Genomic DNA, 71,939 nt, shown 5'->3' with positions numbered 1-71,939 from the left:
GAGAAGAGGACTAAGAGGCGTGTGGGACAAAAGAGCTTTTTGTAGAAGGCACTTAATTGGGAATAGAAGTCAGTGACAGCTTTTGACCAAAGGCATACAGCAAAATAACCCACTCAACCCATTGCTGCCTTTCCACGTGATAGGAATTTGAAAGAGGAAAAGTTTCAAGATAGCTTTCAAGCAAGGATTGATCCCCTTGAGGTACTACATTGGGCTGATGCAAGTCATCATCCTTCCTGCTTTCCCTTCTTTTTCTTTTATTTCTTTTTTTTTTAATGCAGTTTTATTATTCAACATGCAGAACACATTATTTTGCAAGAACTCAATCTATAAAAAGCAACAAGTACATTAGAACCTTGCCTCTGCTGGGAGCAGCTCTGCCACTCTGAGTTACCAAACTCCGTTTGCAGAGTGTGTGCTGAGAAGGGTAGGAAAAATACCTGAGGGGACTAACCCAGATAATTTGAACAGCACTGTCTCTTTTGCTGCTAGCAACAAAGAATGGCTGCTGTGGGTCATTACTGTAAAGAGCCAGGTGGGCAGACCACCAGCCATCAGCTTTCCAAGTGCTAAAACTGCACAAAGAGTCCAGCTCGTCACCCGTGCCCGCACCATTGTGTCTCTTGGTCAGGCCACATCTGCAACATACAGGGGATTTGAAATACCTTGCAGCTGGTGGTAATGATAATAAGGCTAATAAATAGACTGGTTGGTTGTGAAATGATCATTTGTTCCAAAATAGTCTTTATTAATAGCCCATGGATGGCAGTGGCCATCTGGGGCCTCAGCTATGCAAATTGTTACAAGAATTTGCTCAGGCTCTGCTTTGCTCTGCGGCTGATGGGGAGCTACGACTGCTGCTGATTTAGACCTAGGTCAAATGGGTGCTAAAATTGGGAAATGTTTCCTTGGTGAAATCTATTTCCAGTCAAAACATCTATTTGTTGCTCTGCATATTTCATAACATGGTCACGAAAAGCAGGAAGGAGAATATTGACCCCCTGAGTACAGTATGTCTGACTCTATGATACTTACCCCCTTGACGAACTTGGCCTGCTTCATTTCTTAATGACATTTTGGAGCTAATTAAAACCCTCCCATGCAGATAAGCAAGAAGGAAAAGAAGAAAAAAGAAAGAAAGAAAGAAAATTCCCTCAACTCTCCCCCAAAGGTCAAGCAATGCCACAAGCTGTGATGAATGTGCCCATTTGTCTCCTCCGGTGTGAGGCTGTCCAGAGCCATGATATTTCCCTGGTAAAAGTCAATAGCAAGTCCTAGGCTTGTAATGTGGTGTGCAATTTGCCTGCTTTTCGTTTTTCCTTCTCCCATTTCCAGTTTAACTATGAGATGGCCTGTAGCAATCCCCACCTCAGTACCAGTGATGTCAGTTGGTCTCATGCAGGCAAGGAACTGCAGAGCCATCCCAATAAGATCTGCTCTATCTGGGAGATAATGGGACCAAGGGACCAGCTCCTGGGAGAGGGCAGGTCCAAATCCACACTTTAATTGTGGATGCAGGCACCATTAGCTGCCCAAGCTGCATATTAGCAACAGAGCCAGGACTGCTGTCTTCATACTTTTGATTCTCATTTTCAGATTGAGATTCAGAAATGCAAGTCTGAGAGTCTGAGACTGCACCTCCCACTCACCCGGTGGTTCAGAACAGTTGTGTGTTGGGATGTGAGGGCTGGATGCTCCTGCAGGGTGCTTTGGCATATGTGACCCAGGCACCTGAGGAGGAAACCAAACCAGAAGCTGCCTCCACACACATGTCAAAGCCAGTATACCCCATCTGGGGTGACCCAGACCAATTCTTGGCCCTTGTGACAGGGACACTCAGTCTTGGGGACCAGACCAGACCTCACTTGAAATAAAACCTTTGAACTACTTATAGTGTAGAGGCACCAGCTGCTTTGGTCCACTGACCCATTCCTATCATGCTGAATTACTTGCTAATTATAGCCATGAGGCAGACCTTTTCCTCCTGCCCTGCTGAGCTATGCCAGCCCTCCATGGAAGGTTTACTGGTGTCTGTTACCATCAAGTGCCAGGACTTCATCCTAGCACACAGCTGGCTCTGGCTGCACTCTGCCAGCAAGGGCCTGTTACATTTAAAGCTTGCCAAGTTTTAGTTTTAGAAGCAAAGGCTGAAGCTCTGTTGTCCTCCTACACACCCTACTTCTCCCTGGCATGTGGCTTTTGTGGTGTCTGAAGAGAATCACAGGGAAGTGATGGCAGAAGGCAAGACCACATATCCCCACCACTGGTGCAGACTGGGGAATAGCAGAAATCCCGTGGCAAGTAGGTCATGTGCAAGCAAATCCAGAGCTGTTTCACTGCACCCTCAGTGACTGTTTTGGAAGATATTAAGAGGTGCAAGCTCTTCTATAGTTGAAGTCAAAGCTGTCTGCCAATAATAGCCATGTTCTTTCTCTTTAGTTCACCCACGCAGGTTGATCTGTTTTTTATTAAAAATTATGGAAGGCACTTTAAAGTTATAATGATTGAAAAAATAAAAATATAACTGTTCCTTCCTTATGTTGTTGTTGGATTTGGGGATTTATTTGGCTCCACTCTATTTTTGGCTTGGCTTAGAAACTCCATGCTTGCCTGGTCTGCTTTTGTTGGCCTTTCTGTGAATGCTTTGTACACAGAGGGAAAAATTAAGAGCAAAATGTAGTTTTCCCTGGGGTTTCTGAGCCAGGTGGAAGAGCCTTTGTTTTGTCCCTCCTGGTGAGAAGCGGGTTAGCTGCTGCAGTGAGCTGGCAGGAGGCAATATCTTTATTTTCCCTTTTTCTTTTGGCTTCCACCCCTGCCACAGGTGTAGAGAGCTCCTTTTGGGCACACAGCACCCCAGAGAGTTGTATGCAAAGGGGTACGAGAGGTGAATAGACAGGAACCTAGGCAGCGTGGAAGGGAATGAGAGACTGGGGAACAAGGACAGATAGGTAAAGCGAAAGGGAAGGAGATGTGGGTAGGAGGATAAACAAAAGGGGAATCTGGAGCTGCATGCCATGCTTTTAAGGTGAGGCTAATGGTGCTAAGTAGACAAATACATGCAGAGAACTATATATAGACACACCTACAGATGCACACAGATAAAAATATCTCATAAGAATTTATAAACTATTTGAGCAAAACGTATCTGTGTATGGACACATCATCTAACAACAATTGACTTCTCAATTTGGTACTCCTCAGTGCATATATCAGTACTGATCTATAAATTCAGCACAGACCCAACAGATCCATTGTTCCGTAAATAGCCTCTTATTTTGACCCTGTATAGTGTTTGCAAAAATCAGGAGGCAAAACACAATGTAGGTAAGTGAAGTAAATTGCATAGAAAGAGAGATGAATGATGTCCTACAGGGCACGTGTTGTAGTAAACTTGGTGCTTGCAATTCTTTGTCTCTGGACACTCTGAAGATAAGGTCTCTAATTGCAATAAACACTTTGTGAGGGAAGGGCCCATTTGGACATTAGCTGGGCACTTTAGTCTTCCTCACTGATGTCTGTTCTCTGGCAGCACACCTTGTTCACCTGAGCATCCCTAGTACCTAGCGCCCTTTAATTAGAGAAATTAGAATCACTGGGGGAGGTGGGGGATGGAGAATATCAAAAAAAGAAAAAAAAATGTTCAGCTGCCTATGCTGAACTCACTTTTCAGATATTCTCCAGTGTTTGTTGATAAGGAGTTATGTTAGAAAAAGGTGAAACAAGGAGCTCCAATACTGGTGTGGGGCATAAGACTCTGAGGAGATCCTCACAGCAGAGGCAAAGACATCTCTCATGGGACAAGCCCGCTTCACTGAAGCAGGCATTCATTTGTAATCAAACAACAGCAAATTCAGTTGGATTTGAGTCCTTTTCACAGGATCCAAGGAAACTCCCAAGCCAGTACTAAATTACTCCTTAAAAATTCAAAGGTTTAGTATTTAATGCGCGTGTCACAGCAGGATGTCAGAACTGTGCCAGGGCCCTCAGCAAGCAGGCAAAAGACAGCTTATATCTTATACCAGGTTCTGATCTGGGGGTAAAAACTTATTGGCTTATGTGATGTCACTTGCAGAGAGACATGAACCCCCTGAGAAGTTTAATCCCAGTAAGTGCAGAGTGAGATGCTATAGGAAATGTAAAATTTTTCTGTAAGTTTTCCATAAATCCCACTTTCTGGATTATAGAATTTATGTGCCCTGGGGACTTGGATTCTTGGTTTTGACCAAATGGTCTCACAGCAGTGCCTGAGGCAGGGGCTGGGGCTTGAGGGATGCCCCTGATCAAGCCCCCCTGCAGACAGAGAAGCCAACACAATGGTAGAGGTATCATCTGCAGTGGGGTATGCACCACAAATTCCATTCATTTTGCTTTGTCGGCTTTGTTTCTTTGCAAAGAAACACTCTGATTGAGGACCTTTTGTCTTGTTTTGTTACAAACCTGAGTTCTGGTCCAACATCCACTTCCGTAGAGAACAGTCCCAGTGCTTGGCTGACGCCTTTATCTCTTTATCAGAAGGCAGCAGTAAAACACTGAAATTAGACTGGAAATCATAGGGTAGTCCTGACCCAACATCTGCCTGTTTATCACTGAGAAAATATAGAAGCACTTCAACTAAATATGAAAGCCCCCGGTCTCTGTAATCCAGTACTTTTAGACACTTTTAATTTTTTTTTTTTTAAATGCATGTCCAAATCAATCTGTCCCACGGTTTTTGCTTTCTGACCATGGGTCAGCATTTCCCTTCTGGCTCAAAAGACATATAAGATATCAAAAGCTGGGCTGCAGCCAGGTAATCAGGTCACCAAGGCAAAATTCAATCAAATGTTTTTTTTTTGGCCAGTGTCACTGTGGTCCGAACAGACCCTGGAGCCACAGCTGCCTGGCAGCTCTTGTTCCTTGATAAGCTCAGGGCTGATCTGCACACAGTTTTGGCACACATTTAACCATTTACATTTTGCTGTGTTCATTTCAGTGATGGGCTTGCCTTGTTCTCCCTGTGCCCGTGCCAGTGGCTGGCTGCCAGCATGGTCCCCATTTGTGTGCTGCCCCACCTCTGGTGTGAGTGCCTATCAGCAAGTCTAGGGATAGGGTACGCACAGGTGTTTTCTGGGTAGTTCATGCCTCTCATCTGCTCTGTCTTATGGACTACTAAGCCATCCTTGGAGTCCTTGTGAACTGATGGGGTCTGTATCATTTGGTACTATGAGGTAACACAGCTTTTTCTTCATTTTAAACCTGCCACCTTCAGTTAAAATCCAGGAAAAAAAGATAGGGAAGGGGTTGCAAGGATCATGTGGCTCAACAGGTTTCAAAGTGATGCTTTCTTCTGCTGTCAGCGACCAAGTTATGCTCTCCAGACTGGCCCTGTCAGGATAATGAGCTTCTCCTGCTGGCATCTAATCCAGACCCAAAGCTGAAAGATGAGACAAGTTGAATTTCCACTGGGTGCATCTTAATATTTCATTGCCAGCATTGCAAAAGCAGCACTTCCTCTGCATTATAAAATGCCATAAGAAGGATTCAGAATCCCAGAAACAGGCATCGTTAATTTACATCTTACAAGTGTTGTTTGTCAAATACAATTGCCGCAATTGCTTGCTTTCCATTTCTGAAATGTGCTAGCAATAAACTGAAAAAAATAATAGCATACACATATTTGGTAAGCTCTTTCCAAGGTTTTGTATCAGTCCACTTCTGGATTCAATTATACATGATTTGAATTTTTCATGCAACATCTTGCTTCTTAAAAATATCTCCTTTCAAAATCAAAACCATCAAAATAATTTGTGAAAACATTCAAGTTGTTTTAAATTTTATTCCAAAATTTTTCATGTAGTGTGAAATAGGATTTTTTTGGTAAATAGAAAATGTTGTGCTAGTTGAATTAAAACTTCTCCAGCATATCTGGTTAAATGAATACATATTGAACTAGAGCAAAATGGAATTATTTTTTCTTAGCATCCTTCTCCTCAGATGCATTGGAATAAAATAGCCAGTTGGTATCCAACTGCCCTGCTCATCACAGCTTGATCACTGTCCAGGCAGATACTTTCCCAAATTAATTCTCATGGCACCGAATGGCAAATATAGAAAACCAGGAGCCCATGATTATAGGACAGCTTTTCTAAGACTTGAGGATCTTTCACTTACACAAAACCCGGTGGCTGCTGGGATTCTCAAAAGCATTAAAATTTCTACTGAAATAAATGATACCATTGGGAATTGCACATTGGGCTGTGCGGCTGTTTATCACAATTCCCTGAGTGTGTCTTGGAGGACATCAGAAGCATTATGGTCTGCTTATCCTTCTGTTTTCCCTCCTTAGGCAGTCTTCGAATTAAGTTTCTTTCCTAAAAACTGTTGTTTTAAGTGAATGAAGCAGTTGTTGCTCATCCTAATTGATTTTAGCTGAAGTTAACAGTGCTAATTAGCTCTCTTACACCTCTTCCTGTTTTTTATCTGCTGCTGTTGAACACAGAGGAGAAGCTGTCAGATGAAAACCCCTCAACATGGTGGATTTTTCTGCTAAAACCTCTCCTGTGCAGCGAGGGGATTAATAGTAGGTGATGTTATTAGCTGTAAATCCAGGTCCCCAGGCTGGCTCCGCTTCAGTATGTGATTGAATGTTCCCTCTTCCTGCTCAGTAATTTCTGTCTAATGTCACCCTGCCCATTGCTGATCCTCTTTTATAACGGGGCTGTCACTCACAGCAGATCTGGCCAGCGACCTGCATGATGCGGAAGGCAATGAAGGTGTTTGTGCTCTGCACCCTCAGGACCTGCTTCAGGTGTCTCTCTAGCTGTGGACACGCAGCACTGCTGTCCTTGTCACTTGCCTCGGTAGCCCTTCCATTATCAGTCACCACTAAGTGTACCCCACAAAGGCTGTGCTGCTGTGAAAAACCTGTGCTTCAAGTTGAACACAGCCCTCCTTTACCTTTTTCCCATCACTGGCAAGTTACATTTTGAAAGGTCACATAGGCACAGAGTGAAATACAAGCATCCTGCCTCTCGCAGCTCTAGGCTGCTGCTGGAGATGTGTAATTTCTCTCTGGGAAAGGGAGGCAGAGGGGAGGGCTGCAAACTTCCCCTCTAGAAGTGCAGCCACCTGGGAGAGAAAGTGCAGGGAAAAGAAAATAAAAATAACATAGCAGCATTGCAAAATACAGCAGTCCTGCAGAGACAGTCAGTTCTTGTTCAGCCTTCATTTGCTGATTGATATCACTAGTGCTTCCCTGATGGGATATTTCAGTTTCCTACAGCTCTCTGTGTTCATAAGCTATGTGTTTCTTTACCATTTATCTTTGCAGATGTGAACACAGAGGTAATAAAAGGTGAAATGCCTTTGCTAAAGTCACGGAGCAGATGTAGGAATTGGGAACAGGTGTTTTCTCTGTTATCTTCTCCTTTTTAAGCAGGACAAGGCAATGAATTTTGACCAAGGCAATGAATTTTGACCAAGGCTTTCCAGATGGTTTTAGTGGGGCCCACAGCTGTGTTAGGTTCTTCTTACTTCCATTGTGCAGATTTCTGAGACACTGAAAGAAAGGTAAGAGTAAGGACAGTCCCACAGACACAAAAGGGACTGTCACATGCACCTAGAAAATATAACTTGGCCCAAATGTTGCAGGGCTTACTGGTCCCACCTCACCGCCATGCTGGGCAGGATACAGGATCCCATGTGGCATGTGGAGGCTCTGGGCATGGGCTGCATCCAGTGTACACTAAAATACTCCAATGGACATTTTCAGAGAGGAAAAGCTTTGAGATTGCAGGCTGATAAAAGCAGCAGTTCACCACGTCAGCCTCTGACCCTTGGTCCATGAACTTAGGTACCTCAATAGGCTTACTTTGGTATGTAATTGAGATGGCTTTTTTTCAGTCCATGCTGTTCCCCTGCTGCTCTAAAACACATAGAATAAGTATTCTTCCATGGTAACAAGAGTCAAAGGTTTATTATTAAAATTAAAACTATTTAATGTAAACCTATTCAATAATAACTACTCAGAGAGCAGAGCCTTCGGTGTATTCTGCCTCTCAGTTCAGGGTTCGGTTTTTTCTGTGTGATTTTTTTTGTGGTGGTTTGTTTGTTTGTTTGAATTCAAGGCTGACACCTGAATGCTTTTGGCCACCAGCAAAACTATGATGAAAAGAAGAAGAACATGGAGAAACTCTGTTATCAGACTGACCTTTGCTGGCAGAGATTTGGATTGACAGAAGCTGGAAGAACAAACCCCATGACTTTGACTGGCTAAGCTCAATGGCTTGAAACTAGACTTTTTGCACCAATTAGGGGAGTAAACTTGAGTGCAGTGAAGCCAGCAAATATTTTTCAGCTCTGATGGGAAAGCAGCATTCAGGCATCTCATTAAGCACTGGGATATTTTTTGTGTAGTTTCTGTAAGAGAATTTGTAAAATCTAGTTCATGGATGCATGGGGCAGTACTCAAGAGATTAAAGACAAAAAAATTGTAGTTTTTTTGTCCTGTATCTCTTGTGACTACAAAAATGTGCACAGGAGAGCAGAGAGAGAGTTGAAAAATTCACCCAGGGCTGGGGGGTTGATGCTGGAGCATCTGCCCCTCAGTGTTGACATCAATGACCAAATTATTTTTCCCCCTTCTTGTCTGGCTGCTGCAGTAGCATGAAGGGACCAATATCTGCCTTCATGTGGTTTCATAGAAAAAAAGGGCTGTAAAGTTGTCAGCAGTTCAGGGCTTTCCAGCTTTTGGCACATTTCTGAGTCCGGGCCTTGGAGTTGCAGAAGTGAGAAATCCATGGCTGGCAATGTTCATCTGCACATATCTTCACCTGGGTTATCTTTGGTCCCTTCATGCCATGCCTTGAGGTTAAGGTCTACAGGCTGAACATGATAAATTGCACAGCTTGTGGAACAACTTCCCTTTAAAACAGTATAAGAGTTTAAAAAAGGAGAAAATCTGCCAGATTGGTCAAAGGCAGCAAAGATTTATAACCCAGTGATTTTTTTTTCTTTAATTTCCCTTTGTCCTTACATTAAGTATTTTCCCTTTCAGCCACTTTCACTGGTCTACCAGTTCCAAGAAAAAGGAATAGGAGCACTCCAGGGAAATAACTGGCAGTAGTTGGAGACTTCCTTCACCTGACACATGCTGAGCTTAAGAAGTGGTGACTTTCCATCATGGACCTCTTGGGTCTTTCAGCCAGGTTCAGAAACACATGTAATGCTCCAAGAAGAACGCATGTCTGGAAGATATAAAGCAAGCTGTGGAAAAACGGGAGTGAGGTGGAAGATACCCAGCTTCTATATTTGGAAGTCAGAGTATGTGTGCTCCCAGCAGCTGTGAGTAATTATATTTTAAGGGAAAAACAGCGACCTAATGGGTTCCAGCCTGCCTGTGGTGGCACCATGCTTTTGAACAGCCAGAGTACTAATTGCAGCAGCTCCAAAATTTCATTTACAACCCAGGGACCAGGAAATTAGCAGGATGTACTGAAGATGTACAGCCACATGTTGCCAAAAGTGTCTACCCCCGCCCAGTGTATAACTGTTGGAAAGGCTCCATTCATCTCTGGAGCAGGGACATCGGCAGCGCTTGCTGCTGCCACCGCTGCAGCTCTGTATTTAACCCATTCTCATATCTGCCATTAATGATTTCTAGGACAACTTCAGTGGTGTTGGGTTTTTTTCCCCTTTTTGAAAGCAGGTTTTCTGTTCCCACAGGGACCTTCCATATCTTATAAGTTCAGGAGGAAATACTAAGAAGAACGGGAGCAATGTCTATTTTTGGGGAATGTCAATCAGGCAGGTTGAGGTGCCACTCATGGAGCCAGGTCTGCCGTGATCTCATGACATCTACCATGCTTGATATGACTGTGAATTCTGGGATGCTGAACAGCATTAGGAGCACAAGAACTCTGAGGAACCAAACCCTAGTTACAGAGGAATGGCTCTGGAGTGTGGGGGGAAGAAATTAAGAAATCCCACTGAGCAGATCACCAACTGCAAAAAAGTCCTGAATTTTATAACTCTCCATAAAATATAATCTTTTATTACATGATAAATTTTATTTGAGTAGGATTCCTGGGGCTGAAGCAGCGTCAGGAGCCCTTGGGCACACATAAGGGTGGCTGCAGGTTTTAGCTGTCAGAACACCTTGGGTCATTAGAAAAGCAAGTAGGACTTCAAATATAGTAGAGCACAAATATTGTATGGCTTAAAATTAAAAGGTATGCTTTTATCTAGGAAAGGGGTAAGCCCTGGGGAAATTAACTGTGTGAAAAGGAAGGTATTTAGGACAATCAGTGCTGGGAGGGGATCTGGAGAGGAGAATTTCCTACCTACCTAAATGAAACTTTATATATTGACATCTGCCCAGGTAGATCTCTATTTCAGGCAACTGTTAGAGGCCAGACAGATCTCCCTTCTAACTTCACTCCAATTCTTTCATCAGAAACACAAGGTTCAAACAAAATATATTTTGGAGAAAATGATCTTTTGCATGGCAGAATTGAAGCAAAATGACTTCAATTTTTTATGACCTATGTTTCTAAAAATATAGACGACTAATAGAAATCATAAAATATTCACAAAGTCAGTAATCCCTGTTTACAGATAATGCTGAACTACATCCAAAGACATTTTTAAATGGGAATTTAATGGATGTCTTTGAACAGAATGAGAAGTTTCTTCTCAGTTCAATCCTCAGAGATGGAGCTTTAGAGAACCATTAAAGCCCATCATTGTAGCCTTACCAAAATCCACCATGCAATCCTGAGCAGAACGTTCCTCTGTGTCCACAGAGCACCTTCCCTGTTAGGAGCTGGTTGCCTACCTTGATGCTGTACCATACTGGTGATTTTGGCAGCATGCTAATTTCCTGCTATACAGGAATGTAAAATAGCATTTTTTCCTTTTTTTTTTGGTGGATGAGAGGGTTTTTGTGCCAGGGAGTCACTGAAAGCTAGATTGTGGGTTTGGGAGAAAGAAGCGGGTCTGAGGTCCTCTCCCTCCCTGTGTGGGCTCTGTGGCCCTGGGATTGGTGTGAGATGGGAAGGGTTGTGCTGCTGAAGGATCCCAAGCAGAGGGATGAGTATGGCTGGCTCTCCTGAAACAAGTTCCATTTCAGAGCAGAAAACACTGACATGGTCTTGAAAAGCCTGGGATTTGACATCCGATTCTGTTCCTGACCAGCTGAATATCTTTAGGCAAAATGTTTCACTTCCCCACAGCTCAGTTTTCCATCTGAAAAACCTACCTGCCCGAGTTTTGCATCCCACAGTGGGGGTGAAGAACTGCCCAGAAGGTACGTGTGACTTGGGAGCAGGTAAGCAGCCACCATTCCTCTCGGTCAGGAGCACCTTGAGGAAGCACTCTGGCCCAGAACTGCAGATGTTCCTGGGGAATAATCTCAGGAAGACTCTAAAAAATAACATTAAAAAGAAAGAGTCTTCTATGGTGAGAACATGGTTTCATTTGCTGCAGTCTCCCAAAATTCTGGTAGTGAAAGTAGATATGGAGGAACATAGGACTTTAGAAACTCAGTATGCTTTTTGAAGAGGTTTGCAAATCTACCTACCATTTGAAATGTTACATTAGGGTTTCTAGGGTGGTCCATTAATCTAGATTAAAGCATTCTCTAGCTAGAGAACAGATGATGATCCAGGGATGAAGTAATCTTCCCTTTTCCTTCTGAGAGTCAATATATTTTCCACAAGATACAGGCTGTTAGCGGTTTATTAGGCTGTTTCTCTTTCCCCTCTCAACTTCTAATTTCAAAATAATTTCATATTGTTTGCTTCATAGACTGACTATCATTTCCCCCCTGCATTATTTTCTTCCTGTTTACCTTTTTTTATTCCACACATAGAATTGCATGAATCTAAGCCAAACTTTCCAATCCATAATACCTGAGGGGATCTGAAATGAGGTCAGAGAAATTCACCCATCCCTATGGGATAATCCTGCTTCTCTACAATATTGCTGGATGTACTGCAAATGCTATTGGCTCCTATTGGAGAGGCGGCATGCTTGCAGTACTGATGAGAGAACTGTGGGTATGTTAAACGGAGACAGTTCACACACAGGAAAATCAGCAGCAGTCCTGCTTTGGCCATTCCCCTCTCTGGGAAAAATACCTTGTTGGACTTCTCTGATTTCCTTGCAGTAAATCTGGAAACAACGTTGCTGTAGCAAACCAGTCAGCCAGGTCTTAATAGCTGTCACCCTGCTGAATCCCAAGGTCATCCAGAAAGTCACCAGTGACAGACGGGGAAAAGCAGATCTCAACACTTCAAAGGCACAGGCTGCCACTACTGGAGCTAGTTTCTCCTCTTCACGCTGGGCCTCAATGCTTTCTGCCAAACATGAAGGAAAATCTGCAAAGTGAGTTGATATTTGCAGTTTCAGAACATGAAGAATAATTTCCTTCACAGTTGCCAGGGCAGGACCGAAGGCAAGGAGCTGGGCAGCACTGACTCCCCCATACCAAGGGCAGCAGGTGCTTGCCCCTCTTGTTCCTTTGCGAGATAAGCCATTCCAACTCCTGATGCTGGGTGTTAAAACCTTCTGGAAACACGGTGCCAAAAGACAACTGCAATAGGCTAACAAGGTCCAATCCTTCCCTTAAGAAAAAATGTGGCACTGAACAGAACTTCATGTTGCACCCATAGACACGTGCACTGGCTCAAACAGACCTTGATGTTGCATTCAGACACACAGAGTCAGGGCTGAAGCTGTCTCAAGGGATCCTTGCAGTTTCTAAAAACTTTCTGAAAGAGGCCTTTCCATCCTCTTTTGCTCATCCCTCCTGATGACTCAGCCTGCTTAAGCCAAGCTCAGCAGAAATCACTATCCTGTCTTCATCTTCTGGGTTACACTTCCCCTGTGCCCTCTTAGTGGGGCTGGTAGAGCTGCTTGCAAGGACGTGGGTTATCCATTCGTAACAGTGAAGGGTGTTAAAAATAACGCCCCAGAAAAACCTCTGGGGAGAGGGATGCCGATGGAAGATTTGGCTTTGAGACTGATTATTATGAACCAGTTCTTATTCCCTCTTGGGAGCTGGAGGGGTCTCCCAGGCTTTTTTTTTGTCCACCCCCAATTTTTCTTCATCTTTTTCTCCTTCGTCCGCTGATTTGGATCTGGAGTGTTCACAAGAGATAAGGCAGTTGCCATTTGACAGATCAAAAAGTCATGATGGGCCCCCAAAATTCATGTTGTTCCCATCTGGGAGACATCAGTGAGATCAGATAGGAAGTTCCCCCTTCTTGCACAGTTCCCGAAACATCCTGGCGTCTCTGATAAGGGCCATGCTTATAAACAAGATAAACACATGGACAACTTGAGAAACTTGAGCAAAGTTTGCAGCTCCATACGTGCATCTAGTCTGGGTGAAACCAGAGACATTTTCCCTATTTTGGAGCTGATCTGTGGACCCTGACGCTCAATCTCCTCTGGTGCATGGCCCTTTACAGGTTCAGTCTCAGCACCTGGCTCATGTGCTGGGCTCAGGCATGCACAGAGGTCACTGGAGCTTGCCAAAGTGTAACTTAAATGACATAGACTTGAATGTCAAGCAGAGAAAGGATGGTGGCTTCCAGTTGATTGAAAAAGCAAGATTCTGGAACAGCCATTCCCCACTGTTGCTCTGATGAGTTAAATGGGAGTGCATGAGGCAGGAGGAGGAATATACAACTCTTCCACAAGTAAGGAAAGCTCTTAAGCTCTGAAGTGCAGTTCTGGGTCAAGCAGAAGAAGGATTTTTAGCTTTACAGCTGAGCTGAAGATATAATTCTAAACCAGTTCGGTTCAACATACCGCAGCTGAGGAAATTGCATCCACCAAGTTTATATGGAGGCCTTTTTTTAAAAAGGACAGCTGTATTTACATACCAGCCAGCACCCCCCTTCCTAACAGGAGGATAAAGTCACCTTTCTTTGACTCAAATCTTCATGGATCCATCAGCCAAAGAAGACCCCCTAAGCAAATGAACTGAGTGACACTTAGTCTTTCAAGGTGATCCAACTTGCCTGTGAAGCTGAATGGAGAACAGATGACAACCTCATAAGCCAGGGAATGCTGTGGGTGATGGAAAAACACCCTGTGGTGGATGACAACTGTGTTTTCATATCCAAGCAAAAGCCTTGGGCTTATGGGAGAAGACAGATAACACATTGCAGTGAAATCACAGTGAGGAAGAGCTCTGTGCTCTCACCCTCAGAGGTGTACCACTGTGATTGTACCTCTGGTCACAGCAAATCCACAAAGATGGCAGGTGATGTTCAGCCTAAAACACCACACCTCTGTGGAGCAGCCCAGCTAATTTTTGCCCCAAGAAGAAGAAAGCTGACCTCAGCCAGAAACTCCAGCCTTCCGTGACTGTTTTGCAGCATTGATATTTCTGGTAGGAAGACTTGTACACATGGGATCTACGTTTCTGCCTCCTACTTCCATTGCTACAGCAAAGAGCACCAAAACCTGGTTTATAGTTCAAAGCATTTGCTTTGACGCAGTCTTGAGTCTTCACGGATTTCAGTATTAAAGTATCTTAGTTTCCAGTAATAGGTCACACCATGTTTGCAGATTTTATTAACTTGGATAAAATAATATAAATCTAATTTAGCTTTCACAGTGTATGCACCCCGCAAATGCCAGCTGATCTGAGTTTAAACACAATCTAAACCTACAAAAAACAAAGGAAGATAATTATTTTTAGCTCTGATTCAATGCACAGCAGCAAGGCCCCTGTATATCATAATGAGAAGGGAGGAATGAGGAAGGAAGAACAGGCTTGGAGAAAAGAGGAAAAAAAAAAAAGAAAGGAAAAAAGGAGAAGATGAAACTTCTTAAGCTATTATTGCCTCTGCAGTCTTCTTATCTTGAGTACAAGAAATAATTGAATTATAGTGCAGTAATTACTGGGTTAATGAGGGCAGACAGGCAATTGCAATATTCCCAGAGTCTTCTTCCTTCCCTTTCCTGAAAATACTTAAAATAATTGGTAAACAAATACAGACAGACTATACATCCCAAACCAGTACAGCTAAGTAGGAAGAATGGAAAAAAATTATTTGCCTAAGATTTGGAGACATTTAAAGGAAAAGTTTCCCTTGAAGAAATAGTGCTGTATACCACCAAACTTCACAGCTTGCTGTGAAACACCCATGCTGCTTTAAAACTCGACTTGAGGATGCTGAATATATAGTTTTAACTCCTAATGAGGTGTTAAGTAGCTCAGTAATTTATTTCCTTCCCAGGGGCTAATGATCACGTTAGAAGGGAAAGGGCAACCATCAGGCTTGACATTTCAGTGATCCCCATCAGGACTGGAAGAATTATTATCACCTTGTGTGCCACAAGGCAATGAGCTCTTCTGGTGTCAGCAGCACAGTGTTTTTTGTTGGTTTTTTTTGTTTCCTTATTCATGTTATAGCAGCCCCTGTTATTCCTAGCCAGGGCTAAACACTGCATGAAGAATGACAAAGAAGTAGCCTGTGCTTGGGGAAGCTTGTCAGGCAATCTTAGGAAAATGAGGAGCTCCCACTGAAAGCCAAAGCTATGCCAGCTCATTAGTGCACTATGGGGAAAACATCTCCTAATGACATGGGATGCTAGCTACTCTCTGCCTTTTTTTAAGCATCAGGTTTTCTAACTCAGCACAGGTCACCTCTAATCAGTGTGGGTTTCAAGCCTCAGCAGTCAGCTGCTTTTGAGCAGAGCCTCTCAGACCAAAGCTGGGAAGGGTTTGCAAAGGCTTTCTTAGCACAGACCAGGCTGAAGTCAGCAGAAAGTAAATATTTCATTTTATTCTCGTTGCCTTATGCTCTATGTAGTCTATTATGCCAAGCAGCAGAGTTTGTAGCCTTGTGTGGCTATAGAGCTCTAGTTTAATTTCTCTGATAGAATTGCCCATTCGATGAGATGAGGCTACATCCCAATGATTTCCATGATAAGGGCAATACAAGAAGTCAGTCTGTCTGCAAGGTGGGAAGCACTATGAAAAAGTTACTACTTAAACATACTAATAATTGTGAAGTATAGACAAGCTCTTGTTCTTTTGGGGTATTGCTTGGCTCAGTAAAAATGAGCTGTGTGGGCTAGCACAGAATCATAGGATGGTTTGGGTTGGAAGAGACCTTAAAGATCATCTAATTTGAACCCTCTGCCATGGGCAGGGACACCTTCTACTTGACCAGGTTGCTCAAAGCCCCATCCAATCTGGCCTTGAACACTGCCAGGGTTGGGGCATCCACAACTTCTCTGGGAACCTCATACATGTTCAACTTCAGTAGTAAGGTAAAGCGATGGATGTATCTCGTTATGCTGGCAAGTAGCAATGCATGAGCTCTGAAGATGTGAGGCTGTGTATGGTCAGGTCTGCAGGTGGGATTTTTGAGGTGAATGTGGAAACAAAAGCCAGCTGCCTCAGGTAGGAGCTTTCAGAAAGGTGAATATTTAGATAAAAAATACGTTGTATTATTTTTTCTCTTCTTTTTTTCCCCCTTCTCTTTCTTCCTCCCTGTTGCTCATGTCTTCTGTTTGTAACCAGTTTCCACGAAATTTACAGTATGAAACATCATTACAGTTCTTGTCTTACTATAAGGTAACTTTGGTGGGACTGGTGTTAGCTCCAGAGAAAGAAAAATGTGGCCTCCTCATTTCCCTGGGTAAGGTAGGCTTTCTCCACGCTGCATTGTTTGGCAGAGCCCTGTGTTTCAGCCTCTCCCACAACAAAATCTCTGTCTCAGTGAAGATAAGATCACAATAAAGGCTTGTCATAACTGTTGTCCAATTATGTCAGTCTGTAAAAACAGCTTCAAGTGAACAAAAATAGCTTTGACAGTGTGAATTATAGTGCTCAGTTTTATGACTAATTTCAGTGCCTTGCTGTGATAACTTAGTTGCTGTCAGAGTTAAGACTACACTATACCTTGGTAACAGACATGAAACTGGGATTTTGGCCCATCTTTGTCTTCTTGTGTTTTTGAAATGGATTTTGCCAAATGTCTTTTCCACCCTGCAGCAGAAGCTAGGAGGAGATATAACATTTTTCCTGCTCTGTCACTGTCTAAAGTTGTTATTTATTTATTTCAGCCCCCCTGTCCCTCTGCTCCCACTGCCTTTTGTAGCTGTTGCGTAGAGCATCTTTTCCAGAGGACAGGACCAACAACTGCTGCACGCATTGCTTGGCTTAAAGGACGCTGCTGAAAATCCTGGCTCCTGTAGCTCTGTAGGTCATGTTGCTGAGGTCAAGAAGCCTCTTAAAAGCCAGGCAAATGGAAACTTCTGAAGAGACCTTCTTCCAGCCGAAGAAACACAAGCGTGCACACAGGACCATTAAGCCAGTAAAGCCAATGGGACTATGCACACACTGCAAGATGAGAAGCTGCTTGGAAGCTTTACTGCATGGAGAGTGAGGTGTGGTCTAAGACAAGGTCTTCCAACTTACTCAGCTGCACTACATGACTTCGAATGACTTCGTGAATAATGGCACAGGAAGGTAAGGGTGTTCTATAGAGTCCCCTTTCTGTTGTACAGAAAAATAACCTCTGCCACAGAACCAGACTGAAGTTCTCCTTGTTTGGACTTCTACCCCTCACGCTCTGCAGTACGGTTAGATGTGAGTATCATACTGCATAAACATAGCTGAGGACTAATCCTGGCTACTTAGTCATGGGGTTATAGGATGTGATCTTCCAGGGGTATATTGCATTTTTAATTGCCTCTGCATTACTCGTTTGTACTCTGTCATTTGTCACACTGTAGGAGACCATTTTGCAGCGTTTGTGCTTCATTCTGTTGCATGTCACCTCATCTAAAATTAAACTCCAAAATAAAATAAATATTATCCTCTCTATAGAGCATTAAGTATTGAATAGGGGTTTTAGCTGAAGTTAGATGCTACAATTCATCCTGACATAGTGAAGGATAAAAGGGATAATAAGAAGCCCTTGCATAGCTAAGCTTTTTATCTAAGAAGCCTTACAGCATATAATTTTATCTTGTTTATATATTAATCTAAGAGCCAGGTGGCCAAGATTTCACAGTTCAGAAATAAAACCATCATGAGCAAGGGTTCAAATGCAATACATGTCCATGCCAAAAGCCATTACAGTATAGTGATGCTTAATTTTCCCGTGCATACATTAATTCCTGTCTATGGATACTGTCCTGGAAAAGTCATGAGCTGGCAGGAGAGGGTACTGAAGGAAGAAAATATTTGCTTTCACTCATGTAGTACAAATGCAATTTCTGGAAAATGTTTCTCAAAATAAATTCCTCTCCCAATTTTTTTGTCCTGTCTGGTTTGACTTTACAGGGTTGTCTGTACGTCGCAAATGTTTCAGGGGCAAGGAGAAAGCCTGGGACAGATCAGGCTCTGTGACTTCAGGCATTTCATCTAACTCCCTAGTTTTTCAGTTGTAAAAAGAGGTTAATAGTACTTCCTGCTGTAACAAAGATGCTATGAGGAGAGATTTCTGTGATGTTCCAGAGGAACTTAGATTAGAAAGACTGGGGAAAGGACCTCAGCAGATGACTTCCAATCCCACACTGTTAGTTTTCCACTTTTCAGACCTGCTTCTTTTGGATCATGGCAGAGCAAGTACCTCTGAGCTTTTTGTTCTGTGACTTGGGATCATCAGAATTCTCCAGGGAAATACCTTCACTAGTAGTTTCCCAAAAGGTTTCTTCCCTGCATGTCCTATCCTGGAAATATAGGAAACCTACCTAGTATATCTGAACCTTGCTGTTAGAAGAAAGGAGAGGAGATTAAACGCTCTTTGTGACACTATATTAACCCTTTTGGCTGTATTCAGAGATCCATAATCCCTTGCTTTATTTGCCTAAGCCCTCTGGTCACTGCCCTGCTTCCCACAGTCTGAGAGAGAACCCTCTTAGGATTTTATGTATGGTGAGAAGATTCATCAAAGCTATACATTTCTTGGCCCTACTCAAAGACATTTATGCTCAGATCTTTCAGGCAGATTAGTTTCATTATTATCCATTACTGTCAAATAATTTCTTAAGTGAAGAAACCAAAAACCTGAAATCTCACTAACAGAGAGATGTTGAGGCCTCTCTCTTCTGCCAAGGCTCCCAGACTTGGGATCATTACAAAGGCAGTAGTTTGGGCACAGAAGCAAAGAGACAAAGCTCTGAGCATTTAATGTCTTCATTAAAAATGAATATATTTTATGAACATTCTGTTCTATATGTAATTTCACTTTGCTATGAAATCCCAAAGTCTTGGCAATGTTAACCCACTGGAGCATCATTCACCAAACAACACAAAGGCACATTACTGGACTTTCTAGGACTACACAACTTATACTTTGTAGGAATCCTAACTAGTACTTGAGGGGATAAAAGTTAAAAAAAAAAAATACCAAGAACAAACAACCCTCTCCAAACTGCTCCTCAAAAAGAACCTTTAAAAATACTCTATCTGGCCTTTATGAAACAGATAACCAATCTTCTGTACAGCTGCTGATTGGAGAAATCTCATGAGTAAAAGAATGACAGCACAGAACTTCTTCCATTATCAGGAACTGTCCCTGTGTACAACTTCTGCATCCTCTCAGCTGGGTGCACTGACTATATGTGTAGTCTCTTCTCAGTCTGACAGATCACTGGTTTCCCAAAAGTGCAAACATCTGAGCTATGTGGCTCAAGAAACAAGGTGCTGAACATGAGCAGCAGCTCTCCAGACTCGCTCCTTGTTGTGCAGACACAGCATTAGTTACCAAGTCAGCTTTGAGTGCATCTACTCCCCTGCTGCAAAAAGATTGAAGCTCCTTCTCAGACAACTGCTAAGGTTAAATGGAGCATGGCTGATAGCCCTGAGACCTCAGAAGAGCATGATCTGTTTTATTCCCATCACAATTTTTGTTATGAAACAACATTCCAGGGAGAAAAATTAATTTGAAGTGGTAGTTAAACTTGATTAGCTACAGCTAGTTTAGAAAGCTAGAGGCTGGGTCATTTTGAGATTGAACACACTAAATTTTTGTTTACGATTAGGCATGAGGCAAAAATAATTGTGACAGTTCTTCACCAGGAATCCAAATCAAGCATTTAAACTTGTGTGCATCTCATCTGTCTCTATTTTGAGTTCTGATTTCCCCCTCACCCCTAGTCTTTTCCTGACATTTTAAAGCATTAAATGTTAATGTAATTAAGCACTAATTTAACTGCATCCTCTAACAAACACAGCATGCATTTTATCATACTCAGAAAGTCTCACAGTAGTGTGAGAGTTTCTTCTTTTCCTTCAATTTCCTCAAATTTTGGAACTTCTATTCCCAAAAATGATGCCAGGAACCAGTACGTGTGTTATTGGCACGTGATGTGGATGTAGTTGTGGACATTTTAAAGCTGAAAACCTGACCAGTGTTATATCGTCTCATCTGTACTGAGCCCTAGGCTATCCTATTAATGCAATTAATCACAATAAATACTATAAAATAATCAAAATTATTTATTTTAGATGTTAACAAATATAATGACCACAAGCTAGCAAGAATTGTTTCATCCAGTACTGAGCAGAATCATAACATGACTTTAGTATTTGATAATAAATTTGATACTCTTTTCTTCTGAGGGATGGCAGATCCTGGTCACTGTGGGAGATGGAGATCCATTTGTGTTACTTCTCTTCTGGGCCACGGTCTCCAATGAAGAAAGGTTTCCTTTTCTGATGCAGAGGTATCTGCTCCTTTCTATCCCAATGTAGTATATCACACAATGACTATGCTCACATCATGGTATCTGTGTTTGGTCCTTAAGATAACTAAGTTAAGGGAGAACATTCCTGTTGTAAATCATGGTAACTTCTACAAAGTAGTTGGCTGAAGCTGGCTAATTTCTAGGACTTCTAAGCACGCACATCCCCTTCACATAGTAATCATAGCAACAAAAAGCTCTCAAACTTCTCAGTAAGGAAATGTTCTATTGTTTCAGTTTGCTGTAATTAAAGCCTGCTCTTTGCATTAGAAAATCAAATTCCATTTACAAGATGAATAATTCCCTTGAGTTCTCTTTGCTTCCATTGTTCTGGAACGATCGAACTTCTCCCTATTTGGCAAAAGAAGCCTGATAGTTTTTTTTATCTCTTAAAATTAACCCCATATATCATCCAGAGTGACAGCAGAATAAAACACCCGTGATGTTGCTGGTTGAAGGCTGCCTTTTTTCTCGTTCCCCAGAGAAGGTGCCTCTCCTTGACTAGGAAGTCTCACTGCTGGACCGTTTCAACAGAGCTTTGATTCAGGACTTGTGCATTTTACTTGTACAGTATTAACAAACCACTATATCCACTCCTGCAAAATCAGAAACCAATCTTAACTCTTTGAGAGCAGATGGATGAGGATTTTTTGCTTGTTTCTTTTTTTTTTTTTGATCCAGCTTAGATCACATATCTTCTTTAACTATCAAAAATAACATACAAATGTAAGCTCCTTCATCAATTTAAAATGGGATGGTTATCCCCATAGATATGCAAAAAATGCATTTGAAACTACAAATGCCATCTATTCCCTTCCTCTCCCTCTCATAGCTGTGCTGTTTGCAGCTTACCAAATCCTCCACCAGCTCCCATTTACAAAGGCAAGAAGTCCAAGACCACCATTTTCTACAAAGCTGCAGAATAATTTGGATTGAAGGAGAGATCATCTAGTCTGACCTCCTGGTCACAGTTGCTTGGGACCACATACAGTTGTGTTTCAAATATCTCCAAGGATGGCAATTCCTCAGCTTCTTTGGACTCCTGTCCTTGGGCTACATCACTCTCCTCAGGATATCTGTGGGGGAAAGACTGCTCAAAATTTTCTGCTGAAATTGAATACATTTGAAGAGTTTAATGTTATTAAGATAAGCTTTATTACTCTTAACAACTAGGCCGTGGTTAGGAGTGACAGATTTTCTCCTCTTGCACCCAGACGTGAGGGATCTTCTATCTCAGCAATCCAAGCACGGAATTTGAATCTTAACACATCTTTAATACTTCACAGGCATGGCCAAGGGTCTCTTGGTTGACAGGGAAAGCAAAAAACCCTCAGCAGTGAGCTGGCAAAGCCTTATGAGCAGAGCTGTGAAGAGAAGATAAAACTGTGAGTATGCTGGGATGCCAAGAGAAACCCTTATGCCATCCCATGCTTCCTCACCCAGCTCAGCCTCTGCTCCTGCTCCTCTGCCACTTCTAGCTCCAGGTCATAAACAGCTCTAAAGAGCGGGGGTGAATGCCAAGAGAAAGGTGAGTAGGTGGTACAGAAGGTGGGAAGCAAAGAAAATGGCTTCTCCTGGATAATTTGCTTGTGGATATTTAATGGGCCTGACTATGAGCCCCTTGCGATGGCATCATATGAGTCAGGGAGCTGATAAATGAAGTCATAGGCAAATTGGAAGACAGCATGGAGAGTACTGGATATCTTATCTGTGAGCAGCCCCTGTGCTTTGTTGAAAGATCAAAATGTGTGAGCACTAAATATTTGACCCTACAAAGTGCCACACGATAGTGAGGTGAACCCCTTTACAGCTGTTTCCTTTAACAACATAGGTCAGTCAAACATTACAGATTTTTCAAGCCTTTTTGAAAAAAAATCCATAAAAGCCTGGGGTTTATTCTGCTATGAACAATGAGGAGGAAACAATTGTTTGTCATCAGAAATGTCCAAAACTTTTACCAAGAGAGACTACCCTAATAAAGGAATTTTTGTTGCGATACTCCGATTCTGTAAGATTTTTTTTAAAAAGCTTAATTCAACATTTAAAATCAAGATTGTAGCTGACTTAAGTTCTGGAAATTGAAACTACTTTATGCAATCTTTTTGAACATTTTGATTTAAAAATGTGAGTTAGAGAAAGCATTGTGAAATTCCTGGAACATGAGAGAGAGGCCTGCCTTGATATTTATATAACAAGGTGTTAGTTTAAGGTAACACCAATTCTCATCTTGCCTTTTTGCTTTCATGTACCACACCTAGCCTGATTTCCTGGGAATATCTAATCCTTCCTGAAATATGAGGGGAAGAATGTCCCTACCACTGCTGAGGGACTTACAAACACCTCAAAGAACTTGTTTCTGAGTATTTACTTCGGCTTATGATCCTGCTTTGAGTGGAATGTTTTTTTCTGGGCAGTGCACCCCACATTATACTTGCTACAGACTCCGCTCAGCAAACTCAAATGAAATTCAGAGCTTAATGAAGGACAAAATACAGTGCCTTCCCTGACTCAGGTGATTTCTTCTCTAACAATGTTTCTTTCATGATTTATTCTTGTGATACAGAGTTATCACTGTGGCTTAAACAATTACTAGCTTAAATCCAAAAGGAATCTGCAAGTTTGTGTCACCTTATCTAAAAGTATTGAGGACGAAAGAATATGTACAGATCAAAACTTCGTCCCTGTTTCCTTTCAATCCACTGAAAAGATTGTGAGAACCCTTGAGTGTTTGTCTTTGGTAGAATTAGCCCTTTCAGAACCAGATGGTATCAAGATTGATTGATGTGAATACAATTTATTGTCCCTGCCAACTGTTAGTATGCATGGCTCCCTATCTCAAACACACCCTGTGAAGGCCACATGCTGATACCCTTCATCACACTGGGCAATCCCTTACTCTCCAGCTAGTCATAATCACACTAGAGAGAGCTGGACTCAATGAGGGCAGTGCAGATGGCAAATCCTCATGCACAGCAGGCAAATGGCAGGCTCAGGTCCAAAGACCTCTCAGAACCGAGTCAGCAGCCATTAGGAACCAGCAAACCCCTATTGATATGACAGATAATTCCTGTACTGAAGTTCTCTAAAATAAATGGAGACCATTCTGGGTTCTCTTTTAACCTGTCTTTCTAAAACTCTACTGTCCTATGTTAGCAGGACTAATGACTGCAAGCAGTGAAATGCAGTGGAAAAAATAAACAGTATGAGTCATGTCTTGGTTTGGTGAAAATCAGTCTCCCCACCCCTGTGCAGCATGAAGGGGATAGTTCAGGTAAGTCACACCTGGCACATCTAATGGTCTAAGAGGTGAAATGTGTGTAGGCAGCCTGATGACTTTGCCAAGGCATGCTGGGTGTCAGGCAGGCCAAGGGAATTGGCATATCCAAAAGACATACCTGACACTCTGAAACCCAAGGTACCAGCTCATGGAATATCACCATGCAGTCAGCCCCGTACTAAGTGTGGAGTGAGTTCATATCCAGTTTGGGATGGCAGTACAATGCAAATTGAAGGAGCGGTATTTTTCTTACAAGGGGCATTTGATTTCCACAGTTTGCATGTGTGCATGCATGAGAAACAGTCAGAGTCAGCAACCTGTACCTTTGGGATGGGGCCTTAGTCAGCTCAAGCGAGTCATTTATCCAACCATTTCCCTGAGTTTATTGACCCCACTGAATGTCCCATCTTCCTTCTGTCCTATGTTAAGAGTCATACTGGTGGGATACCAGCATCCCCTGATGTCACTTGGTAGGTATCAGGATAGGGATGCCCAGCACCTTGCAGTGTAAAGGGACAAGAACGTCTCCTGAGTCGTGGGAGGAGTGCCTCATGTCCCATAATTGCAACTGCATAGGTTAAAGGAGTCATACTCCATGACTAACATGGGAAGAATGTAGCTCGTTTACTGGCTGGCAAGAGTGTGTGTGTGTGTGTGTGTGTGTGTGTGACATGGCTACATGTGGTGTGAAATCAGAATTAATCAACTGCATGCTTCGGGACACTAGGGAGAAGGATTAAAACCTGATTTCACGATACGCAGTGAGATTGCTTTTGAAGCAGGAGGTGCTGGAGCCATTCTTGAACCACAGCAAAGTCTGAGAATCCATCACAGGAAAAACAGACATCCCACAATACCCAGAACAATGTTTGCATAGAAATTACAGCCAACCAAAATCTGCTGTGTTGTTTTTGTGGTGAGTCATGGTAACAAGCACACCAGGTGAACAGGAATGGATGTCCTGCAGAGCATGGGGAGCTTGTGCTGCTGACATAATGCAAAGGCTTGCATAGGATGGCAACAGCTATTTTGCCTCATGGCTCTTCAAACTTTGAAAAAGCCTCTCCAAAACACGTGTTGTTTGGCACGGGGTTTGGCAATGTGGATATGACCTCAACCAAAACATCACACACAGTAAAAAGAACACTCCACATCTTATTTAATTTAAACCCTTATTTAGGAAGCAAACTCCTCACCCCAGGCTATGCAAGTTTTATTCCTGTCCAATTGTACTTCATAGTCCCTGCGTTTCCAATTATTAGAGTACATCTTACTTGGCATAAGCAAGGACTAGGATCTAGCCTTAAACCAGTAAGCACTTCAGGGCTATGAGGTTTGTTTTGGGAGAACTGTTTGGTTTTTGCAACTTGTACAACGTCTGGCAGTAATTCACCAATACTTTGGCATGGTGGCTCTAAGCATCATGTTCTTGACTGTAACTGTGTCACTGCGTAGCTATTTTCCTAATCATGGTATTGGGACTCATGAGATCAGTTAGAAACAAGCTTTGGTCTCTACCTAGTGGGCCACCCTGCTGACTCATATTTACATTTATGAGCCTTTCCTGCCCCACCTGTGGCTCAGGTATTCCTCAATTTGAAAGGGTGCTGTGGATTTCTCCTCTCTAGGTTTCTACTAAAACTCATCTTGTCAGTTTTGGAATGTCCCTCTGATCTGTGAACATTGTTTTGAATTTTGATCCCACCTGCCCAAGTCCTTGCAGGCTCTCTGGATCAGTGTCACCCACACACTTTATGAGTATATGCTCTTCCACACCCTCTGTCGTTAATCAGCTACTTCTGTCCTATCCCTTAAGTCAGTCACCCTTTCAAAGAAAAAAGTGAATTTGGTTTTTCAAACACCTAATTTTCTTCCAAGAACTTAATATGCTTATTTGTACCAGGGTCTTTCCAGGGATCAAAGCTAGGTTTAATGGGTCATTAATGGCCACTCATTTTTGGTTTTAAATAGCTCAGTGCTGTTCAGCTCCAGGTAGTAAGGGACTTGCTTGTCCTTCACTGGTCCAGTATTGCTCAGATACTCTGCTGCCCATTCCCCCAGACACTGCCGATCTGAGCTCATCTCTCTCCTCCAAGCAGCCATCCCACAGGACCTGATTCTACAGGCAGACCTACTCACTGTCCTGCTTTCCTTCCTCCTTTATGCTTTCATTTCAACAAACCTGGCTGTCAGATGGAGAGCCATCCGAGTCAATTCCACCAGCAGTGCAGGTCTGCCCGCTTGCATAAATCAGCAGAGCAGCTTTTTGAATAATTCTAGCCATCCTTCCTCTGTCTTCATGGGAATTGGATCAAACTTTCACAGAAGGTGTTGTAATAACTAAGCAACTTGTGCTCCTTGTCAGGGAGGTTCCTCAGAGAAGTTCAAAGTCTGCTGGGAGTGGTTGAGGCCATTAAACCATTTTAATTGTTGGCGCAGGACTTGAAATGTGAGAGAGAAATTTCTCAGGAGAGTATTGCAGAGATGCTAATTTACGCAATATGACATGTTTTGTGTGAAAAGTCTTAATCAAAACATTTACTGTTCCATAAACCAGTGACCTGACCCTCAACAGAGCTCTAGAGGGCTTTATACTGAGGCTCTGTCCTCTGCAGATCTCTGAGAATTTGGGGCTAAGGGAAAGTTTGACTCTACTTTGTGGTTTATTTTCTTCTTAGCATACAGAGGATTATGCACGAAAAGACAAAGACAGGAAGCAAACTTGGCACAGGTAACCACAGAGAGACCTGGCTGACCTCTCCTTACATCTGAGAAAATTAGGAGAACTAAGAGTCCAGTTTTTGTCTATCTGAATAATTTCAGGGTCTGAAGCACAACTGTTCATGTGAATGAGAAGTAGAGACGAACCTCTTAAGTTTCATAACAAAAAAACAAACAAACAAACAAACAAAAAAACACAAAACCACAAAAAAAACAACCAAAAGCAAACCCCTCAAACAGCAGAAGTTGTAAGTAATGTATGTCTGGGCAGAAATGCATTGGCCGCTACAGTAATTGCAGAATCACTGAATTAAAAAGTTGTATGCACCAGTTAACTAATGGTCATGAAACACTTTGAAAAGTAAAAGGTAAACATGAAATGGATTTTTTAAACATTTTTCTAAAATTTGTTAACAAGAAAATTAATTATGGTAACCCAGTTACTACAAGTAAAGGATAAAATGACAAATAATGCAAAATGATAATTTATTCAGTGAAACAGCAGAATGCTCGGGAGATAGGTCTCCACATTTATCATTATTTCTGGCATTACACAGCAAGTTATATTGGTTTATCTTTCCTCTTCTCCTACTTGGCTGTCAAGATGCCTAAAAATCTCGTTGCTCGTATCTTTTTCACAAAAATCCACTTGATGCCTGCCTTTGGGTGGAATCACAAAAAGCTTGCCTAGAGTGAGAGCTTAGACACCTAGCTCACAAGTCATCAGTTCTGACTCTCCCCTGTGCCAGATTCACAGAGTACTAATTTGTGGGCATTTTTACTAGAGGCTTGAGGGTCTAGGTCTCAAAGAAGATATTAGCTGCTACACAGGTCCACCATATCCCATGTTTCTTATCTGGGAAATTCAGGAAATTAAACCACTGGAGGCTTGGAGCAGGCAAGCTTCTGTAAGCGTGGCCTTGATGACTCTGCCTGGGGTGAAGGAAGGACTAGATTTTTTAATTCCTTTCCAGCCTTGTGACCCAAGGGGTATCTGAGTAATTAAGTGTCACCTCAGATGTGGGAGATGAGAATCAAATCCCCCCTGCTGTCTATGGAAACTGGAAAATGCATCCCAAGCTCTGCTGGAGAACGTCTCCTCTAGCTTGGGTTTTTCTTGTTTTCCTCTAGGATGAGCTGTCCTACTGTGCACTGGTGAGCCAGCAGTTGAGATCTCCTGTGGGAGGGAGAGGTCTGGGTTTCAGACTCAACACCAACCAAAGTGGAGCCCTAATCAAGGTATGAGGATGAGTCACTTTTGCTCACTCTTCTGACTGTATTTCTCTGTAGGATGTGACACTTGTAACCTGGCAACACAGCACTGGTGACATCACTTTTTTTTGCAACAAGTTTGGCAGTCATGTAAAATGCCTTACAGGAAAAAGAGCTCACACCACAGACATTTGATTCCTAAGGAAAAACTCATGTGACTGTGTGCTCTGCTACTCTGCTTCTCATCCCCTACTCACGGATTTTATTAGATTGTGGGCTGATTTCAAGCAGATTTGACAAAGGTTAAATGTCTCAAAAATATAGCGTTTCTAAAAGAGCCACAAATATTGGCGGTCATCTGGAACAGAGCTATCCAGATTAGTGACTAATGGATACTTAGTTTTATTAATATAAATCATAAAATAAACAAAGGAAAGAGCCACCAGAAATCAGACTCTGTAAGTCCCACTGCTCATGAAATTGCTAACTTCTACTTATTATTTGTCTTCATAAAAACTGCCTGTCTTCTGCCTCAGGCACCTGTTACAAGTGTTACTGAAAATGTCCTTGCAGAAGGAAAACAATTATTTTAATAGCTCCTTTAAATAAAAACACAGGCACTGCAGTTAATCAGCTGCCTTTTTAAGTCCTTGACCATTAAGAGCCCAGTGCAGCAGGACTGAAAATGCAGTCTCTAGAGGTGTGACTGTCAAGCCCCCTGCTCCCAAAGGGTGTGTTAGGGAGAGCTGGAAAAGGTGCTGCAATGACACGGTAAGATGGTAGGAACTGCAATTGCTGCCTGAAGACTGAAGGAAAACTCTGTGTTTTTCTGTTGAGCAACATCTCCTGGCTCCTTCTAGCCCTCATCATAAAACAGAGTTTATTTGATTAGAGCTTCTGCACTGTAGATGTGAATGTTGAAAAATATAAAATAGATTGATTTTTTTAAGACCATCTTAAAATGCTAAGAAGTTATGCCTTTAAAATCTACTGGCCTGCAGGCTGATTCTTTGCATGAATTAAGCCAAAAGACCTTGCTCACCAGTATCTATCTGCTCCCACTCCCTCGTTACAGGTTCAAGCAATTCCATATCATTCTTAAACATTGTATTTAAAGGCTTTAAGTGCTGCAGAACCTGCTTCTGACGGAAAAATTTTAGGTTTGTTCTTTCCGCTCTGAAGAATTTCTGCAGGGAAGAGGAGTTCCAGACCTCCAGAGCTGGTAAGCAGGTGACACTACCCTACCCTTGCGTTTCTTGTGCGGCTGGCTGCTTGTCCTCGTGCCACCCAGCCATCCAGAAACCTGTTTCACTAGTTATCTGGGGGGACAGGGTGTGAGATGTTGAGTCTAGGAGGGCAGCTGATAGTGGCAAAGCAAGTCCCAGACCAACAAATGGCCACTGGGCAGGGCTAAAACCGTTGTTCCCTAGCTGCTCACTTTGTAACACTATCCAGTGAAACATAAAAACACTTTGCATGATGCGTGAGGGCTGCACCCAAGGGGCTTCTGCGAGTGTCCCCTCTCTCTCAGTGCTGGAGCCTGCCCGGCCTTGTGAGATCCTCCCCAGATTCACACCCTCAGAGCAGCAAAATTCAATTCTGCTGTCGCTGAGAGGTTTTTGAGCCAGCCCTGGCCAGCAGCCAGATGCAGAGAGTTGCAGATCCTGAGGAATAAGCCACCCACGGTATCTCTGAGCCCTCCTGACAGAGATCCAGGAATCCCTTATTTGTGGCCCCTTGCCACGAGAAGTGCCAAGCAGACCACGAAGGATATCTGTCAGCTGGTGGACACCAGCAGACCATGATCAATCTCTTCTTGAATAAATTTAAATACACTGAGCTCAGGATTGGATCAAAGACAAAATCTAGTATTTACCCAGGTTTCACAAGATTTATTTTCTGTTGCCTAAATTGTCTGTCAGTAATTTCAACATTGTTTTTTCAATCATTTACTGACTGAACCCCATTTTTAGCTTTCTCATGTTAATGGATTGCCTAACTGATGTCAGGCCAGGTGATTAATCTTTTTTTTTTCTTTTTTTTCCTTTTGAACCTTTTAAAATATAAACCAAACCTTTACCTATTCACGTCTTTTGGCGCTTCCCGAAAATACCAAGATATTTCAAAGGTTGATTCAGAGCTCAATAAGATTCCTGTAATTGTCAACAAAGACAAGAAGGGTAGATGGCTAATGGAATGATAACACCCCCCGCCACCCCCCCCCCCCCACTCTCCTCCCTGCAGCTCACATTAGCATGGGGTTATACCCAGAATTAGGTGATGGGACACTCTTGGCATCCCTCTGAGCTCCACGTCTCCAGCTGCATCTCGTTTCAAAAGTTATTTTGGAGCTGCAGATTCAAGAAATGTCGCATAGTTGCTGACAACAAGAAGTTCTGGATGAGAGGGATATCTGTTATTTTCTTTCTGGAGATGCTCCTGCCTTCTCTGTGTAATATGGAAAACCTAGTGCTGCCTGTAATGTAGATGATGCCTCACCTGAATTTTGGTGCTTATCAGCTTCAAAACTTATTTAACGAGCCTGGACCAATTCAAAATAACCTGCTGCAGAAAGCAAAAGAGTGTGTTCTCAATTAAGATAACAGCTTGTGGAGCTATTACCATAATAATACTGCTTCAAAAAGAATACTTGTTTCAATGGTTAATTGTTTCCAGCTCTGTGCTGGTACCATCCCAGCAGGAATAGGCCCAGCATGACTTCTGCTGCATTGGCCACTGTTATCGCAGTGCACAGAGCACTTTCCAGTAGACGTGGAAGCATTTAATCACCTAAGCGAGCACTTTCTCCACTCCAGCAGTCAGCAGAGAGCCAATACCCTAATGCAGCCAGTACCCATTCCCGTAATGATAATTTTCTAGCTCTATTGCTCAAGTGAACAGAAGAGAAATATGTGATCTGCAGCAGAGTATCTAGTGCCAGTGTTAAAGCACCAGTGCCCTGCGCAGTCTAAAAGCCCGGTGCAGCCTGCATTCCCTTATGCACACAACATTCTCCCTCACCAAGAAGATGAATGAGTTCAACTTTTTATTTCAGGTGGACCCAGATAATTTCCATTGAAAAATATATGTATAAGCTGCTATTGCAAGCCATTTTCATTTTCATTAGAGGGGCAACGAAGAGTCTTGATGTTGAAAATATACGTGTACCATATTCTGTCCAGCTAAAAGAAATATATATTTATACTGTCAGCAGCAGGCAGCATCAGGGAGTGTAGCTGGCATCTGTAAGCATATGTTGCTCTTTCTTTCAGTTTTCTTCCCCCTTCCTTTCAGTTACACCCACCGATTATATTTTGGATTCATTGACATTGCAGTCGCTCCCGTGTGGGCACAGTCAAGCTAGTTTCAAATGAGCTAATTTGGCTACAGATAGCATTGCAGACAGCGCAGCATGGGACTGGATGCTGTAGAAGCTGGGTAAATAGTTCAACGGCTTCACCAACATGGACTGTGGTGGGCTGCTGTAGCTCCCAGGGCATGAACAAACTATATTAAAGCTCAGGCACACAGATGATACACAGTCGTGATTTCGGTGCAGAATGAGGTTACCCTGGCTCGGGGAAAAGCTAGGCATGCAGCAGACCAGGGACCATGGGCTGAGGCAGACCCAGTACGCAGACATATTATGTCCAAAAGCATGATTCTGCAGGGAGTTTTAGTTTGTTGAGCACTCTCACAATTGCTTGAGATGTCAAAAAAAAAAAGTAAAGAAAGAAAAAAGCAGACTCAACCCAGATGTATGAAAGCATAGTGCCCTGCAAGTGCACAAAAAAGCCCTTTGAGATGACTGATGAGGCTTTCTCGAGGTTTGAAAACACACTTATTCCCTGCCAGCTGCAAGGAGGCGAGCCCAGGGAACTTCTGGGACAAGAATGCTGCAAGGAGCGTCTGAGCATCCTTTCACCTGGAAAAGGGAAAAGCCTGCCCTTAGCGGCCAGGTGACAGCACCGGGGACATTCTTAGTCCGCCTGTGCCCAGGGGGCGAGTGCCCACGCAGGAAGGAGAAGGTCAAGCCTCCTCCTCCTCGCCCCCTGCCGGGGCTCGGCACGGAGCCGGGGCCAGGACCCCGCTGGCGGGAGCCCCGCCGGGGCAGCCGCCCTCATCCCCACTCCCAGCGCCGGCCGGTCCCCGCCGTGCCCGGGCGGGGGCGGGCGCGGCTGACGCCCGGGGGGCGGAGGCGGCGGTGGCAGCCCCGCCTCTCCTGCGAAGGGGCGGGGGCTCCCGCCCACCTACTACTACCGCCGGCGGGGCCGGGGCAGCGGCAGGAGCCGCTGGGAGCGCCGGGGGACGGGGCGGCGACGGGCGGGAAGCGGCTGCGGCGGCTTTTCTGGCACCGGGGGAGCGGCAGTGCCTCCTGAGCGGAGCGACAGGAGGAGGAAGGGCCGGGGAGCCCTCCGCGGGTCCGCTGACCGAGCGCGCGGTGCGGTGCGGGGTCTGTCCGCAGGTGCCCCGCAGCCGCCCGCTCCGCCGCCGGCCTCCCGCGGAGGTCCATGAGTCGCGGGCGGGCAGCCCCGGCAGCGCCCCGAGCCCGCTCCCCCGGCTCCGGCAGCGGCCCGTGGCGGCGGCGGTGAGATGGGGGGCAGCCTGGGCTGCCACCGCTCTATCCCCCGCGACCCGGCCGACCTGTGCCACAGCCGCAAGTTCAGCGCGGCGTGCAACTTCAGCAACATCCTCGTCAACCAGGAGAGGCTCAACATCAACACGGCCACGGAGGAGGAGCTGATGACCCTCCCCGGGGTCACCCGGGTGGTGGCCCAGAACATCGTGGAGTACCGCGAGTATATCGGCGGCTTCAAGAAAGTGGAGGACTTGGCGCTGGTGAGTGGGGTGGGGGCGGCCAAGCTGGAGCAGGTGAAGTTCGAGATCTGCGTGAGCAGCAAGGGCAGCTCGGCGCAGCACTCGCCCAGCTCACTGCGCAAGGACCTGGCCTCTGAGCACCACCTCTCTGCCACCAAGATCAACATCAATACCGCCACCCCGGCACAGCTCATGAGCATCCGTGGCATCACTGAGAAGATCGCCAACAGCATCGTGGACTACCGTAAAGAGCACGGGCCCTTCAAAAGTATTGAGGACCTGGTGAGGATGGACTGCATCAATTCCTCCTTTCTGGACAAAATCAGGCATCAGATTTTTGCAGAGCGTTCCAGGCCCCCTTCGACAAACACCAATGGTGGCCTCAACTTCATGGCCAAGCCTCACCCCAGCCCCACTTCTCTAAGCCTCCAGAGCGAGGACTTGGACTTTCCCCCTGGGGGCCCAACCCAGATCATATCCACTCGCCCCTCTGTGGAGATGTTTGGGGGGGTGAGAGATGGCAGACCTGTTCTGAGGGTGGCTACTTGGAATCTGCAAAGCTGCTCCATTGAGAAAGCCAACAACCCAGGTGTGCGGGAGGTCGTGTGCATGACGCTGCTGGAGAACAGGTAAGAGGCAGCACCTGACCTGCAGGCTCAGCTTCATGTAGGATTATACATTAATACCTTTGATGTTTGGACACTGTAGAGTCGTGTTGTGATCCTAGTGGGACTCACTCCTTCCTAGGAATACTAAGTGTTTCCCACTTCTTGAGTGGAACCCTGGTTGAGTCGTAATATTGGGACTGTCCCTTGATAAGGCCGCTGTAATACTTGATAGGTAGCTGACCTCCTGAGGAGATGTGTGTACACACATCTGTGCAGGGAAGAAGACTGAGCTGTTACAGTCGGGTAGGCCTGTTAATGGTTGGTCAAGGATTGTTTCTCCAAGAGCCTTTTGAAAAAGCCATGGAGAACTGCCTTTCCTGCCAGAAGCTGGGGGGCGGTAGCAGGGCAAGGGCTGTGTAACAGGCATGGAATGCCACAGCTCGTCCTGCAAGAGTGACACAGCTTGTTAATGAGTGGTCATGGGGCATCTGCTGAGCTGGAGGGACAGCTCATCCTTTGGGTGCAAGACGTGGGGCAGCTTCCTGGGGAGCCTCTACTGTCCCTGTGCCAGGTGGGCCCCTGATTGTACTGAGACTGTGGGCATGGAGCAAGGTCTGTTGGTGGTGTGGTAAACTGGGGTGGTACTTCTGGTGTTAATGAAAAGCTGAGAGTTTGCTTTTTGTTTTCTGCAATTGGGCAAGAGTGCTAGAGATGTCTGTCTTGCTAAACTTTCTGCTTGATACAGCAATGTAAGAATGCAATAAGGATTTTGAAATAACTGCCACCCTTTCCTTTCCGTGTGGCGAATCTGTCCCAGCTGATCTGGCATTTAGTTTACAGCATTGATAAAGTCACTTTTCTCTCTGACTGCCATTCAAACTTCCAGCTGGAAATGAACAGGGACAGGAGACTCTTGGACTTCTGCAAAAGGGATATTATGGGAATGTGAAGTGATAATGAACCATTAACTCTGGTGCACCATGAGCTCTGTCCTTTTCCAATAATATGCTGAATAATCACTCTTGGTGGTGCAGTTGCAGAGGTCAGGCGTGCGAGAAGGATAGTACAGTGATATGACATCCTGAGCTGCAGTACAGTATTTGTGGTCAGGGATACCTCTGCTCTGCACTGCCTGGAAACATCTGTCATCTTGCAGCCATCACTGTTTGATACCCAAAGTGGAGATGATAGACCAGCGGGGGTATTGAGATGTTACACTGATGGCTTCAGCCTAACTTATTTCAGGATTCTGCTTCTGTAGTTCAGGAATGCTCTACTTCCCCCTTCGTTTCCACTCTTGTTTTTTCTTTTGTGAACAGCTGGTTGGCTGGAGCAGATCTTAGGATGAAGTCTGGTGGGACTGGACATCAGGGTAGGGGGCAGAGGCAGATAACCTGAGTTTCTGTCCTCAGCAGGTCTATCACTAGCCTCAGGATTATTGTAATAATCCAGTTTTGGAAGAAAAGTGACTTTGATTTATTTTTAATTAATTATATATATATATTAGGGATTTTGAAGGACCTTATCCAGTAAAGTGTTAATTACCACTTCTGCATCTTCAGCATTTTGGGGAAAGAAACCGAAACAAAGTAGTTCACTTATTACAAAAACTAGGCAGAGAGAATGCCTTCTAAAATAAACTTGCCTTAGCCGAAGCTGGCCACTGTGTATGCAGTGTAGCCCCAGCAGTGTGTTTTATTTTTGCACTTAAACTGCATGGTACTTTGTTTCATCCAGATTAGCAAACAGGCGCTCAGTTGTGCTGGGTGCTGTGAAAGGTCTCCCTGATACTTTGAAGTGTCAAAGGAGCCTGATATAAGTACTTGTTTTTGTTCTGTTTTGTTGCACGTATCTGTGTCATCAATCACACAGGGAGAGTACTATGCGATTGTTTGCTGTACTTGATCCTATTTGTGATAACGTGAGAAGCTGGAAAGAAATGAGAGTAATGTGCATCCGCAGACAAGCCTGCAAAACTTTCCTGGGAAAATAAACGTGGGATCAGAAAAAATCAACATGATGCAGGAAAAAAGTATATGGTAGGAAAAGCCATACTTAGCACCTTAGGAAGGAATTTCCTCTAGTTTGTGCAAGCATTGCTGAGGTCAGTGGAGCTTTGCAGCTGTAAAATGGCCTTAGCTGAGGCCATAAACTGCCTTCTTTCGGTGTGTGAGCATTGTGGTCTCCCTTCCGGCTCCGGTTGTATACCCCGGGAGTGGATAAAGTGCCTTGCAAACTAATCTTTGCCCAGGTAGACCAGCTTCAGTAGTCAACTGCAGAAATTAATCTCTTGCTCCTGCAAACGAGAGTACACCATTGCACGGGGCTCACCAGCACTTAAGCCTCACAAAATCCATAAATCAAGGTGCTCTGTGTGCTCAGCCCATGTCTCACGTGTTCTGAAGTCTCCAGCTATGACCTAAGCTGTTGCCCAGAGGATCTGAAGGCCGTTTGGTCTGACAGTAGGTAGATGCTCTCACAAGTTATGCTGATGGGCATCTGCTTGCTGATGTACTTTATGCACAGCTGCCCTCATGTACATAAGTAAGTGTGCTCCTTCATGCCGGTCCCTTATAGTCCAGGGTGGTTTCAAGTAGTCTGGGATGCTCTCAGGAGCTGGAGTACTGTCTTGTTGCAGTGCTTCTGTTGGAGGACCTGCCTCACCTAGCTTTTTAAGTTCAGAAGTAAAGCACAGCAAGTCAAGAAGACTAGTAAAACTGTGTAGAGACCCATAAACAATCTCAATTTGGCATATTGGGGACTTTTATGCCAGTTAAAAGGCTGCTTTGGCGCTTGCTTTGGGGTTTGCACTTTGTTTATTTTTGCTTGGTGTTTTGCTTGGCTTTGGTTTTTTTCATGACCAGTTCAAAGCAAGTAGCTTTAAAACCCCTTGGGCCTTTTCTTTCAGGTGTTAACAACAGGGAAAAGTACTGCTCATTTCCAGGTGAGGCTAGAAGATGAAGGTCTTGCTGTCTTTCAGCCCTTTATGTCCTTTGCACTGAGGGAACAGTTGTGCAGAAAGAGGGCCATACCTTCATTCAAAACAAACAAAAAGAAAGAAAATGTCACATTATAATCTACTGAAGGGAAGGGAGGGATTAAAAAAAAAAAAAAAAGGCAAAGCAACCCAAAATCTTCACGCTTGTTACCAGAAGTGCTAAATTTCTGAAGAGCAGTGAAGGGAATGTATACTAAATCTGTAAGCATGACTACTACTGCTAGGCTATTTTGAAATTCATTACTGCAGTACAAAAATGAAATACAGCAAGGTCCTCACCCTCTTTTCTCATATTACAAGGATCTATGTTTATCACAATGTTTGAAGTGAAGGAGCGAGGTGTTTTCATTCAGAGGACTAGAGGGTAATTTTAGAAGAGCTTAACATGATGAACAAGTACGTGAGCATGACACATAACTGGATTGAAGTATCAAATCTGGGGGGAATTTGCCCAAGCCTACGGTGTTTCTTGTAGGTGTTGTTCAGCAAATCTGGGATTTATTGACGGGGGGCAGAATTGGTCTGGCTCAGGGGATGTAGATCACCCCCTCCAGCTGGCCTCTCTGTCCTCTCCATTCTTGGGCAGGATGAAGAAACCAACTGCTTCTTCTCACAAAAAAACCCTAAAAGAAAATAGGGTAAGGATAGCGTGATCAAAGGGCAAAGGCAACAAGTGTTTTTGTGCAGGTGATAAATAGCCCCACCAGAGATGTTTCCTCTGGCTAAGGTAGGTGGAGGTACCCCAGGGCTGTTCTGCACCCTAAGTCCATAGGGAAGGGCATTCTTTCCACTCCTCATCCATACCTGCCTCAGGCCTGTCCCTCCGTGCCATAAACTGAGTTTGTGACTCCCACAACACCCTGTGACCGCTTTCTCTGGCTGTTTAGTGTTGAGGTGCCAGCTGGGTGACCACAGCAGGAAGCCTGATGCAGGCGTGTGTGTGATGCTGACTGATACACACGGCATCCTAAAAGTGCATCCTCTAGTTGGACAGCTTACTTGAAAGTTTGCTAGTAGCTGGAGGCAGTAATCACTTGTGCACCTTTCCCAACACGGTTTGCAGCAGAGGTTTTCCAACTGTTTTTTGTTGTGCTGTATAATAGTAAGTGGTAACTTTGTGAGGGCCTCTTAACTATTTTATTTTTTTTCTTTGCGTTTGAGTAAATGAAAATTCATAGAGGGTTTGAAAGCCAGAACTTGCACTCTATCTAAAGGTGGGGGACTGTGTGTTAGGATGACGGTGGGGTCCCAAGGTCCACAGAGCCCAGCTCTTTTTCCTTCTAGATGTCAAGCAGTTCAGGCTGCTCTTTTCCTCTGTTGCTTGCTTTGGTCAGCTTCTTGGTGCAGTTACATATTCTAGATGCAAAAACCCTTAACAGTTGTTGCAAAAACTACAGAACCATAGAAGAGCCCGGGTTGAAAGTGAACTCAGAATATCTGGTCCCACCTTTCGTGGGAAAGGAAGCCTAGATGAAATTATCTGGCACCATGTCCTGTCGCACCTTGAAAACCGCCAGCACTGGGGCTCTTCTGCATCCCTGGGAGATTGTTCCAGTGATTGATTCTCTTCACTATAAAAGAATTATTTCTTGCATGCCTGTAGGGTAACAAATACCAATACCAATATAAGGTTTGTACTTAGCACTGATGATTTTTTTTTCCTTGGCTTAATTTTGTGGACAGCAAGTCTTAGGAACATGTCAGCCCTTCTTTCTCCCCCAGCTTTGTAACTGGTTAGCTGTTTTCACTTTGGTTAGGTAGAAGAATAGAGATCTCTCAAAGGGAAGAAGTTAACCTCCATTTGTGTGTCTGAGACTTAAATCGGTGTTCCAGCTGGGGGTACAGTAGGTAAACCTCAGCCCAAAATTGCCTCCTGGGTGGCAGTGGGTAGATAGGCAATCCCTGGGTAATCCTTGCTGTGCCACCATACTTGGAAGTTCCTCTTCCTAGTCCTACTTACCCCAGGTCACCCGAAGCACATCATCTCATCACCTAATAAAAAGACAAGCTTCTGAAGCAGCCTCTTCCTATTAAGAGATGATGAAAAATTCAACTTGTTCAGATCCCTGCACTAGGTGCTGGAGGTGAGAGAATCACTTTCCCATCACTCCCCTACAATAAATAACAGGATGGGCGTTCTGCTTTCCTCTTCAGTCTCTTAGTCTGGGCTGAAAGGTGGGGTCGCTATGAAAGGCAGTTCTTTACTACTGGGGCTTGATGCTTTGCTTGGGAAGAGTTGTGGTGTGGTACCTCGCCTGCTGGCTTGTAGCCTTGTTTCCCATCAGGATGGCAGAAAAGGATTGTACCACCACCAAACAGACATCGTAGTAGTGTATCATAGTACTAGTGATGGTTGTGCTTGCATGCTTTGGAGACTGAGCACCAGCTTGTATTTGTTATTTCTACTCTGTTGCTGCAGCTCTCGGTGATTGGGCAAAGCCCCGAGGTGTGTCTGTTTTATGTCTTTCTTTATACAACCACTTGGTTTTTCTCCATTGGGTTAATACTAGGCTGGAGCCTTGCCAAGAATAATTCCCCTGTAAGAAGAGATCAGGAAAAAGGGCCTGGCTTGAGTAACCTGACCGTGCTAACAAGTCTTAAAGGGCAAAAGAACAAATACACCCTCTTCTCCTTATGTAATAGAAGGGAAATCCTGCCTCCTGCAACTTCAGAAAAAACTTGAGAAAAAAGGAATTGCTAGATGATATCATCTATGTGCACTCAACAAAGGGATTTTAATGAGCAGTAGAAATAAAGATGCATGTAAAGCCACCATTAATTTGCGCTTTCTAATACCTCAGGGGACAAAAGAAATGGGATGATGGAAGGAAGAGCTGTTGGTTTTGGGGTTGGCTTTTTTGTTGTTTTTTTTTTGGCCTCCACCTGCGTGAGACCAACAGTATTTTACTTACTGGGCGCTACTGGGAGACTTAAACTGCCTTTTACATACCATCTGGCAGGGGAAAGCAGCAGGATCTTCTCAGGTCATACCCTGAGTTATGTAGTTTTCCAGTGAAATGAAACTCTACGGGTTTACTCCATTTTGGGATTTGACCCATTTCTTTGTCTGTGTAAAATCACATGAAGACTGTGGAGCTCAATGCTAAACAGCATAACTATCCCCCTGGGCGTTAGGGCTCCTCTGCAGTACTGCACCCATCTTGGACAGGGGTTCCAGCTCCTCTCAGGTCTGCTGCTGGGGGAACAGGTGATGTCACTTTCAAATTTATAAAATAATATGTCAATTAAATTCCACTTCCAAACTTCTGCTTCATATGGATGCAGTACCGAGACCTTCTATACGGATATCACCTGCTCCTCTTGCATGAGGAGGTGTGGTCGCAGAAGATACTTTGCAACTCCTGAGTCTTTGCAGAAGTCAAAAGCAGTGGGTGGACTTAGAGCAAGATCATGAAGGGTGTACACCATCCCTGTATTGAGACTGTGTCCATGGCATCTGGAGCCGTGTACTCTGCAGGAGAACTCAGAGGGGAATGCACTGAGCTGTTTGATCCTTCTTGGTCTTTGTTGGTAGCTGTGAATCTGGTGGGTTTGTCACAGTCCCCACAGCTTTTCTTCCTCAGACATGGCCCAGGCATGTAGGTCAGAACCTTGAAATCACCCCTGAGTAACCTTCCCAGGGATTTTCTGTTTTCAGTTGAGTTCTGGGCATCATGTTAACTTTGAACAACTACCTCAACCTATTCCTTGAACATTTGAGGGGCTTCAGCTAATCAGTCATTTTTATCTGATTTATAGTTGAGAATGTGGTTGGAAGAATGGTACAGTTAAAGGCTGGCTTATCCATATAAAATAAACCTTATTTTTTTTTCTGCTTTTTTAAACTTATAACCATAACCCACCACTGTTACTTGTACCATAAAGCTTGACTAAAATGTAACAGATTAGTGGGGAAAACATCGTTCCTATATTACTTTTTCTCCCAACATGTGTAATCGATACATCTGGCAGTACTTAATGGCCACATAATTCCAATCCAGGCCTGCTGGGCTATTCTGCACACATATTTCATGTCACTGGATTCATGTTGCAGATTGCAGGTATTTTGATAAACTAGAGCTGCCAGCTTACCCCTGCAGATCCTGCAAGATTTGCTGTATTCCATGTGGCAAAGATTAAATGGATTGGCTGATTTATGGTAATAAATTGGTGAATTATGAAGTGATGCTGTACTGACTGCTCCTGAATCATGAGCAGAGGCCACAAGACTATAACCTTATCCTGCTTTTCAGAAAGCATGTACTACATGACCGTAGAAGACAGATGAGGTAGCTACACATAGAGCTCCATCCTGTGAGCAGAAATGTTTAATGCTTTGTGATTTTTCTGTGGTTTGGGAACTCGAGGTACAGCTGCAGGAAGGGTGGTTTTCTGGTTTTGTGTTTGAAAAGAGTAATAGGACCATTCCTGAAGGTAAAAGATGCTGCTGCTGTTCTTACTAGGAAAGAAAGACCAAGGGACTACGAACGTGGGAATTAAGTACTTTGAATTCCTGACAAGATCCAAGCAGTAACTCGGTTAGTCCCTGTTCACCAGAGGAAAACACTGTCTCTGAAACCGAGTGCTGGTCTATCTCACTGTGAACACGGGTCTCCCCAGTTAAACAGGGACACTTAGGAGGCAATCTGATTTTTACAGATTTAGCTTGGCGTTTCTTGATGAAGTTGGGCTTTAGCGTGTTTCCTACAGCTGCGTTGTTAGGAGGACCCTGCTTCTTCAGTCTCTAATTAGTGTTTCTCTGGGAGTCTTGCCCAAATCATGATTTCAAGGCTTGGCCGAATGAGCAGAGAAGAGGTGATAGGGCATAGATTACAGTGTGCATGTAACTTATTTTTAGGTTGCATTGTTCTTCGTTGTGATGCAGGTATAAGCTGACAGACAGAGGCACCGAGTCCTTAGTGAAATAATTACAATATGCTGCAGTAATTTCTCAATGCTATTATATGTTGTGGTGATATAGACAAGAACCGTGGCACGTTATTAATAACAGTGCTTAAAAATAGGAACTCAGTAGCTTCTTCACTTCCAGATTTTTTTGTTATTGTTTTACAGAGGGTCTGTGCTTGTTTGAATAATAGCTGGCAATTCCCACTGATTTATTGGAGAATAAAAGTGCATAGTGGCTTTGCTGAGGCAGGGTGAGACCTACTGGAGACATTCTTTCTCATCATGGTCCTCTCCCTCATCTTGGACCTGGGTGATTCACAGTGGCTTCTGAAATGCCCTATAAGGTGTTGAGAGCAGGGTGGGCATCATATCAACAGCAGATAAATATGAAGGGAATATGTAACTGTGGTAAAAAAGGATGTTTTCTGTGAATAAACTGTTTCATCTCACCCCCAGCGTATGCAGCACATATCCATGTCCTGATCAAGCTGTGTGGCATTTTCAAATGGCACAAGTGTTTTTAAACTGCTGGGTCGCCGATGGGGAGGCTGAGTGCCGCTGACCTCCTTTCCATCCCTGCTGCTGGGGGTTTGTGTAGGCAGGAACCCGGTGTCAACACCAAGCTGTTATTTCCAGTGCCTGTGGTAAAATTATTAGAGGCTAGTGAGTAAGAGGAATACATTTACCCTGCATATGCCTCACGTGTGTGCATGTTCCAGAAGTTCAACTGTGTATAAAAGTACAATTTAAAAAACAATTCCTCTGGAAAAATACATTTGGAATTAGGTTGTCGTCTGTGCTAAGGATGGCTGAGAATATTGTGGTTACTGAATGTACTGTGTTTGCATTCACAAATAACGAAATAAATGCAGCCCACTTGTGCAGAGCAGATTGGAGTCTCTCTGACTGATGCTGTCTGGAAGGGGGCCTCATGGCTATCTAGGCTGTCTGTCTGCCTATGCTGTCTGCATGTCTGTCACAGGGTGTGGGAATACAGTTAAAGGGCACAGTAATGCCCTTCTGCTCTTTGTAGTGAACATCCTTATGGGCAAGGCTATACCTGAAAGCAGTTCATGCCATTGGCTTGTGGGTACGGATGAAGAGGAGGAACTGGAAAATTTCCTTTTCCTTCTGTGTGGCTACTTTTTGCTCTGTTTTTATAGGCGTTTCAGGTAGCGTGCTTGAGCTCCTGTGCAAATTTAGCTACAACAGCTGTCCAGGCCGTTCACAGCTGAACGGGTTTTTAATGGGTTACTGAACAGCTAATTGATCAACTCTGCCTTTGCTGTGTGTGGCGGTGGCAGCAGCCTGCCTGCCCTAAATCCCTGGTGCTCACCACACGCTGCCAGTCCTGCTCAACTGCCCTTCCCTTCGCTTCGCAAGGGTGGGGGGGGAGCATAAACCTCTGCGGGCTGCAGCATAAAGAGGCTGTTGCTTTTGCCTTCAGACTTATCCTTTGACTCCCTGATATTTATAGCTCTGTTGTTCCCCTCTGCTTCCGTGTCGGCCTGTTGGTCACAGTCCTGCGGGTGTGGAGGCGCAGGCGCTCGGCTGCCGAGGGCTTGCTCCAGGCTCACTTGAGGTCACTGCCGGTCACTGCCCTCCCTCCCTCTCCCAGGCTTGGCTGGCATAAAGGTTAGTCACCTTTCTGCCAAACTGGAAGCAGTGAGCTGTTGGATACACGCTGGATGTTAACTTAGAAACCTTGTATTTGGTTTCTTTATTTATTCTATTTAAACAAATAAGACTAAGTATGGTTCCATTTCAGCACCACTGAATTGCAGGGTGGTGTGACAAAAGCAAGTCTTAATTTGGTATTGAAAAATGAACTGTAAAATAGGCAAGTTTTGCTTTTATACACACAATGCCAGTTCAACAGGTTTGCTGTCAAACCTACTGCCCATAACATGTAAAATGACTACCTAACTCCTCTTCTTTTTTTTTTCTCCTTCTAAGCAGACAAAAGTATGGAAAAGTGTGAAACCCTGTCAAGGAGGATAGTCTTAGCTGGGAACAACCCATATTAGTTGTTTTAAAACAGTCTGCTTTTCTAACAGGGCAGGGATTTTCCAGCAGTAATACCACCTAGGCTAACATAGTGGCTCTTCCACTCAAGTCAGGACCACCTGAGAGAAATCTTTGAATTGTTCCCCTCTTGTTATGTGTGGGGCTCGAGTGGTGAGGCACATATCAGCCCCACTGTACATGGGAGAGAAAGAACACCGTGTCTGCAAGAGATTCTGCTCCCATAAATAAAACACTAGAGCCACAGCTGAATTAAGTGCTAAAGTAAATGTTATTGTGAGGAAAATGCCACAGTGGTACCTGACTACCCTTTGCAACCTTTATTCTTGCCAGCCCAAGTTCTCCTATGGTTTTGGCAGCAATGGAAGTGCAGTTTTTGGCTATCTGTCTATATCTTCCTGTTTGTCCTTTGTACAGCTCTTTCCCTTATCTCTAGCTGTGTTTACAGACCTCTTTCACAATCAATGGAGACTGCGCTACCAGCGCTGCCCAGTGTCCTCCGTGCTGGCTGCTCTCCTGAAAACATGGCACTGAGCATGTGGCCTGGGTAAGGGGTTGGTACTGCTGGCAGATAGCACAGATGTATTTCCAACACATCCCAGAGGGATCTCTTGGTAAAGATTACCCTTTGGTTATCAAAAAACCCCCACCATACCTTGTTTTAATTGCTTCTGAGTTTTTGGTGAAGAGCAACACTGCAGAAAAGCAAGTCATGGCTGAAAAAACGAGATAAAGTTTCTGGGGCTGAACAGTCCTCTGTCATCAGCTTTTGGATTTAAGAAATATTTGGACAATTTCCACTCAGAGCTGTTGTCAGTAAAAATTCTGAAAGCATTGCTGGTGGATGGAAGCTGTGCAAAAGCCACCCCCAAGCATGTGGTGTTTCACATTTCTTTTTTAAACTGAGAGCACTTGGACTTGGCTGTGGTTTGACTTGCTTCTCCATCCATTTCTGACTTTTTTTTTTTTTTTTGTGCACGTGTGTGTGGAGTTCAGTAGCTTTTTTGAGGAGCTGTCTGCAAGGATGGTGACCCATCCTTGCCTATGTGCCCAGCTGTGCACTCAGATTTGGCAAAAAGAAACCGAAAGTTAGAAACTGGGTAGATATCTCATATATTGATTGTGCATAGGCTGAAAGGAAATTGCCTCATAAACTTGCTTCTATCTTTGACCTTTGAAGCTTGCTCTTGCAACCTGAACATGACCCCCTTCCATGTCCTCTTTCCAGTCCTACTGAACCTAAAGCTTTTCTCTGGCTTCACTTGACTTTTAAATTGTCTTGCACTTGAGCACTTCCAGTTATTTCAAGTGCTTCTTGATCAAGCCTTTGCCTTCACACCCTGAGGGTTGAATGACTTCAGTTCCTTGGATCATCTGTGATACCTCCCCTAAATCATTCTAACACTGTTTTCTTGCTCCAGAATGTGCTGCAGCATTTCTTTCTCCTCTACTAAGGCCTCTTTTCAGGCAGTTTGAATTTCAGTAACTTTTAAGATATCTCAAGTTTTAGGCAAAACCTGCCTAAAACTGCAGCCTTGCTTTTTATTTCGGGGTGTGTGTGTGTGTGTGTGTGTTGGGAATTCTTGCAGTTAGAGGAGGCTTCTGTACTGCTGCTTTAAAGGAAAAAAGTATTTATGTTTTTGATTTCTGTTCCTCGGAGGTACTAAAAGCTCTGCAGAAAAACAACTTGTCAGCTTCCTGATATGTATGACATGGAATTATTTTTAACTTCCTAGAGCAGTTGTTTAAAAGGGGTTTGTGTGTATGTTAGGCATTTGGCAGCACGAGCGCTCAGCAGTTTTTTCCTATCTGATTATGCTGTATGGGTGCGTGCCGCACCGACAGTTTACGATTCCTCTTCCATATGCATCTTATCTTCCCAAAGATAGTGTCTGGAGACATCAGCTCTGTGAGGAGAGACTGATGAATTTATATCAGAAGAATCTTTTCGTCTAGCAGCTCTTCAACACAGCACACTGTTCAGAATATCTCTTAAAAATAGAAAGTACTGGCGGAGTATCAGCTTTGTCACGGTGGTGCCATTTATCATCAGTGCCAACTTGATTTGGTTAATCCTTGGTATTTGTAGGAGAAAGCCTGAGTTGCCCATGCAAGGCTCCCTGTGCCCCAGTTTTTAAAGTACGTATCAGTATGTTTTGTGGGATTGTTTTGGAGTCTAAAGCCGGATCAGCACTAAGTGTGTGTACTCTCTAAATTCGTGCCTAAGTGTGTTTTTCACTAGGAATGTAAGTATGATGGTCTAAAAACTTCAGTTCTTCTGGAGCAGAAATTTGCATGTGTATTTTTCTGCTGCAGCCCAATTTCATGTTATTGGGGAGCATGAATTCACCGTCCAAAAAAAGCGCAGAGATTGTTGCTTCCATTTTTATTATTCCCTGTGCTTGGCTCAGGTTTCACCTCCCAGGTCTTCTCCTCAAAACTGGAACACTCTTGGAAATGCTGTCAAATCTTGAGGCTTTATCCCATTGAGTTGGTGGTTAAATTTTGAGCAGTTTGATTATTCCTTGTTTTCATCCTCTGGAATGCTTCATCCAGTCAAGCACTCCTGCATGTTTCCCCGTCACCCTATTTTTACGTCCTGTTTTCCTTACTGGCATTTTGCCTTGTGGGTGCAATGAATGGCAAGCTTGATATATTTTTGTACTGTGTTATTGTCTGTAGGTATTAAATCATTGGTTTGATTGTTTTTATAGATTGTTTCTATGGCACAGCTTTAGGAGGCAGTCACACTAACAAAGTCTGCGTGAGGCACACCTCTTCAAATAATCTGAAATGCTTTCTGTGGAGCAATGATTACTTCATCCTCAGAATAATCAAGAAACAGGAATGGAATCAGTGTTGTGAAAGGTTTATAATTTCTCCTCCATGGGCTTTGTAGACCTACAGGTGTGTAAGGACCATTGATAAGAATCACTGGTACCCTCTTTATGTTGCTTTATGTCCCCTATTGTATCCAATAAAATTGTTGCTGGGGCTCAGCATTCGATGTTCTCACTCCTGCTCCCTGTGGGTGTCTCCATTGCCACCTTCACTGTTCCTCCACTGGTTTTGGGGGTTATCACCTCTTCAAGCTTGAGAAGGTCTGTGGCAGGCTGGAGGAAGGCATGACATCACAGTGGCTGGCAGGGCATCAGAGCGAACCGATGGGGAACATCTTCATGAGTATCCACGTGATCCTGTTTCATGCCGTGCATATAGTTTGTTAAGAACTGCTTTATGTGCCTTGGAGCTTGTTACAACACATGCAAATCATATTGAAAACTGCATGAGACGTGATTTTGCACCACTATGTGCATCCCATCAGGCATGATCTCCTCCTGTCACTCCTTTCCAACGTACAATTGCACTTCAGCTCCAGTATTTGGAGAGCTCTGGGTCTGGGCAAGTAGACTTTCTCATTCCCATGAAAGTCTGGCATTTCTAAGACTGTTTAGTGCTGAAGCCCCCGACCTCAATAAGGTTAAGGATCTGGATTACTCAATTAGCACCCAAAGCCAAGAAAGAAAAAGCTAAGCTTGAGCCACCATTCCCACTTGGCCAGGGCCAATCTGTGTGGGGGGTTCTGTAGTCCTCTTGCATCCTTATGCTGTAAAGGCCATTTTTATGTCCAGACGTCTCCAAGCCTGGCACACAGGAGTCCTCTGTGACTGGGAAGCTTTCAAAACTCCTTCCTGCATGTCATTGTGTAGCTAGGAGCTGGGATTGCTTCCAGCTCACTAAAGACACTCCAGCATTGTTCCCTCCTAATCCCCTCCTCCTCACAGAGTATGGTTTTTCGGAAGGCTAGCATGTTCCCCTGTTGGCTTTCCACGCAGAGACACAAACAGCAGTTCATGGGAATAACGTAACCCTGAATTAGCAATGAGCCAAGGTGGAGGGCGGCTATATGGTGTGATGGTGGTATGAGCCCTCGGCTCAATGGAGTGCTACTGCTAGTGAGGATGCCCAGATAGCCAGGCTGGCTTGTGGCAGGGCTTCATTTCTCTGCTTACTGGCCCGCTGTCAAGAAGCACAAATGTTCAGCCCGGTGGGGCTGCTGGGTTTCAGCAGAAAGAAATGCCACCTCCCTCTCAACCTCGCTTGCAGTTGCTTGGGGTATGATTTGCTACTGGTTTGCTGTTTCTCCTTGTGTGCTGGTAGCCAGGGGAAATAAAAGCAGGTTAATGGGACAGGGAGGAGGATGCTTTCTACTGAATTGGCCTTTTTTTTTCCAAACACAGATTCAAGGACACAGTGAGAACAATGTAGTGAATATATAGATGTATTCCAATGTCTTTACAAGGACATCTTTTAGTCCAGGGATTTGACTTTGGAGGTTTGGATTGCATCATTTCTAAGACAGTGGCCTTGAGGTTAACCCACCTCATACCTGAAGGTGCTACTCCAGAAGACTTTGCACAGCTATCAACACATTCACAGGCCCAAGGAGAAAGAGCAAGTAAAGGATGAAAAAACTTTATTCCAGCTAAGTTATATCACCTCTTCCTGCCTTCTAGCAGGTCAGGAGCCCAGGTGAAATGAATACTTCTCCTGGTTCACCTGGCTGTGCTGCTATTTGCTTAGCTGACACTTCTGATGTTATTAGCTGTGTGTGTTTGGAGTGCTAAAGATGATTTGAGGAGAGGGAAGCTGAGGTTGAATTAAAACTGTGCTCTGTGGCTCACAGAGGTGTGCTAGAGAAGCTCATACACACAGTTTGATAGTTTGGGTTTTTTTCAGGGTTTCTCCTAGTGATAAGAACCTGGAAACATCTATAACCATGAGCACCAGGCAGCATGGCTAGAATCCCTAAAGCAGTGGTGTACAGATGTTGCAGCCTCCCTTTGCAGGGTTGGGATCTAACTTTAAAGTTTTGCCTGTTCTGAATATTCAGAAATGGTGAAGATAGTTTCTAAAAAAATAGAAGAATTAATTTAGAACTACACTTACAAATTTTGCAGACTGTTGTGATCCATAATCTCATACTTTTTACTTTCAGAGCCATGCCCTGTGGAAAAGGCTGTGTTCCCTGGAGATAGGACAGCTAAAGCGGGTAGTGGGTAGGGTACCTCACAGACAGATCCCTCACTGGTATGCATGATATTAGATTGGATATTAGGAAAAATTTCTTCACCGAAAGGGTTGCCAAGCTTTGGAACAGGCTGCCAAGGGAGGTGGTTGAGTCACCAGCCCTGGAGGTATTTAAAAGATGTGTAGATGTGGCATTTAGAGATGTGGTTTAGTGGTGGACTTGGCAGTGTTATGTTAATGTGCCTGGTGATCTTCGAGGTCTTTTCCAACCTAAATGATTATATTATTCTATGGTTTGCTGCTACCTGCTCTGAACTTTAGACCATGCAGTGGTATGACTTAAAGTGCACAGCAGTTGGAGGCACATTGCTGCACGTCCTCCAACTAACCCACATCCCTTTCGCCTCTCACATCCTGTAGACATGATGGGTGTTTCCCATCTTGAAAGAGGGTTTCAGAGCATTATTGTGTTTTGGGATGGGGGTGGGGAGAGAGGAAAGCAAAAGGTCAGCACCCTGGCTCTGCTGGCTTAGGACATCAGATGGTTTGCCTGCCATGTGAGATTTCTTCAGCGCAGAGCTGGCAATGAGGTGGTTTGTGGTGACATTGACTAATTCATGACAGCGGTGTTTTCCTGCTGGGGGGTGGCAGGGAGCAGATTGATCCCAACAAAATGTTGGCTCACCTCTTGGTGTTACCAAACTCGCTTTGCATGCTGTCTTTGCATCTGTGCATGCACACATGTCCCCTCCTTGGTCATCAGAACAGGTTGTCTCTCCAGCTCTGGCTTTCTTGCTGTGTGTCAGGGCAATGGGTATTTTCTTGAGTGCTTTATGACTGAGCAGAAACTCCACCGTTGTTACTGTGTATGCACAGGGGTAATGGCTTCTTACAAGCTGAGTTGTCTTTGTATTTCATGAAGTAGCATCTGGTATCCAATAACCTGGTTTTCTTTGTATAGGCAGAAGTTGTGCCATTGGCTGCTCATGCCTGTGTGTGCCCACTCCTCCTGCATGGTCTGCAGACTTCAGCTGGTGCAAAGTTTTTGGTGATACTCGCTCTGCTCTTTGGGGCTCTGGGAAGAGAGCAGCATTCTGCAATCCAGCCCAAGACCCTCCCTTTGCAGAGAAAGGAGGAACATCGCTGCTGAGGATCTCCTCCAGTGATTGCTCAGCCTCTTTTTCAGTCCATTCTGACTACTAAATTCTGTAGTTTTTTTTCCTGAACTATTTCTGCTTTTCTCTGAAGAGGAGAAGGACAATTTCAAATTTTCCTTTCTGCTCCCTTCTTCTGTCCTTCTTTTCTGGGAAAGCTGTCCTTAGCATTTTATTCTGTGCTTGCATCATGAGGTGTTACATATGTTGTCGTCTCCTCACTATGCTCTCCTAGAAGAGGAAGACATGAATGCAGCCTCTTCTTGTTTGAAGCCTTTCCTCCTCAAGTGTACTGCTATTTTCCTCATCCTCCTGTGTCACTACATGGTCATTTGTATATGTGGCACTGTCCCAAGTGGGACCACCCGAGGTTGCTGTCGTGGCCTCACTGGGTATCCTGTGGACTCAGTAGGATGTTGATGTTGACCTGTGGTGTCACCCAGAGACCCATCCTACCTGTCTGCTCCATTAGGAATCACTTTTTCTTTCCTCAAGCTCCTTTCTCCAAGGATGGTGCTGCTTCACAATGACCTTATTGGGGTGAGATGACAAAGTGTAATCTTGTGCTCAGCTTTTTTCTTCAGTGAAGTGGTTGAATGCTGCCATACCTGCTTTCTTTTCATCATCTGTGACATGGCCGGTCTTTTCCTGAGTGTTGAGGTTTCAGGTATTGGGGGAGGGGGTGTGATTTGTTGTCATTTGCTTAGTATTTTATTGCTTAAGCTTAGTATTTTATTGCTTAAACTAGTGGAAGACTGGTGAGCATCTAAGGGACTGTAGGCAGTTCTGCTGTAGATTCAGATTCAGGAAGCCCCAGGTGCCTGACTGGCATCATGTGTGAGAGCAGGCAGCCCAGTGGGGAGACAGGTGCCTTCTGAGATGCTGTTCCATTGACTCCCTTTCATTAGGAGAAAGTGTGGAGGCTTTCCTTCTCACTGGGTATCCTGGCCACCTGGTTGAAGTGATTAATGTGGTGCTGTGTCTGGAAGCTTCAGTACTTTACTTTTGCTGCACAGCTACGTAAAACCATTCTGCTTAGCCAAGGTGAATGGCAAGGGGAACTAGTCAATGGCATCTGCCTCCAAACCCCTTCTCTTTTCTGAGCCCTGTCCCGTGGAGCAATAAACAAGAAAACAAATGAAATTACCTTTTTGTGCAGGTATGCTAGAGTTATGCACTATTAGAACTTCAGTGAACTCTGTTAACCTTTCTGATACTGCTAGGACTTGCAAAACATGAGTAACTTTTTTTTTCCTGCCCCTTACACCAGTACAGAGGCTGTGTGGTGTGTGTGCTATTTTTCTCTTTTCTCTGTAAAGCAAAAAAAGACATGTTTTTTTTGCTTAACCAAGGGAGATAAGAGAACTTCCTCTTATTAAATCCTGTGACAACGCAATCCCAACCACATATTATCCAAACTGAATTTAAGCACACAGAGACATCTGCCTTTGGCAGTTTTTATTTTTATTAGTGAGAGAGAGAGAGTCAGTGTTTCTCCTCTTTATATATGAATCCTAGTAACCCCTAAGATGTCTGGCTGGATCCCTGCCTGTGCAGGGTTACTTCAGTTCAGGGAATGCACACTGCCGCAGCTCGTGTCAAGCTGCATCCACTCACAGGCAAAGCGCCTTAAATCTTTGCCCTATGCTGCATAGCACAAATAAGAAGATGGTGAGAATCATGTATTTAACAAAATCTCCTTTCCGTGGCTCTTTGAAAAGCCTTAAAAAGATTATTTTGTTGTTTTTTTTTAAATCCCCAACAAGCTCACATCCTTTTAAATTTAGAAGGATTTGGAGTTTTGCTTTTAAGTTTACCTGTGCCCTCTCTAAAGGAAGACCTTTGGTGACAGAGCTGACGCAGCAGAATCATGTTTATTTTCCCCTATTATGCTTCTGGTGAGGCAGATATGACAAGCCCTCCTTGCTTTAGACCTTAAATCTTTTTTATTTTGCTTAAAGGATAGTAGCAGGCTGGTTAAATAAAATTCCTCCATAGACACAGCCCTCTGGAATTTATGTAATGGTCATTTCTACAACTTTCTATAGTAAGTGGTTATGTACCTACATGCTGGCTGTGCAGTGTGACAGTTGTGACAGTTTGCAGGCATCAGTGTTTCATGAGAGCTCTGTAATGAAATTAATGACCCTTTCCGTCCTTCCAGTCTGTGTGATTTCTTAGGTGTTCTGCTTTTGGTTTGAGTTTTTACTTATTTTTATTTATTTTTTAAATAGCATATGGCCATTGAAGATTAAGCTGTAGGTGTTCAGTGTTTGGGGATTTATTTGATGCCCTTTTGAGAAAGAAACAGCCTAAGACTTCTGCTGCTTAAAAGAGTCTTGCTGAGAAGAATACTGTGACACTTCCTGTTACTGTTCTGTGCTTCTAAATTAGCACTAGGTCATCTACTGGATTTTTCTTTTGCCTCCACCACCATAGTTAATCCTCCACAAACCAGTGTTTGCAAATTGTAATCAAAATTATAGCAAGGAACTATTTGACTAAATGGGGAGGAAAGGGGTGCTACAAAAATCACAGCAATGATCCAAATAGCAAAGAGTAAAAGTTGAAGTAATGAATAATGTATTAATGCTCTCCTTAAATCAGAAGTAGGAACTCTTTACACCATATAATTAGCACTTGTATAATGTGTATGCTTTCCTGTACTGTAAAATGTCTAAATGAGGCACTAAGAAGTGAAGTGGTCTAAGAGGAGAAGGGACTGTAGCTGCTCTGCTTCTGTCCCATGTCCATCTCTGACGCAATGCTGAATGAGTGCCATCACTTCTCTGCAGCTTCAGGCGTATTCTGATAGCCAGTGAAGAGGCGCGTGTTTCTGAGATCCACCCATTAGCTGCTTGTTACTGTTTCTCTGCACCCGGAGTTGATCCAGGTTAATCTGGGAGCTTCTTGTCTGCCAAGTAAATTGGCTTCACTTAAACAGCTGCTGAATGCAGCTCACTGAGCAGGAGTGGTGACTGTTCGAACCATGTTATCTGCAGTTGCAAGAGACGGACTATGACCTGGCTGTATGTGTTGGGGACATCACCACTTGCTGCCTCTGTAAAGCATATGGAGGTCCACAGGGGACAGTGTATGAAGACACTAACTTTTAAAATTGCACAAGCAGGAGAGCTGCTGCATTGTGGGGATATGGTGTGGGGAGAGGTTCCTCGGGTGGTCAGCTGTGGCATTTGGTCAGTGCTGCTGCCCACTGAGGAAGACAGAGCTCTGCAATACAGCCATCCCAGGAGGGTGGACGTGGCCAGCATGGTCGTGGTGCTAGCACTGGGAACAGGGTGCCTGGGCAGTGCTGTTGTGTTTCAGCATGATGCTGTTTTGCCTGCCCTTGTTCCGCCATGCCACACTATTCCCTATCAAATCAAATATCATTGGAGACTGACACTACAGTGCTTTTGTTGGTTTGGTTTTTAAAACTTTCAATGATATCTTCCGTGATAGAAACTTCAGATTGTTCCTCTTCTGTAGGAGAAATAGATCATTTTGATGAGGTTCCTTAACTGATGAAGTTCGTCCTGATCTCAAAGTCATGAGATACTAGAACTGAGCGGCTGCTGTGATAAGCAAATGTAAAGTAACTCAACTGTGCTATTTTCTAAGTACATATTAGAACAAGGGGGAAAAACCTTATGCTGTGCTTGCTTCAAAGCAGTTTTTAAGATGGCACACTAATAAACCCATGCCAGAAAATGCCACACAGGTTAGGAGCTAGGCAGAAGCTCAAATAAAGGATTAGTCGCCCTCCGCTTACCCCATTCCTGAGGTGTGACTGACATGACTGTGATCTTGTGGTTAGTGAGACATCTTGTCTTTAGTGTTTTTTGGTCAAATGTTTCACAACAGTGTGTCATCTTCTATGGAAGACAGCTTCAATCTTAACAGCAGGTTACAGCCCAGAAAGCCTGAGAACCACCAAATGAGATGCATATATGGACAGTGGTGGCATCCTGTTATGTGAGATGAGAGCAAGGGGGAAAGCAGAGAAGCTGCTCACCTTCTTTCCTATGTGTCTCGCTCTGTCCTCTGAAGAATCTGGCACAAGCTACTGTTGAGGTAGGAGAAAGAAAACATTTACTTGACCCATGTATCTAGTCAGATAAGCCTTTCCCTTTGTCAACAAAGACCATTGTGGCAGTATATATTTGCTACACAGGGTAAATATCCTTTATGATGAGTAATAACTTATTATGCTCTATATCAGTACGTAATTTGAGGGGAGTGGCTGCTGTGGCAGATGGTAACCCTTCAGTCTTGAAGATTCTGAAGAAACTTGTCTGTGTCAACAGAAGCCCGTAGCCTAGCACTGCAGGTAAAATAACCCCTGGCTTTAGTACAAAGTGGGCAACTGGCTGGTTTGTGATCTTCAGACCAGATGTTAGAAGAAGCTTCCTCACTCAGAAGCTGGGGCAGCACTGGAAGATGTTATCTCAAGGTGATGGAGTCAGTGTTTTGGAAGTTTTCAAGACTCAGCTGGGTGAAGCTACAGCTGACACATGATAATCCCATGTTAAGGATGTTGTATCCAGCAGTCTCTTTTGACCAGCGTTCCTGCATTTGTGGTCCTCTATGACTGCTGGAGATAGACGCACAGGATTTGATTGGTAGAGAATTCTACCACACACAGTCTCAAGGAATTTTTTGGGATGCAGTAGAAAAAGTGAATGGTAGCAGCCTGTGTAAACAGGCCATAGTCTGCTCGGCTATGTGTTTACATTGCATACTTTCTTTTTGAGTGGTCTCTCCCTTCTGCTTAGTATATCTCTGCTGGAAAGCTCTGCCAGCAAACTGAGCAGGGGCTGGTTTGAGCACAGCAGTTGGCTGGGAGAGTGCCGACTCAGCCAGTTTTTCTGACTTTGAGAACTGCGGACAGATTATATTTGCTCCCGGATTAGAGTTACAGCTATGTGATGCATCCCCTGGAGGTTTAAATCAAAACCTTTCCGTGTTACTCTGATACTCAGAGCAAAGGCTATATGCGGTTGTGGCTTTTGGCTAGCCAGAGGCTTAAGCTTCATGTAACCCTCATCACACTTCAAAGTCATTATTAAAGTACAAAACAACTGGACTGATAGAAAGACCGTCTGGTCTGCTATTTGGGTTAAAGTTATATAAATGGCACTCCAAATGCCCCATAAGCTAAATTCCCTATTCTAATGCAGCATCATGTGATGTTGTAGATGAAGCTGGTAGGATACTTTTGTAATTAGCTCTTGGAAAGGAGGTTTTTAACTTCTTACCCTTATTTGACAGGTAGTTTTCTTATCTGATTTGTGCCTTTTGCGTGCTTTTGCAGATACAACCTCCGTATTGGCTGGTTGTTATTTTCTGACTATAATATTCTCCTCATGTCTGGAAACCTAAGAGTGTAAACAAAATTTTTTATGGCTTGACAGCAACACCACTTGTGAATAGTCTTACTGAGTTGTCTTCTATGGATTTTCTGACATTTAAAGCCTTCAGTGCATGCAAGACTGAGGAGTGTCATCTTTTCTGGTATGTGAAACTTCGGTTTTCTGCCTTTGCTCCCTCTGGCCTGCTTCTTTTCACAGTTTTCCATTTCTTTGCTTCATGTTTTGGGCTGTGCAATTGACTTCAGTTTTAGGAGGATGAATGTTCATATTCATTCAAAGCTTGGGTATCGAATTGTTCTGCTTTCGGTAATCTTTAAGTGGGCTAGCTGAGAGACAGTTTTGAGGAATTCTCATCTATTGTGACTTTTCCTTCACCATATGGTATAAATGCTATAAAGAGGGCAACCCAGTTGTTGGCAGTGGGTCCTGATGCCATTCCTGTGTGTGATGCAGCAGATGGCTGTGCTGACTGATGCTCCACTCTGTTGACGTGCAAACTTGATAGTGTTAGGCTAGGCCTGTGCTGGAGACTTTTGTCAGAGTAGTAACGCAAGAGTGTTATCTTGTTAAATCTACACTTGGTACCTTCTCATGGTGACAAGGCCTCAGTCACCTTGACAAAGTCTTTGGATGCCTACCCCTTGCTCTTGCAGAGCACTGCAGCGTCAAGGTCTTCCCACCAGCTTCCAAAGCTCCACTGTAAGAACATGGGTGGGCTGAATTTTGGCCACAGAGTGGGAAGTCTTTAAAACATGTGGGCTCTCTGCTAATACAGATTCTACTTTGTTTTCTACCTGTTATAATGATGCACTTCATTTTAGTCTTTTTGTCAAAACGTCTTTGAATTTGTAAGGCAAAATAAGCTGGTCATAAAAGAACCATGAAGAAGAGTACACTTGACCAAAGCACTGCTCTTGGTTTCTGTACTGCTCTTTTCCCCTCATCACAATGCTTCCGCTCAGCAATTTCGTAGTGTCTCTCTACGCACTTCTTGTGTGTGTTTTTCTGTTTTAATCCCTGATGTTTAACCTCCTCTGCCACTTAAACAATTCCAATTCCACTTTGGCACGAAGTCTTCTGCTAAAGATGCTCGTATGAAATGCCCAACTGCTGTGGCGCTCTGCCAGCCTCTTCGAAGTAGGAGCCAACTCTTGAGGGTCAATCTCTTTGTTAAGAGTATACTGTAGAAAACTTTGAAGTTCTGTATCCAGATTCAACCAGGAAGCTTCAATACTCTTTACACAACACCAGGCTAACTATTACTGGTGCTCACATGTCACCAACTGATCATGGCTGTACTACCATAAAACTGTAGAATTGCTCCTGAACATGTGTTTTACAAAACAGGCTGACTTTCCCTGTATACCTTTGTGAGGTTTTTAACCGGGTAAACTCATTTCTCTGAGATGAGGATGTGCACGTATGACAAAGTAATATTGCATTAAGTTTCTGAGATCGAATGACAAGCTTTCACATAAGAGCTTGATTGTACACTGTTCACATACCTGATGGAGAAAGGGAAGCAGATTATTTCAAATGACTTTTTGTTTCTTACCAGTGTTTTTCAGGGACATAGAAGGAGAGTTTTCAAACCTCCCAAGGCCCCATCATTTTATTGGTAGCTTTATAATTCATGGCAGAATGGTAGTGTGGTGGTGTGCCCTTTCCCAAACATGTCAATTTGATTTAATAAGGACTACTCAGTTTTTCCATTGCTGTAGTAGGGCAGAACTGGGTAGGAGAAGGTGTTGTTTCTGGAATTAATACACTTTACCCCAGCAGGGAATGATTCAGAAACTCCAGAAAAAGAGCCAAATGCCTGAGTTCACATACACTATAACTCAATGCCTATATTTGGAAGCTCTAAGTCACCTTTTGATTTTTATGACCTTCTAAATTTTTGTTTTCAGTCTTGGTCTCCTCCCTTGCTGGACAGATTTGAATAATTCAGTGTGAGTTGAATAACTTGCCCGTGTCCAGTTTTAATGACTCAGAAGAAATCAATGTTGCTGTGAACACAACATTCTCTGTGAGCCTCTCTCTTCCTGCAGAATTATAAGGAAACAGGCATCCTTTGAAAAATTAAAAAATAAAAATCCTATGACTGAATATTATACAGAGGATTTTGCCCAACTTCAAAACCACTGAATGTAAGGTGAACTGTTTTGAATAGAGACAGTATTGCTCTTAGTTAAATATAGTAAGAAATGAAATATGAAAGAAGGAAAATACACTTTATCATTATATATATTAAACTAAAACCCAACTGCCCCTCCCTTTTTTTTAAATGTAGGCAACTGATTTTGGTTTGCTGTCTGTCAGAAGTGAGTTGCAACAACTCGTGTATTTTTTTGTGAGTAAATATAACACACACCCCCCACCACCACTTGCAGTAGTACTCTCTGCTGCTGCCTGAATTGTCATGTAGTGAAGTGTTTGGCACAGGAGCAAGCAGTGAAGTGGGAGGTGGAAGTGGTAACAGAGAAGCCTGCTGGACTGTCACCCTGAGTTTTGAATGGTGTTGGAAGTTAAACTGCATTGCTGCTGCGTGTATCTGTTAGTGGATATGTAGAGACGAGATTGCTGCATTCGGTATAATTTAATATAGGTATTTGATTTGCTGTTTCTTTATTCATTAGGCTACTATTCTGTAGTCATTATGTTACTGGCGGTCCTGGGCCCTCTGTGGTTTCATCTCATGTGTTTGGGAATTTGGGGCATATTTTCAGCAGCCTAGTCTATTTTAAACTCTCTTTTTAAATTAAAAAAAGAAAATCAGCAAATTATGGGTTAGAACAAATTGATCCTTTTGAGCCATTTGTCTAATTAACCTTTGCCTCTCAGGAATCAGGTTTGGTTCTGTTCAATCAAGTGCAATGTATCCCGGCCCTTAATAATCAGCATTGCTTCTGAGGACATTGGAAGTCTTCCCTGACTTTTACTTTTCTAACTGCTGCTACTCTCTTGGCACTGTGCCAGTTTGCAGAGACAGAATTGGAGAAGGACAGGGAAGAATAATAACAGGACATCAAGAGAAAAGGCCATAGGATGGCCTGTAACTTAGCCAGGTGTTTCTAAAAACAGCAGTTAGCACAGGGCTTGTTTTCTCTTGAATGAAGATGGGTTAGCAAATCTTTCTGAACATAATAATGAGAGAAAGGACAGTATTTACATGTGCATTGCGTGCACGCAGAGAATGACCCTTCTGTGACTTGCTCTGGTTTAAAAGTTTAGGGGATCTTCAGACAGAGAGACTTCATACAAGCGGAAGTGATGTCCTGTCTCCTTCCCCCTTACCTGGAAAAGGAAAGAATTAGGCCTGAGATGTGATCATCTGTGTGGAGGAAGAGGTTAATAGGATGCTTCCCTGTTGCTCCTATTCCCCTCTCTGTGGTGGAAACACTCAGAATTTGCATGTGTCCTGATGAGCATCAGTGCCTCACAACTTGGAAGACACTTCTTCTTGGTAGATGGATAAGAATGATGTTTCTTTAGTGTCACAGGGATTCTGGGAGTTTTGAGTAGCTCCCTTCTTATTTTGCTGTGTGTGACCTTCTCTACTTACTGACATAGTAAAAGTCTGTATGCACAGCAGCATGGATTTCATCCATTTGGAAAGAGCTTGTGTAGGGTGTTCCCAAGGAGGTGGTCAAGAAGGCTTCCAAGTCTCATTATACATGGGCATTGATATGCTTTCTGCAGCTGGTTGGGGTTTGGTTTATTTTGTGAGCATGTCTTACTCCCTTCCAGAGTGGTAGGAAGAAGTTGTCTGTTCTTGCAACCTCCCTTCTTGGTTTTGCTCTCGTGCATTGGGAATACACAATGCTCAGAGTTTATGAATCATCATTCTGTTCCTGCAATGATATAACTGTGCTGAAACCACAGCATCAGTTGAACATAAATCAGACCCTCAGTGCAAAGTTCATAGGTCTGCAAAAGATGTCTTTGCTGTAGGTTTTGGAAAGAGAACAGCAAGGAGAGAGCATCCCTGAACCCAGGGAACCACTGAAATGGGAAAAGGAAGGAGTGAACTCTTTCAATTGCCTCCTGCCTGTCAGCTTGAGTAATGCTGCTGTTGCCCCCCTGCAACCCTCAGTAGTAACCATCCATAATTCATGTTTTCCCTCATTTAGTTCCATTACAGTTTCCTTTCTCCCCATGACAAATACTCACATAATCACTAACATAATGCAATAGATCTGCAAATGCAAACGTCGGAGGAAGAGTGTTTGTGTGGCCTGTGCTATGCTGCCAGTTTGCTTGATGGATTGCAACTTCACTGCTCCTTCCATTTACTCCTGATTCTCTTTCCAGCTACGGTGCCTTGATCTACTTTTTGGTTTCAGGCCATGCTGCAGGGAAATCAGTGATGACTAGACATCAAAGAACATCTGCTTTCATCTGAATGAGGAAGCTGCAAAAAAAGTAGCCCTAAGTAAATTTACCTCTATCTATATGAATGTGTTTATAAAATTATGTATAAATTTTACAGTATCTATTTTATGTGCATCTATAGTATATATAAAATACATTTAATATAATTATATATTAAGTAAGTATATTTTTTTAAAGGAAATGCAGCTCCCTGATTTTATCATAATTTCTTCTTACTGTAGATACATTTTTTTCCTGAGAATCTTCCAATTCGTATTGTTGTGTCACTAGCTGGCAGCTAGTCCCAAAGCAATATGGCATGGTATTCCTATCCAAGCCCATCAGCTTACTTCATAAGCTCTCCGGTGGCTTCCAGCAGCTGTTAAGACGTGGCAGTGGACACAATTTTTCCTTCCATTTAAGGAGTGATTGAGAAGATGCAGATGCTTTTATTGGAGAAGGAGAAACTGATTTTTTTTTCCTTGTCAGATTTCACAGGGGTAGATGGAGGAAGTTTATGAGGCTGAAAGTCATTAAGCAGGCTTTTTTCCTTTCCTCCTTCTGCTTTTGTTTTTATGGGGGTGTGAGCAAACGAGGTCTAAGGAGTGGAAAGACAACTTTGTAGATGGGATATGCCAGCAAAAATGAGATGGCTTTTCACAGTGCATGCATTGATGGATGTCTTAAAGGCTGCTCCTTCACTGCAAAGGGACCCCATTTAGGTCACCCGTTGCCCTGGTCAGTGTGGGCAGCCCCAAAAAGGGAGCGACACAGATCGTTCTGCAGGCCCCAGGGTACTCAGAGACTTAGTCCACCGTCATCTCACCATGTTAAACATAGTCTACTGTGCTGCTGCTGGGAGCCTGCTGTTCTTTCACCTGCCTTTATGCAACATAATCATCACTGGGGCAGACAGAGTCAGGAGACAAAGCCTTGAGTCTCGTTAGGCATTAGCAGCAAGGGACAAATTCCAGCAGCAGCTCTACATTTAAAACAAACACCCAAACAACAAAAAACTGCACAAACCCCACAACCCACCCCCACTTCCACACACTACCACCTCCTACGTCCCCTATTTTTTTAACCCACAAGATCTAGGTTTTTCTGTGTTCGTCCCTTTTGGGCTGGTATCCTTCCCCATCCTCCATGTACTTCCCAAAGCAGCACATGCTTGATGGCTAAGCATCTACCTGCTCTTAAAACGACTAAAAAACAGTTAATCACAGCCCTTAACCTCAGGCTGTCGACAGCTGGCTGCAGCAGGGACAGACCACAGCCCTCACAGTGAACACGTACCCATGTTGGTAGCTCCCCCGTCCTTGTTGTTACTCGCGCTGTCATCCAGCAAATGCTAAAGGAAAACAAGGGGCTGTGGTGCAAATGGTGATGAGTGTGCCCTTTCACCAGCAGAGCTGAAGACCGAGGTGAGGTATGGGGAGAGCAGCCAGCTGATGGGGAGGGCTCCCTTCCAGGTACAGGTAGCATTAGCACATCTCAACTGCATTTTTTTTTCTTTTTTTTCTTCTAACTTTCATGTTTCATGCCCGTCTTTTAGAGCAGACTTGATTTATGAATAAGGCTAGTTTGTAAGATTTGCAAATACAATTTTAGCATACAAATTTGATGACCCAAGCGATCTTGTCCTGTTCTTTTTGTTAACTAACTCTAATGTGAGTCTCTCATCAAGCACTTCAGTTATGTGCATCCATCATGCTCTACTCTTGGATATGTAAGTCATCCGTAAAACTTCCTTATGGGCCATAACATGGTTATGGGATCTTATCTTAAGAAAAAAGAGGAAAAGTTTTTTGACTAAAGGGGAAGGAGAATTATTTAATGTTGCTCAAAATGATGCTTTGGGATTGAGTGATTTTTGCATGGACTGTTTATAATAAAGTCTGTGAGTCAGATTTGGTACAGCTGTATGCTGAAGATGGAGACAGAAAATTAAGAGAAGTCAAATAGCACTTCTTGATGATGTTAAATTTAGGCTTATGCACTGGCTAATAGAAAGCATGGGGCTTTTGGAAAAACTCAGGCCTTGAGCAAAGATGTATAAGCTTGCAAAGCAAATTGAGACTAATCCACAGCTCACGTTGCTGCTGGATAACACATCTAGGTTGGTGATGCCAGGCAATGAGCCACATGTTGTACCAAACCCCAGGTGGAAGACAGGCAGCACCGATTGTCCAGGGAGCCCTGCTTTCAGGCTAAGGAGAGAAAGAAAAGGAAAGTGGGAGTATGCTGGAATGCCTGGACACTCACCATTCATGACCTGTTTTCAGGCTAAGAAGGTGTCCCAGGTGCTGGGAGTGCCAGTTTCCAGCTGAGGTCTTGCTGCTCTACCTGAGCAGCTACCCTGCATCCCTGCATCTTGCAGCTTTTGTAGGACACTGTCATGAGGCCAAGTGTTCACTTAAACACTTTGCTGACTTTCTGATTGCTGTGCTTATTGCTTCACATTTTCCTCACTTCCTCCTCGTTCCCTTTTAATCAAAATTACCAGGTTCTGCACTGAATGGGAACTTCAGCTCCATGCTGTGCTCAGCTCAGCAGACGTGGGGCACTGCGCTCATTGATGCAGGGCTCTGGAGACCCTCTCTTCAGAGTGGTGTCCAAGTGACCCATGTCTGTACTGGCTGCAATTCTAATTCTGTACACGGGTGGTCCAGAAACTGGCTGTAATTCTAAAACCTCTCTACCCCTGAAACACTCTCCTAGCTGGTTTTGGAGGAAGCAGCTTTTCTTCCTCAGGTGACGACCTCAGGTGCATTCTGCATGGATGGATCTAGGATCTGTCTTGTGCGATGGCCTCAGTCCGTCCCATCTGCCTTTCTGCAGAGCCATAGCTTTGCTGGTTTGCAGGCAGATGACTGTAGTGGTCCTGTAGTGGTTCTTAGGAAGGCCCCGACATTCCCTACTGCAAGAGCAGATGGGTTTTTGTGGGCAATGTGAACTCAAGCTGGGAAGTGAAGCTCAGTGCAAATTAAATGTGATCGTAATGGCTCGTGGTGAATAGGAATGCACAACCAGCAAGGGACCCGTTGGCAAGTTTGCAGTGTTGCAAAAGACTGCTGGAAAGACTTACTTTATTCCTGGGTACGTGTGATTAGAGAGAGTAACCCAATGTTTTTAAGTTAGAAGACTTTGAGGAAAGGACTGCAATGATACCCTGAGGCATAGAAGTGTGCTGTAGCTGTAGGCATTTGCTCAGCACTGTGACTAATCTTCTGGAAACCAAAAGGAATTCCCTTAGAGGAGAATGCTGTGCGTCACCCACAGCCAAAAAAAGAGGGAGTCATGTGTTTCCTTGACAGCACATCATGTTTGCATATTTTTACTGCTGGAGGAGAGTCCTTCATCCTGATCACTGCATGTTTTCAAGTATTTTGAGTGTGCCTGGGGCGACAGGATATTAATTTCAATAGCTTTGTTTAAATAGATCATGTAAGTAATTGAGCCCATTAGTATTTTTAAGAGGGTTTCAGATTTAATCAGGGCCATTTTTGTCCAGTCAGTATAGTTATTCACATTACAGATTTCTTAACCACTATGTTTTAAAGCTGGTAGGTTAGAGCAGGCTGTCCAGGAACCAACAGGTTTATTTGGGAAATATGATTTTTCTACAACTTTATTCATGAGTTAATGTCTGCATAACATGGGTGAGGATGAAAGAATTTATGCTAAGGATATATGAAAAGAGCACTTAAGTGTCATATTGTAGACAGCAAGAGCTTGGACTTCAGTGTTGGCTTTTGGTAACTCTCCTTGCATTTTATTAGAGTTTTTTTTTTAAATTAGAGATCTTCCCTCCACCCCTTTCTCAGTTACTGATTTCATTCCCGTCTGCTTTGAAATCCTTGGTGAAAACAACAACTACAAACAAGAAATGAAGTTATGAGCTGCTCTCAGTGGTTTTAAGATTGCTGATGTAATGCTTAAATAAGAAGCCAGATTTCTTTTTGAAACATCAGACACCCAAAGCAGCAACCTTAAAAGAAGCTGCATTTCCAAGCTGACATTGCATCAAGTAGCACATACTAATGTTACTTGGATCTGCTGGACGAAATAGCAGTAAATAGCTGGTTATCAAAAGCAATTTTCTAGGTAGTGGACTGTAATCCAGTGGGCAGAGACAGCATCTGTGGTGGTGCTTTAAGGAAAGAAGGATCTTGCAACTGGTTGTATAAAGGCTGATATTTGCGTTTGCTGATTCCTTTTGACCCAGGAAAAATACCTGGTGTTACCTGAGGAGAAAAGAGTAAAGTACTGGGCAAACATTGATCTCTCAATTTGTAACAGTAGAGGAAGTCTTTTTCTCACCAGGAGTAAAACCAGTGTTGCTGCAAATCATGTACAACTTTGAACTGAGATTTGATTCTGGCCCTGCATATGCAGTACCTCTGCAGGATGTAAACCCTTTGTATGGGTTCTTCACCTCTGAACAAGAGCACAGCATCTCCGTTTATATAATGAAATAAAGTAAAAAGATTTCTGCTCCATGCTTCATTACTTGCTTCTGTGTGACCCTGTATACTTTGTTTTAATTAAACACATACCAGTTGAAAAAGTTCTTATGGGGCTTTAAAGGTGTAAATGGAAAGGAAGGTAGGTTTGTACAGTAAGATGATCATCTCTAATGAAAATGGTACTTCCATTTGGGACAGTCTACATGTTTCTTCTGAAGCTATTGAGTGTCAGATAAATCACAAATAACATTCTAGAAATAAATCAGTCAATTGGTAGAAGTATCCGCAGCCTTGATTGATTTGATTAAGTAATCAAAAAGTCTCTAGCTTGAAGAAAGACAAAAGTAATTTGCATAACAAAACCCACACTGTTGTCCAGCTTGCAGAAGGGAATGGCAGAATATTAGATTTTATTGTATGCACGCAGATTTCAAGCCATCTCTGCAGCAGCCCAGCTAGCTGTGAGTATCCTGGTTGCCTCCATGTGTGTGTTAGCCCACCTCCCTCTCACCCATCCCGTGTTTTTCTGAAGTGCACCGCAACAGGTGGGTCATCAAAAACAAAGGGGTGACTCCTGAATTCAGAGCCAGGTCTTGATTGTGGCTGCATTGCTACTGCCTGTGTTAATGGACTTTGTTCTCTAAGGTGCATCAGCCTTGGCTTCTTCTGAGTTGGACACAATCCTGCAGTGTTTTTTAAATGGAGGTGCCTTCTTTGCCTGGTGCGCATCCCATCTTTATTTTGTATGCTGGCAGAATTGCAAGGAAAATCATGTTTAAAAATACCTTGTATTGGCTTTGTACTTACCCGAAGTGCCTTCCAGTTCAGCTGAACTTTTGTGTGCAGCATAGTGTGTTCACCAAACAGTAATACAAAGTTGCATGTCCCCTGCTGCTCTAGTGGTTGGGCTTTAATGGAATACCTTTTTCATTTTCCTGATTATCCCATTGTTTTCTGAACCATCTCTACCCACTCTGTCTTAGTAATAATAGCCTCTACAGACTAGAAATCTGTTATCTGGGGCTATTTTATAATTCATTGGATGTAGGCTTTTTATGATGCCTTGAAGACATCTGTAAACTATAAGTCCATTAAAGTGAAAGCACATTTGTGTTTAGGGGTTAGGCCGTGTGTTTCCACCTGCAGTGGAAAGCAGTAGAAGGACAAGACTACAACTATGTTTTGCCAGCTGCTGTTACAGGATGGATGTAGATAATTAACATATAAGGTGCCAGTGGATGTTCAAGAATTATGCAATATTTCTGTGAAGTTTTGAAGGGCTAATAAAATTTTGTATTGTGTATCGTTTGGCAGACTTCTGTGTTGACTTTTCACTGTCTTGAATATAAGCTTTTAATATACTGTCTCTTTACTGTATATATCTACAGGGTGGTGAGAGTCATTTAAACAATATTTGTGTGCATCATTTGATTCTTCTATTACCATGGAAATGTGTTTGTATCCTTGGGTAAAGGAAATTATCCTCTGGAGTCAAAGGATAATATATTAAGTGACTGGTTTTAAGACTGGGTAAGGAAAGTCAGCAGTTGGAGTTGCAATACAGGTCTACTTCATGGGTAAAAAGCCTGCCAGCTTTCTGTAAGCCTGGCTTGGGGTAGTGTAGCGTGATGGCAGCTTCTACCTTTGTGGGAGGACTTAAGGGGATGACACCAGGATAGATGGGTTGAACCACCCTGGGACAGTGAGGTTCCTCTCTCATTTCATTAAACTATATAGTGAATCTAAATGCAGTTAGGCACCAAAGCTGTAGAGAGCTAAATTTTAGGTGGGCTGAATTTTAACTGTGACATCCTAAAGTAGATGCCCAGCTCTATAAGTAGAAGTGCTGTTGATCCCTTCTACTCTCTGGCCAAGGCAGCTGCTGTGGACCCTCGATGGCAAGTGCCCAGTGATGGAGAGGTGTGAGCTCTGGCCTTGCCAGTGCTGCATAGAGGGGAAGGATCACCTCCTTTGACCTGCTGGCAACGCTTTTCAGGTTCATACCCATACCGTGAGCCCTTCGGCTTGACAGGGATGCAACAAAATCTTTTCCTGAAATTTCTTAGCATGAAAAAGATTGGTCTTTCGCACTACATGCAAGTAACTGAATTTGAAGGAGGGTGGATGATTTCTAATTACTCATTAAAATCTCTATGAAAGATTAGATGTTATACAAGGTTCTCTTATATACCCCGATTTAGCTGTAATTTTACCTGTCTTACAGGGCAAAATCCTGCTTGAGTAACTCTAATAATCTTTTTGAAGTGAATGAAATTCAGTGTGCAGGATTTAGCCCCTAGAGGTAAACTTAGAAGAGATTCAGTAGGTGAAGAAATTTGGGGTTGAGCAGCAAAGGGCACTACAAGAATAATAACCATGGATTATCTCTCTACACTACTTTCAAACAGTGATGCTCATTTCCCTCATCTCTCCCTCAAATTTCTTTAGCTGTGTTGTCTTAATTACTGTACCTCATATATAATATTGTAAATCCCTGGGAATGACTGTCATGGGACTTGTAGAAACATGTTGATACTGAAGAACAAAGTTGACTAAAACCGATAAAAATGTCTAGAATATTTTTCCATGTTTGTCATTCAGAAGATCCTCTGGTGTTCATTTGGGGTATTAAAAGAGTAGTGATTAATGCAGTTTCTCTGTATGGTGAATTCAGATATACTTGTAATTTGGAAACCAAGATACCTGCTTGGGATCACTAATTCAAGGCAAACAAAGTAACACTGTCTCTGTTGCTTTGGTTTGTTATATTCTGAGCATGTCTTGTATCTCTTTATGAAGAGAGAAGATAAAAGGAGAGCTTCAGTTCTGCTGTTACTTGTGCTTCTGTAACACTTGCAATGGGGTGATTCATTCTTTTTTTCTCTCTGTTTTTTCTTACAGTATCAAGCTTTTGGCTGTGCAGGAGCTGGTTGACAGAGAAGCGCTAGAAAAGGTATTTAAAAATATCTCTAATACAACTGTCATAACACATTTAAGCTCTTAAAGCCCTCTGTGTTAGTCGTGCTTCCTAACTTCATGGAAAATCACGCAGCATAAAATAAGACATCTTCCTAGCTACATAATGCATGAAAGCAGAGGGGATATGTTTTGTCCAAGCTGACCACGTGTTTTTGGTGTTCTCTGATTTTACAACAAGCTTGGGGTAAGCAATGCTTAATAATAAGCAGTAAATAATAAAACCTGGTGTTGCTCTACAGCCAAGGTACTGCAAGCACAGCAGTACCCTGGAGGGCAGGTTTAGATCAGATATTGGGAAGAAATTCTTTACTGTGAGGGTGGTAAGGCACTGAAACCAGTTGCCCAGAGAAACTGTGGATGCCCCAACCCTGGAAGTGTTCAAGGCCAGGTTGAATAGGGCGCTGTGCAACCTGGTTTTGAAAGGCTAATATAACATGTGCATCTCAACCACTCATTGTGCAGAACAGGTCAATATTCACAAATTTTCATCGTTTGCAGCAGTCTGACTCTCTGGCACCTCACACCCTGTAGACTTCTCACCTTTCCATTGGACCGGTACCTCCTTTTGGCCCAATGCCTCCAGAAACATGGCCTGGTGAGGTCAAGTAACCTCAGCCTGGTGAGAATGGCTGTTTGAGGCATTGTCTGGAACTCTGCAGGAAGCTCTTCAGAAAGGCTCAGCCTCAGAAAAGTGATCTTTCTAAATTGAGCTCTCTGAATATTTGATATCCTCTTTCATACAATGCCAAGCTTAATGAATTTAAAAGGCCAGTTTAGCTCTCTGTAAAATAACAGGGTAGAATTATGTAAGTTCAAAGAAATTTGCTGTCTTTATTTTTTAAATACAGGAGGGGAAAAAGAACACAGACTAGAACAAAATTCCTTGTCCAGCCTGCTTTCAGAGTCAGGTTTTGAGAACATGTGCTGTCATGTTTTCTATTCTTACATCATTATTTATCAACATTGTGATGCCAGAATACATTATATATTAGGAATACAGAATATTATTAAGTGATAATATTTTAACATTCATTGTAAGATGGGTTTTTTCTGGGTTTTCTTTAAGAAAGCTATGAACATAATAACCTTAAAGCGTTTTTCCTATAGAATACTTTCCAGTCTATCATACATGGTTTTGAACTTTGGAAACTTCTTCTTATTTCTAAAATTTGATGCCCAGCTTTGAAAGTCTTGTTATATATTTTGAAACTTGCATGGAAACCCAGAGTGAGTAGAAGCCCACTGTTGAAGAGTAGTGCCCCCCTAAAAAGACCTACAGGCACACTGGTGTTCGTGCTGCAGATGAGCTCCATTAAATCAAACCACACTGAAGTTAAGTGCATTTGTAGTGAGTCTCTGGAGAACCAGGCCTTGAGACAGTGTCATAAAATTATCTGACCATGCATAGCACAGATGGACTGTCAGGTGAGGCACATGAAGCAGCAGACTGTCAGAGCAGGCTGCTTGAACCACTGGGGTCTTGAGAAGATGGGACCCCCTTGTGGAAAGACTTTCCCCTTTGGGAAAGCTTGCTGCTTTCCCAAATGTGTAGCAGAATGCTGCTGTGCTTCAAAAGCTGCATGTCATAGATTTGCTGGTTTCTTACTGCAAAAGGGTTTCATGCCATTCTGACTATCTTAGATACTTAAGTGTCTTTAAATGTTTTTCCCACCTTGACCATTGAAAATAGGCTGAACACACTGTGAAGAACTTTGTCTTGCAAAGACTCTATTTGTTTAATTTCTTAAACCCTAACGTTTTGGCAAATTGTGCCAAAATGAACCCTTTAAGCCAAGGATCTACCACACTTGGCGGCATTTATGCCTCGGGTTGCCAAGACAGAAGGTGTGATTGCCAGGGTTTAATTACAGCTCATCTTGGATTGGGACAAGTTTGATTGACCCTTGGATGCTGCTCATCAACTGGTTTGTTTTTCTGGGGAGCCATGGGTACCTGCAAGCACCACAGATGGAGATGCTGCTTGTGGAGCTGAACCCCAGCACCACACTTGCTGTTGTTAAGAGGAAAAAGAAAATAATTTATTTCAGTGAACTAGGTCACACAAGAGGAACGACAGTGTTTACCTAGTGAAAGTTCTGGGTCAGAGATGGGCTTGTTTGTGTTTGTTTTGGCCATAGCCCATCAGACCCATCCTGCCACAGACTCCCTGTGAGTGGTCTTACCAGCAGCTTAAAAGCAAGCACATACTTACCTGTATTTTGGCTTACCTTGAACCTTCAAATTGATCTGTTTGCTTCCCCCTGCCTCCTCACTGAGCTTGCCCCAGCTGCTGTGGGATTGTATTACTTGCATGCCTTCGATTTAGAAGGTTTGCTGCCATTTGCCAAGGGTAGTAAAGAACACAGATGGCGAGATGCCGCAGGAGAGCTTGCAGTCGTGCCAGCCTCATACCCACAAGGGTTCAAGGCCACTCAGGCTTTAGAAGGAAGTATCTCAGGCACGCAGGCTTGTTGGTGCTGAGATCTGTATGAAACATTGCTTCCCCTTCCAGAAGCATAGCTCTGGGAGAGACTCCCAGAGACACTCTTACCTCAGTGTGTTTTTGAGTACTTTACTTGATCTAATTTTGGGAAATCCTTAATTGCAAATGAAGAATTCTACTTGGCAATTGTTAATAGTATTTATTCGGGGAAGGGGAAAAAATAGTTCTCCTGAAGAACATGCTGTTTTTATAGTTGAAAAATAAATCTGTTTAAGTAATTAGCAGATTGAACTGCCTAGCCAGGTGACATTTCACGTCAGTTGCTGTTTTAGCATTTTAAATCTGTAGTCCTATTCCATAGGCAACAAGTACACCAAAACAATTGTTCTCATTTGTGCTTGATGCCAGTAGGTTGTGCAGGGTCATCCATCTTGTAAGAAAAATAAAAATATTCTTTGCATTCTGTCAGATGTTCCTCCTTGCACCTTTCAGATGTTAACAGGGGCTCTTGAGCTCATTTCTCCTTCACAGGCAGGTTATAGAGAAAAGTTAAATAATCTGTACAATTTAGTGATCCCTTTTGTAAGGTAAGCCTGCTTTGGGAACATTATTTTCCTATTTGTGTATTCATAAGTAAATGCATCTGCTGTTACTCAGGATGAGAAAAGACTGTCTACTTGACTGTAGACAGAGACATTTGTTGACTTCTTATCTAGGAAATGAAGGTCACTCTAATTAAACCTACGTCCTGAGGACCTCACTGCCCCTGTCCAAGCTCGCTCAGCCCTGGCAGATGAACCTTAGGATCGCCCTTGAGGAGAAAAGACAACGCAGAAAGAATCGTACCTTGCAGAATACACCACCTAAGGAGTCTTTCTGCTGTGCCTTTTGCAACCGGACGTGCCCATCTCATATTGGCCTTTTGAGCTACCAGCGCGCTTGTAACAAATGTGGGTAGAGCCCTCCCTAAATCTTCATTTGAGAAGCCTAGCCATGATATGATCTAGGAAATGTAAATCATGTGATTCAGAGCTACAGTTTGTAAAGTGTGGAATTCTTCAGCAAAGTGATGATTATTCTCCTTGAAGTCGGAGGTGATCTATCAGACTAGCTTGAGAGAAACACTGGGTGGGCTGAAGGATGATAGGAGTTGGGGTAAGAAATTTGATTTTGTTTAGGGGTGATCTTCTTGAAGTTGATCATAACTTGCAGCTTGAAAATCAGGGTAACATAAATTTTACTTTTAAGGTCTGCCTGTGACAGTGATGACAAATTTATGTGAGCTATGTCCAAGAGGTCAGTGAAAAGAAAGTGAAAAGAACAAAGTAATTACCAGTAGGCTTGCACTGTCTATATGGGGACTTTCACCTTCACTGGAGAAGTTTTGGAAGTCACAAATCAAGAGGGATTGAAAGTCTTTCACCTAGTACCTGTGGCTATGAAGTACAGGATGCATTCGCTGGGCACCAGAACAGGCAGTGATGTACCTTCTAGCCCTCTCAGCACAGGAAGGGATCTCTTCTGTCTGCTGGCCGAATCTTACTTGGTCATCCATTGTGCATCTCTGCTGGAGATGATAGAATCAGAAAACTCTGATCAACCTTCTCCTCCAGAGACTCCCCTGCCCCATATAAAGAGTGACTTCTCTTTCTTCAAAGAAAACACATTTACCTTGTTGCAAACAATGGAAAACTTAGCACTGTAAGCAAGCAATCTCTAAAATCTGTGCTCCTTTTTTGACATTTCCCACCTCCCTCAGAAGTACTAATGGCTGAAGTTGTCTCCCATGATGTGGAATCACTTTCCTGCATTTCCTCAGTTGTAGGAAAGACCAGATGTCTGTATTTGGGAGATATTTGCTAAATGCAGCCCTGTCCCGTCATGCAGAATTTTCATACTGTGCCTGAGGAATCATTGAACTACAACTGGTGTGATGCTGAGGGTGTTATTTTACTAAAAGAGGTTTAACATGCCTGCCATTGATCAGAAGTAGTTATTGCCTGAAGGAAAATGCATTGAGTACTGTTGCCCATTTTTACAGGGTAAGGCACAGGAGATGAGGACAAAATGGAGTGCTTGTTTCTTTCTAGTAGCATCACTCTGATAGTGCAGTTTCGGCTGCAGTCAAAAACAGGTTTGTAAAATGCTGAGCTGCCCTGTTCATTCCCTGCTGTAACCGCCTTCTTTCTACACAGTACATGGAGAATTTTAAGTAAAAATTTGCTTTTGTTTTCTTGATCCAGTGTACTGTTTCCTCCAGATATTATCAGAACATAAAAAGTGTGACGTCAATTGAGGTTCCAGAATTTCCAGTATGAAATGCATCTGCTGGAGGTTTTTATTTATCTTTTGTCTGCTTTTGAGTAGATTGAGCCAGATCAGTGTTTAATCATGATTAAGCCCATTGTAATCTCTGTTCTTTATAAAATCCCTCTCCAAGCAGAGCAGGTTGTTTATTTGTGAAAGGTTATCCGTAGGAGCTTTTCTGTGTTTGAAAGAGAGGTGCTGTTTTCCATTTGCAGGGATAACATCATTTCTTGCTTGCATGGATATAAATATGGTTATGTATGCATTTGATGTGATTTTTGGGGGGGGGGGGGTTCTGTTTTTTTTTTTAAGCTGGAGCAGACATGTACCCCAGAAATACAGTTAGTTCAGGACTGAGTCTTTGTGTGCATATTTTTAGTTGCCATAATCCTCCTGTACAGTGTGAGCCCCATCTTGCAGTCTTGCTTTGCTTTGAGCTGTTGGTTAAAAAAGATCATAAGGCAATTTGCAATTAATGAATTAGTTGCTGTAAAGAAGTTATATTTGCTGTCTATTCTTAGAACTATCCTTTCCAGAAACCAG

At 43.4% G+C, this 71,939-nt stretch overlaps 1 protein-coding gene across 1 annotated transcript; it reads left to right on the top strand.

Annotated features, from left to right (window-relative positions):
* The first annotated feature begins 32,220 nt into the window (after window positions 1–32,220).
* LOC120323880 (endonuclease/exonuclease/phosphatase family domain-containing protein 1-like) lies at window positions 32,221–66,671 on the top strand. Its single transcript, XM_039384605.1, has 2 exons — window positions 32,221–33,357; window positions 66,569–66,671. The coding sequence occupies exons 1-2, from the start codon at window positions 32,504–32,506 to the stop codon at window positions 66,669–66,671; spliced, it is 957 nt and encodes a 318-aa protein (XP_039240539.1). The 5' UTR covers window positions 32,221–32,503.
* Window positions 66,672–71,939: the final 5,268 nt, after the last annotated feature.

The sequence above is a fragment of the Pipra filicauda genome, unplaced genomic scaffold, assembly GCF_003945595.2.
Source record: "Pipra filicauda isolate LSUMZ 115617 unplaced genomic scaffold, ASM394559v2 scaffold363_size724302_pilon, whole genome shotgun sequence".
Lineage (NCBI taxonomy): Eukaryota > Metazoa > Chordata > Aves > Passeriformes > Pipridae > Pipra > Pipra filicauda.
The sequence above is the reverse complement of the archived record's forward strand: the minus strand, read 5'-3'. Positions and strand labels throughout refer to the sequence as shown.

Bases quoted from the DNA above. Each gene is read 5' to 3' on its own strand.
- LOC120323880 (XM_039384605.1), top strand. From the start codon at position 32,504: ATGGGGGGCAGCCTGGGCTGCCACCGCTCTATCCCCCGCGACCCGGCC. The intron at 33,358-66,568 runs GTAAGAGGCAGC...TTTTTCTTACAG, and splicing joins ATGACGCTGCTGGAGAACAG to TATCAAGCTTTTGGCTGTGC.